The sequence below is a fragment of the Rana temporaria genome, chromosome 12, assembly GCF_905171775.1.
Source record: "Rana temporaria chromosome 12, aRanTem1.1, whole genome shotgun sequence".
Taxonomy (NCBI): domain Eukaryota; kingdom Metazoa; phylum Chordata; class Amphibia; order Anura; family Ranidae; genus Rana; species Rana temporaria.
In genome coordinates, this window is record NC_053500.1 from 33,080,840 (window position 1) to 33,152,928 (window position 72,089).

At 43.9% G+C, this 72,089-nt stretch overlaps 1 protein-coding gene across 1 annotated transcript; it reads right to left on the reverse strand.

Annotated features, from left to right (window-relative positions):
- Nucleotides 1-6,209: 6,209 nt before the first annotated feature.
- DLX3 (distal-less homeobox 3) lies at nt 6,210-35,488 on the reverse strand. Its single transcript, XM_040331654.1, has 3 exons — nt 35,008-35,488; nt 22,834-23,027; nt 6,210-7,401 (listed from the first exon to the last, which is right to left on the reverse strand). Exons 1-3 carry the CDS (start codon nt 35,471-35,473, stop codon nt 7,102-7,104), a joined length of 960 nt encoding a protein of 319 aa, XP_040187588.1. The 5' UTR covers nt 35,474-35,488; the 3' UTR covers nt 6,210-7,101.
- Between the last annotated feature and the right edge of the window lie 36,601 nt (nt 35,489-72,089).

A 72,089-nucleotide genomic window follows, 5' to 3' on the forward strand; every position in this document is an offset into this window, starting at 1 on the left:
CAGGTATGAGAGCTGCCTAACCAGAGCACTCTACTTCATAGATTATACCTTGTATTGGATAAATCTGTCTTGGGATCCAATTGGGTTGATTTACTAAAGGGCTGTTCACTTTCAAGGGAATTTGCCTCAGAGCTTATTTAATGTGGCGACGTTTCGCTTTGCAAAGAATACCAAATCACATACTACAACAATTTTTTTTTGGCATTCATTAAGCTCTGGTGCAAATTCAATTGCAAATTGCAAAGTCAACTGCCTATTTGCCTTTAGTAAATCAACCCTTTTGTCTTCCAAATACACCATTCAAGTTTATCAGTGTTGTCTGTTGTCTCTTATTTCCATTCTTTTGTCAACAGGGCAGAGAATAAAATAAATTTCTCTAACAACCATAGCATTTGTTTTCTTTGTTTAGACTGGCCATAGATGGTTTGAGTCTCAGACAGTTCAGCAGGCACAGGCCAAGATTCAAACCATGTATGGGCAGGCTGAATGTATCCAAGTTGATTGATCAATGAGCTTGGGTACAACCAGCCTGTCGTATTTTACATCCGATGATTGTAAGTGGCTGTTATAGCCGTCCTGCCGGGAGAACACAATAGCTCGGCGGGAATGATTCCCCTGTCAACACTGGCCCGGATTCAGATACAATAGTGTATCTTTCGGCGGGCGTAACGTATCTCAGATACGTTACGCCGCCGTAAATTAGGGCGCAAGTTCCGTATTCAGAAAGAACTTGCGCCCTAAGTTAAGGTGGCGTAATGTATCTGGTCCGGCGTAAGCCCGCAGAATTCAAATGTGGATGATGTGGGAGTGTTTTATTTAAATTAATTGTGACCCCACGTATTTGACGTTTTTTACGAACGGCGCATGCGCCGTTCGTGAAAGAATCCCAGTACGCATGCTCGAAATTACGCCACAAATCGTCATTGCTTTAGACGTGAACGTAACTTACGTACAGCCCTATTCGCAAACGACTTACGCAAACTACGTAATCAACGGAAAATTGGACGCTGGCCCAACGTCCATACTTAACATAGCATACCCCTCATATAGCAGGGGTAAATTTACGCCGGAAAAAGCCGAACGTAAACGACGTAAAAAAATTCGCCGGGCAGACGTAGGTTTCTGAATCGGCGTATCTACCTAATTTGCATATTCCTCGCGTAAGTCTACGGAAGCACCACCTAGCGGCCAGCGTAAATATGCAGCCTAAGATACGACGGTGTAAGACACTTACGCCGGTCGGATCTTAGGGAAATCTATGCGTAACTGATTCTATGAATCAGTCGCATAGATACGACCCCGCATAAATCCGGAGATACGCCGTCGTAACTGCTATCTGAATCCAGCCCACTGTCTGTGTTGATGGGGGAATCAAATTAATTTCTTTCCTGCAACCCCATGGCTGGCCTTGGGCCTCGTACACATGACCGAGAAACTCGTCGTAAAAGAAACATTGTTTTCCTCGACAAGTTCCTTGTCAGGCTTGTCGAGAATCTTGACAAGCTTTCTTTGCGTACACACTGTCAAGACAAAATCTCGTTGTTCTCAAACGCGGTGACGTACAACACGTACGACGGCACTATAAAGGGAAAGTTTGATTCCACTGGCGCCACCCTTGGGGCTGCTTTTGCTAATCTCATGTTACTGCGTGTTAGGTAAAAGTTTTGGAAGAGACGATTCGCACTTTTCAGTCTGTTACAGCGTGACGAATGTGCTATCTCCATTACAAACGCTACTTTTACCGAAGGTGCGCTCCCGTCTCATACTTTATTCTGAGCATGCGCGGGTTTCTTAGCATACACACGAACGTGTTTCTCATCGTAAACCAGCCCGACGAGAAACACGACGAGGAAATTGAGACTCCCGTCGAGGAAAAAGAGAACTTGTTCTCTTTTATCCTCGTCGAGTTCCTCGACAGTTTCCTCGATGAAAAACGTACACACGACCGGTTTCCTCTGCAAAAAAGCTCTGCCACCAAGTTTCTTGATGGATTCTGTCGAGGAAAACGGTTGTGTGTACGAGGCCTTAGAGTAGGGAAGGGTTTGTCAGGTTTTTCTTGCTGTCTAGGTACTGTTGGGAGATTTCTCTTTACGTCCTGTATTGTTACCAAGACAAGGAGTGAGAAGAAATCTACCCAACAGGGACCCAGGCAGCAGGGAAAGCCTGATAGAGGTTCTAACTCTTTCCCACTCTATACAAATCTAAAAAAAAAATTTGAGTCAAGATAGACTTAACTGGTTGGTGGTTGAAGGGCATTTAATAATGCAATATCTATTGTGAATTTGTCAATATTCTGGAGTAAGCCATACATTCAAAGTACAAATCTTCTAGACCCAAATACTTAGGCCCCGTACACACGAGGAGATTCCTCCTCCGGATTTGGATCCGATGGCTTGTACTCACCATCGGATCAAAATCCGCGCGGAATTCATCTGCGGTGACGTGTCATGCCGTCGCCGCGATGATGACGCGGCGACGTGCGCGACGCTGGAAGGTAAGTACTTCCACGCATGCGTCGAATCATTACGACTCATGCGAGGGAGGGGAGCGGACGGATTGATCCGGTGAGACTGTACAGACCACCGGATCAATCCGCTGGTCCCGATTCAAGCGGATAGATTTCTTAGCATGCTAAGAAATTTCTATCCGCTTGAAATGGTCCGGCCCGAGGAATCTCCGCGGATAAATATCTGCTAGGCCGTACAGACGACCGGATTTGTCCGCTGGAACTGATCCGCGGGTCAATTCCAGTGGATAGATCCGGTCGTGTGTACGAGGCCTTAGAGAGTTACCAGCGGTATTGAGCTGGGTAAACACAAAAGGGAGAAAGCTCCAAAAAAAATTGAGCTAGGAAGGATTACATTCAAAGATCATGGAGATTTGACATAGAGGTCTGGCAAGAACCTTGCTGGATTCCAAATCTCCAGGGCATATATATATATATATATATATATATATATATATATGTGTATGTGTGTGTGTGTGTGTGTGTGTATCTGCCTTCACACCCACGTGAACTTTAATGAAATCCCAGTCTAAGTCCGTAGGGTTCAATATTGAGTTGGCCCACCTTTGCAGCTATAACAGCTTCAACTCTTCTGGGAAGTATGTCCACAAGGTTTAGGAGTGTGTCTATGGGAATGATTTTTCCAGAAACGCATTTGTGAGGTCAGGCACTGATGTGGACAAGAAGGCCTGTCTCACTGTCTCCGCTCTAATTCATCCCAAAGGTGTTCTATCAGGTTGAGGTCAGGACTCAGTTCAGTCAAGTTCCTCCACCCAAAACTCACTCATCCATGTCTTTATGGACCTTCCTTTGTGCACTGGTCCAAACCATTTGGTAGAGGGGGGATTATGGTGTGGGGTCTTTTCTTTCAGGGGTTGGGTTTGACCCCTTAGTTCCAGTGAAGGGAACTCTTAAGGCGTTAGCATACCAAGACATTTTTGACAACTTCGTGTTCCCAACTTTGTGGAAACAATTTGGGGGTGGCCCCTCCTGTTCCAACATGACTGCACACCAGTACATAAAGCAAGGTCATTAATGTGCGTGTAAAGGCAGGTGTCCCGATATACTTTTGGTAATATAGTGTGTGTATATATATATATATATATATATATATATATATATATACATACACACACACAATATCTCACAAGAGTGAGTACACCCCTCACATTTTTGTAAATATTTTTCTAGATCTTATTATGTAACAACACTGAAGAATAGACACTTTGCTACAATGTAAAGTAGTGAGTGTACAGCTTGTATAACAGTGTCAATTTGCTGCCCCCTCAAACTAACTTAACACACAATCATTAATGTCTAAACAGCTGGCAACAAAATTGAGTACACCCATTAGTGAAATGTCCAAATTGGGCCCAATTAGCCATTTTCCCTCCCCGGTGTCATGTGACTCATTAGTGTTAGAAGGTCTCAGGTGTTAAATTTGGTGTTATCGATTTCACTCTCTGGTCATACTGGTCACTGGATGTTCAACATGGCACCTCATGGCAAAGAACTCTCTAAAGAATATGAAAAAAAAGAATTGTTGTTTTACAAAAAGATGGCCTAGGCTATACGAAGATTGCCAAGACCCTGAAACTGAGCTGCAGCACGGTGGCCAAGACCATACAGCGGTTTAACAGCACAGGTTCCACTCAGAACAGGCCTCACCATGGTTGACCAAAGAAGTTGAGTGCCCGTGCTCAGCGTCATATCCAGAGGTTGTCTTTGGGAAATAGACGTATGAGTGCTGCCAGCATTGCAGCAGAGGTTGAAAGGGTGGCGTATCAGCCTGTCAGTGCTCAGACCATACGCATTGTTTGCATGGCTGTCGTCCCAGAAGGGAACCATGAATGCCAACATGTACTGTGACATACTGAAGCAGAGCATGATCCCCTCCCTTCAGAGACTGGGCCGCAGGGCAGTATTCCAACATAACTCCAAACACACCTCCAAGACGACCACTGCCTTGCTAAAGAAGCTGAGGGTAAAGGTGATGGACTGGCCAAGCATGTCTCCAGACCTAAACCCTATTGAGCATCTGTGGGGTATCCTCAAATGGAAGGTGGAGGAGCGCAAGGTCTCTAACATCCACCAACTCGGTGATGTCATCATGGAGGAGGAGAAGAGGACTCCAGTGGCAACCTGTGAAGCTCTGGTGAACTCCATGCCCAAGAGGGTTAAGACAGTGCAGGAAAATAATGGTGGCCACACAAAATATTGACACTTTGGGCCCAATTTGGGCATTTTCACTTGGGGTGTACTCACTTTATTGCCAGCAGCTTAGACATTAATGGCTGTGTGTTGAGTTATTTTGAGGGGACAGCAAATTTATACTGTTATACAAGCTGTACACTCACTACTTATATTGTAGCAAAGTGTCATTTCTTCAGTGTTGTCACATGAAAAGAGATGGTAAAAGATTTAAAAAATGTGAGGGGTGTACTTACTTTTGTGAGATACTATATGCATATATATATATATATACTGTATATATATATATATATATATATGTGTGTTTATATAAAATGGGGTTACAAAAGTTCCCAGGGATGTTGAGCAACCTATTTAACCACTTGCTTACTGAGCACATATACCCCCTTTCTGCCCAGGCGAAATTTCAGATTTCGGCACTGTCACGCTTTAAATGAAAATTGCACGGTCGTGCGACGTGGCTCCCAAACAAAATTGACATCCTTTTTTTCCCACAAATAGAGCTTTCTTTTGGTGGTATTTGATCACCTCTGCGACAATTTTGAAAAAAGCACAATGGGCCAAATCCTCAAAAGAGATACGACGGAGTAACTGCTGTTACTCCGTCGTATCCCTGGTCCTAACTATGGAACTGATCCACAGAATCAGTTTCCCATAGTTAGGGAGAAGATCCGGCATTTGTAATTGAATTACACTGCCGGATCTTAGGATGCAGTACCGCATCCGCCGCTGGGGGCATTTCGCGTCGAAATGCCGTCTCGGGTATGCAAATTAGGACTTACGGAGATCCACGAAGCTTTTCAGCTTCGTTTTTTCTCCGCAAGTTTTATTTTGCAAACGCAAAATTAGGGCTAACTATGCGCCGTCGTATCTGTGCGCGGTGCCCACAGAAGTAGATACGCCTGAAAATAGGCTTCATCCGACCGACGTAACTTTCCTACGCCGGCGTATCGTGGGCGCATATTTACGCTGGCCGCCTCATTGCAAATATGCAAATGAGGGAGATACGTCGATTCACAAACGTAGTTGCGCAAGCAAAGGTATGGACCAGGGAACAGCCGTCATATTTTACGTCGTTTACGTAGTAGTTAGTGAATAGGGCTGGGCGTAGGTTACGTTCACGTCGTAGGCAGTGATCCGTCGTTTCTTAGGGAGTAGTTCCGACGTGATTCTGCGCATGCGCACTGGGTTGCGTCCACGGTACGGCGCATGCGCCGTACGTTATTCGTATCCTTATGACGCTCAGTCCATCATTTACATGGGGTCACGCCTCATTAGCATGGCTCACACCCACTTCCACCTACGCTGGCTTACGCCGAGGAAACCCAGCGTAGATTTGGGGGCGAGTGCTTTGTGAATCCAGTGCTTGCATCTGTGAGCTGCGTCGGCGTAGCGTATATTAGATACGCTACGCCCGCATTAATATGCGCCGATGTATGTGAATCCGGGCCATACTCTGTAGACAATACCAACAAATTAACCAAACAACACATTTTAAAATCTTTTGCTTCAGCAGCAAAAACACAATATTTTAATTTGCATTCACACAATAACATTCCTCAGATCCCCCTCCTCCTAATCTGAAAAATTATTCTCACCCCCTCACAATTCATAACATTTTCCAAAATATTACAAAAATAAGTTAGAACCTCCTGCGCAGTTTCTTTAAACATTGCGAGGACAAGTGGAGTAGCTCGGATCATAAAAGATTAACAAAATATTTTTTTTTTTAAAAAAGAAGATCGCTTCTTTCTTACATTTTTTTCATAAAAGTTATTTGTTTTGACAAAGCCCCACCCTTTCCCAAGAGCATCGTTATGGTAGAAAAAGTTGACGTTGGTTGAATTCATAACCAAGTTTACGGTTGGTCTTCTATGGTCTTTGGATTGGTGTAGCATGGTATTTAACTATACTACACGTCCTATATGTGCTACGTAGGATCTTGTAGATCTTCAACCAAAAGTTCTCTGAAGAAAATAATTGCTGATGACCAATAACTTTACAGCGAGGAGATATGTCCTGTGCTATTTGTTTTGACGAAATTACGGGCTTGATGATGATGCATCATTAATGATCTTGGAAAGAACCCGGTCTGGTTTGGTAACAGTGGAGAATTTGTTATTGCCTTGATATCCATAATTAGGCCATTCCATTTGAGGTCCATCAGGATGGCATTTTTGGGGGAGTCAAATTGGGTTTCTTGGGTGGATATTGATCCTTCAAATTTTATATACAAAAGTCCCATAACTGGTGCCTTATATTAATGCCACTTAAATATTAAGAGTCTTTTTGCTCAAATAAAGTCTATGCAATCCCTTCAACTAGGGCGATGTGGGCTTTTTTGTTTCCAATAACTCGTTCAAGTTATCTTAAGTCAATGTCACTTAATACACAGGATTAGGTGGCGGTTGGTGCAAGGCATCAGGAGGCTGTAGATGTGGTCCTGGTTGGTTCTGTTGGTTAAACCATTGATTATAGTTCTCAATATAGGTCGGGGACGAGCAGTGAGGAAGAGTTTGTTGCTGGGGAGTTCGGCTTCGGCTGTTTTCCCAGTTAGGTGGAGAGGACGGTGAATTGCAGGCCATGAAGTCGCTGTTATTAGGACTGTGTTCCAAACCTGGTCCTTCGCCGTTTTTATAAAGTTTTTTGAACTTGGATCTGCGATTCTGGAACCAGATTTTCACCTGAGAAACAAAAATAGAAAAGAACAGCTGTTAATGAGAGGAGCTTGACATGGTGTCGGTCTAATGATTCAATGTAATCATATTTTTACAAAATGCTTGCTCTTCTATACTACAACCAGGGCCGCCATCAGGGGGGTACAGGCAGTACACCTGTAAGTGGCCCGGTGGTCCCCAGGGGCCCGGATGGCATTCCCCTTTTTTTTTCCGGCAGCACCCAAAGCCCCCGCCGACTTCTAAGGCCTCGTACACACGACCGAGTTTCTCGGCAAAAACCAGCAAGAAACTTGCTGGGAGATATTTTTTTGCCGAGGAAACCGGTCGTGTGTACATTTTTGTCGAGGAAACTGTAGAGAAACTCGACGAGCCAATAAGAGAGCAAGTTCTCTATTTCCTTGACGGGAATGGAGAAAATTGGCTTGTCGAGTTTCTCGACGGCTTCACAAGGAACTCGGCGAGGAAAACGATGTGTTTCGCCCGTCGAGTTCCTCGGTCGTGTGTACGAGGCCTAAGGGTCTGGGTGGTCCCCAGGGCCCCGGATGGCATCCCCCATTTTTTTGTTCATCAGCACCCAAAGCCCCCCCCAACCTCTAAGTGGCCCGCTGGTCCCCATTGGCCCAGATGGCATCCCCTTTTTTTTATTTCATTTTTTTTCGTCAGCACCCTAAGCCCCCCTGACCTCTAAGGGGCCTCGGATGGCATCCCCCTTTTTTTGTTTGTCAGCACCCAAAGCCCCCCAACTTGTGACACGCCCCCCCCCCCCCGGTTCTCAACTTGCGTCACGCCCCCCCAGGTTCTCTGCTCCTGTGTAAGGGGACCCAAAATTCCTGATGGCGACCCTGACTACAACTGACTACATTCTAATTTCCGGCTACATTATTAGAGTGCCTCACATTTCAGAGCATGCCCAGCAACAGCACTAGCAGCTCCTTGGTATGGATAGCACAGCTTGCTTTCCCCGTCTTCAAAGTTAGGCAGAGTGTGAAATACTGGACACACGCTAACCTTCTGCCACAAGCAGGGCCGTCTTTAATGTTGATTGGACCCTGGGCAAAAATTTCTTGGGGCCCCCCATGCAATTTTGCTCTCCACCTGCTCTGAGACGTACAATAAATATCAGCTAGACTTAAAATCAGTTTACTGTATCAGATCAGGCAGTGATTGCGATTGGTTGCCAGAGGTTACAGCATATCATTACCACTTACTGACTGGTTGCTAGAGGTTACAGCACACATTACTGCTCACTGATTAGTTGCTAGAGTTTACAGCACATGATTTATTTTTGTTGATTGGTTGCTAGAGATTACTGTACAGTAATACTGCTCACTGATTGGTTGTTACGGTTACAGCACATCAACTCTTCACTGCAGAGGGGCATGATATACATATGAATACCACCTTTATTTACATATGAATGCCGCCGACCTCAGCTATATACATATGAATCCTGCCACTATTTACATATGAATGCTCCCGTATGAATGACAGTTATTTACATGTAAACACAGGGTCTGCAGGTGAGTCATCTGTACACAACAATAGGGCAGAGCTGGGCAGCATTAGTAGCAGCACTTCACACTGAGATATCAGGACACAGCGCAGGACTAACATTTCAAGGGACAAGGGAATTTAAACTGGGATAGTTGGCAAGTATGAGGCAGCTGCTTTGGGACCTACAACAATGACAGGGTTCAGGACAGCTGTCCTCTTTGCCCTGCCTTAAAGATGGCCCTTACCACAAGAGTCCAATCTATCTCTAAACAGCCCCAATTAATTGGAAAACTGTACAGGAAGTGGGCACCAGCCACATGCTTGGTAATACTCATCAAATAAAACATTTGTGCAAAGAATTTCTTTAAATATTTGCCTAGAGTTCCCCTTCCACATGATTGTACACACTTGCTGTATTCATGCTGGATTTTATTTTTTGCTGTTTTTTGGCTTTGACTAGCAAGAGCTGTTTGTTACATTACACAACTATTGCCGGGGGGCATGTGCGTGTCTGTGTACATAACTGGCAGAAAAGCAAAACTGTGCTTGTCAAATGTAAATTTACTGTCATTTTAATTTTAACCCTTTTCCAACATTTACTGTATAGGCGGCATGAGATGATTATTAATAGGAGTCCATCAACTGAAAGGCCAGTGCTGGTTTTCGAATGAAAATGCTAGATGCCTGGTTGTTATTAGGAGCCCCGGGCTTCGATACACTCTGAGTCTCTGACCTGGAATAAGTATGGAAATCAAGAACTTTAGAGGAAATTCAGAACTCTCTATCTATATGCTTATGCTTGTTCCATGTTAGTTACATCAAGCACTGAAGTCAAATGGTGCAAGACAATTTCAAAAGTGGGGGTCAGCGATGGAAGTCTCTATGTTTATTTCATGGAGGAAGAGGCTTCATAGCAATGGAAGTTTCCATGTATATTTAATGAAAGCTTTGCTAAAAGCATGCCTCATCTACATTCCATTATACAATTGGCCACTTCCTGTGTGCGGCCATATTGTCTGTCCTAACCGGTTTATTCGATTGGTATGAGTTTGCCTCAGATTTACCTAGCATTCAGCATTATGAGTGACACCAAATTCCTTTAAAAGCGATCTTAAATAAGCTATGTATACGATAATGGAGATCATTTTTTATATTTATTATTATCTAACTATTTACCTAAGACTTTACAATTAAAAAATATTTATCTTTATTAACTGCTTTCTTTACAGTGTTTTCTCCAAAACTACAGGTAAAACTCGGTTATAGAAGCCTTACCAATATGAACTATCCAAGCAGGACTCTTAAAGGGGTGTTCCCGCCTTTTTTTAAGTTTATTAAAAGTCAGCAGCTACAAAAAGTGTAGCTGCTGGCTTTTAATAAACAGACACTTACCTGCTCCACGGTTCCAGCGACGCGCCGGCCGGGGCTCCGCTCCTCGCCCCCCCTCGCCGGCATCTTCATTCCTAGTGTGGGCACCCGGCAGTGACAGCTTTCGGGTTCACGGCCGGGCACCCACTGCGCATGCACGCGTGGCGCCATCCGATTGGACAGGCGCTCGCCTACAGGGAGGGGCTGCAATAAGGCAATTAAGCTAATCGCCTTACCAGCCCCTCGGCGGAAGGAGGAAGTGGGACAGGAAGTCCCACTCCTCCTGACCCCCCCCCCCACTACCCCCCCAAAAAAACGACATGCCAAATGTGGCATGTAAGGGGGGAAGGAGTGGATTAAGCGGAAGTTCCATTTTTAGGTGGAACTCCGCTTTAAAGGGGTTGTAAAGGTTTGTTTTTTATTTTCTAAATGGGTTCCTTTAAGCTAGTGCATTGTTGGTTCACTTACCGTTTTCTTAGATTTCCCTTCTAAATTTTTTTTTCTTTGTCTGAATTTCTCACTTCCTGTTCCTCCTCGGTAAGCTTGCCCCCATCATCCGAGCCATTCTGGCTGGGGGTTAGTCAGCGTGCTCGCCTCCTCCCTTGGGACTACATCCCTGCGGGGAGACGCTGTGAACACAGCGTCTCCCCACAGGGATGTAGTCCCAAGGGAGGGGGCTAGACTAACCCCCAGCCAGAACGGCTTGCGTCTCCCTGCAGGGATGTAGTTCCAAGGGAACGGGCGAGCACGCTGACTAACCCCCCAGCCAGAACGGCTCGGATGATGGGGGCAAGCTTACTGAGGAGGAACAGGAAGTGAGAAATTCAGACAAAGAAAAAAAACATTTAGAAGGGAAATCGAAGGAAAAGGTAAGTGAACCTACAATGTACTAGCTTAAAGGAACCAATTTAGAAATTAAAATACAAACCTTTAAAAGTGTTGACTATAATGCCCAGAAGGATAGACCATTATTGAATGTCTGTGATCCAAGCAGGAGTCTTTACTTTTGTAATGCATAAATAAGCTTAGTCATTACTAAATAATAAAACATTAATGCTTGGTAATTATCACTGGGCTGTCATTTGATTAATACACCAGAATTCCCATAGAACATACAGTTGATACGCCTTGACCTTTCATGGATTCGCAAATAAGGAATATATTATGATCCCGAGGCAAGCCGTGGTTACTTACTACATGGCGAACCTAACATTGCTAAATCATGTTCCGTGGTTCTCTTGAAAAGAAAAGAACAGGGTGACGTCATCGCGTACGACAAACATACGCTCGTCACATTCGATGCCGTCACCGCTATCTTGCTTCATCCTACCTATGCCGTGGAAGCTACCGCGCATGGGTCAAAGTCATTTCGAGCATGCACGGGTTTCCACGGCAACAGGTAAGTATACACACTCTCGGGTTTCTCGTCGGGAAACAGGCCGACAAGAATCTCGACGAGAAAAAAGAGAGCAGGTTCTCTTTTTTTCTCGTCAAAATTCTGGCCAGATTTCCAGACGAGAAACCTGAAGGCCTCGTACACACGAACGGGAATCTTGGCAAGAAGCAGTTTTCTTGCTGTTTTTTGCCGAGAAACCCGGTCGTGTGTACGCGGCCTCAGAGTACACTTCATAGACAGGAACAGTCCATCACTGGACCGAGGGGAGCATGGTTTTCCAGAGGATTGGCGGATAAGGTGAATATGAGCTTTCTCCTCACCCCTAGAAAAAAAAAGTAGTTGGCCCATGAAGTGCGTTGCTACATGGTGAAAAAAAAAAACGTTTGCCCAGAGTCGGGCATTAAAATAGTATGTATCACCCTATCAAATAATTTCTGTTTGTTCCCTTTTGGTATGCTAGATATACCATTGGATCTGTTATATGAGTCTTACTCTTTATCAGTTACATTGTTCCCTGCTATCTCTGAGGACTACAAAACTTTTCCACTTTCAGACTGAGGCGCTTCTAAACTGCCAGTAAAAACACTGAGCGCTTTTGAAGAGCTTTTCAGGCGCTTTTGAAGAGCTTTCTATTAATTTCAATGGAGAAGGGAATTTTTCACAGGCCTGTCAGCACACTGCCCAGTGTGAAAGCATTGGAAATAGGTTTTCGTGAGCTTTTAAGGCGCTGTTTTTAGCGTGAAAGCGTCTGAAAAGCGACTCAGTGTGAAAGTGGCCTAAGAACCCTTACACACTGAGGTGCTTTCAGGCGCTTTCATGCTAAAAAAAAGCACCTGAAAGCTCCCGAAAACCTGGCGCTGGCAGGGCAGTGAACAAATACCCCTCTCCATTGAAATCAATGGAAAACTCTTCAAAAGTGCCTGAAAAGCTCTTCAAAAGCACCTGAAAAGCTCTTCAAAAGCACTCAGTGTTTTACTGCCAGTTTAGAAGCACCTCAATGTGAAAGGGGCCTTATTACGGAGAAGAGGAGAGGGGTAGCTATTCTTTAGTCCTGTGCTAGGATGAGAACGTTGCTTCTTTATAAATACAGTATGGTGAGAGAGCATTGTAATGCCACGTACACACGATCGGAAATTCCGACAAGAAAAGTCTGATGTGAGCTTTTTGTCGGAAATTCCGACCGTGTGTAGGCTCCATCTGACTTTTTCTATCAGAATTTCCGCCAACAAAAGATTGAGAGCTGGTTCTCGGAAAAAGTTCCTATCGGAAAATCTGCAATTCCGACACGCAAAAAAACACGCATGCTTAGAATCAAGTAGAAGAGCCCAACTGCCTATTGAACTTCATCGATCTCGGCTCGTCGTACGTGTTGTTGTACGTCACCGCGTTCTTGACGGTCGGAATTTCCGACAAGATTTGTGTAAGGCCCCGTACACACGACCGAGTTTCTCGGCAGAATTCAGCCAGAAACTCGATCGGAGCCGTGTTCTGCCGAGAAACCCGGTCGTCTGTACACTTTCTGCCGAGGAAACCGACAAGGATCTCGTCGAGCAAAATAGAGAACATGTTCTCTATATCTCCTTGTTAGTCAATGAGGAAACTTGGCTCACCGAGATCCTCGGCGGCTTCACAGGGAACTCGACGAGCAAAACGATGTGTTTTGCCCGTCGCGTTTTTTGGACATGTGTACGGGGCCTGACTGTGTGTATGCAACACAAGTTTGAGTCAACATTCCGTCAGAAAAAAATCCACGGTTTTCTTGTCGGAAATTTCCGATCGTGTGTACGCGGCATTACTCTAGGACAGGAGGTGGATCACCAGTTGACAATAAGGCCTTGTACACACGACCGAGGAACTCGACGGGACGAAACACATCGTTTTCCTCGTCAAGTTCCTTGTTAGGCTGTCGAGGAACTCGACAAGGCAAGTTTCTCCATTCCCGTCGAGGAAATAGAGAACTTACTCTCTTTTTGGCTCGTTGAGTTTCTCGACAGTTTCCTCGACGAAAATGTACACACGACCGGTTTCCTCGGCAGAAAAATATCTCCCAGCAAGTTTCTTGCTGGTTTTTGCAGAGAAACTCGGTCGTGTGTACGAGGCCTAAGGCCCCGTACACATGACCGAGTTTCTCGGCAGAATTCAGCCAGAAACTCGATGGGAGCCGTATTCTGCCGAGAAACCCGGTCGTGTGTACAAGTTTCGCCGAGGAAACCGACGAGGATCTCGGCGGGCCAAATAGAGAACATGTTCTCTATTTCCTCGTTGTTCAATGGGAAATTTCGGCTCGCTGAGATCCTCGGCGGCTTCACAAGGAACTCAACGAGCAAAACGATGTGTTTTGCCCGTCGAGTTTCTCGGACGTGTGTACGGGGGCCTAAGAGTGATAAAAAGCCTAAAATTAATACAGCCATCCCATCCAAAGACTGATAAATAGCAATGTATTATCTTTTTGTACTTTAGTTTACATAGGCTTTAATATACCGTACTTGTTATTTTAAGGACTATTTCCTAATTTATAATTCATAGTCCTAGCAACACTCAATAGTCCTAGCAGGACACTCGTTGAAACAAAGGACGTGGTAGGCTTGATTGCTTAGCAAAGATAACTGCTGTGGATTAACCACTAAGCTTTTATGTTGTGTTTCTGGGAAGTGTTTTGCTTTCTCTCCAAATCCTTTCCTACCCCCACACATGCTCTACACCTCTGTCCCGATATTCCCCCGCCCTGTGACTCATCCCAAGCTCTTCTCCAAAAGGACCAAACCCAGTTTCACAGCAACATTGTGTTTTGTAAATTGGTATGAGGAAGCCTTGAGGATACCACCTCCCTGACCATAAACACCCCACCCTGACATCTCCCACCCATACCTCAGTTGACACTAACAGAACAAGGTAAAGATTCTGCCTGCCGGTTGGTGGGACTGGATCTACCTTCCCCTCCGCTCTCCCTCTGACAAGGTCATGCTATTACAGGGTGACCTACATTGAATTATTTATAAATAACACAGAAGAACAGGTTGGCTGACTTGTAGCTGGACAGGGAACCTAGGTATTAAATTGTATCTATAGCCAAAACGTGTGTTTGCTTTGGATAAGGTAGTGAAGGAAAAGAACCACTGTTGGGTTTTTATTGCTCTTTGTGTCCATGCTAGATAAAATTGTCCTTTGTAGATATCCTGGCAGGGGCGGACTGACCATTCGGGCACTCGGGCAATGCCCGAGGGCCTAAGGTTGCCACCTCATCCCTTTAAACCCGAACACATATGAATTACACAGGTTCTATGGCTAATTTAATGCAGGTAAGGCACCAAGTGAGTTTGATTACCACCTTAATCAGCCACAGAACCTATGTAATTACTATGTGTTCGGTTTTAAAGGGATGAGGTGGCAACCCTACGAGGGCCCCATGTCACTAAGGGGCCCCAAAGAAAGAACGTTTCTTCCTGGACAGCCGCACTCCAAACAAAATAAAACAGCACTACAAGCCACAGCAAACTGGACATCTTACGCGTTTCACACTATTCCTAGTGTTTAAACTTTCTTTTTCTGCCTTGCTATATGCATTGCCTGCACCTGTGGTCTCTGTGAGGTGGATCATCATCAAGACTTTCTTTGCCTAGAGCGGCATCTTCTCTTTCCCACTAGGGGGCCCCACCAGGGTTGCCAGACTCAGTAAAACCTGGGACAGTATGTAAAAATCTGTGTTTTAAAAAAAAAAAATTACAAGATTATAGCTGCCCCGCCTCTCCAGTACCCTTTCAGTGTGTGTATGTGTATTCTGTGTGAATGTATACTGTGGCCCGGATTCACGTAGGAGAGTGCATCTTTGTGCGGGCGTAACGTATCCTATTTACGTTACGCCTCCGCAACTTTGACAGGCAAGTGCAGTATTCTCAAAGCAAAGTTGCGGCGGCGTAGCGTAAATAGGCCGGCGTAAGCCCCCCTAATTCAAATGTGGAAGATGTGGGCGTGTATTATGTAAATGTATTGTGACCCCGCGTAAATGACGCTTTCTCCGAACGGCGCATGCGCCGTCCATGAAAGTATCCCAGTGCGCATGCTCCAAATTAACCTGCAAAAAGCCAATGCTTTTGACGTGAACGTAAATTACGCACAGCCCTATTCGCGAACGACTTACGCAAACGACGTAATCGACGGAAAATTTGACGCTGGCCCGACGTCCATACTTAAAATTGGTATGCCTCATCTACGCCTCATAGAGCAGGTTTAACTTTACGCCGCAAAAGGCCTTACGTAAACGGCGTATCTGTACTGCGACGACCGGGCGTACCTAGCTGATTTACATATTTCTAGGCGTAAATCAGCGTACACGCCCCTAGCGGCCAGCGTAAATATGCAGTTAAGATACAACGGCGTAGAAGACTTACGCTGGTCATATCTTATACAAATTCTGGCGTATCTGATTCTTTGAATCAGGCGCCAAGATACGACGCCTCACACTCAGAGATATGACGGCGTATCTGGAGATACGCCGTCGTATCTCCTACGTGAATCTGGGTCTGTGTGTGTATCTTGTGTATCTATACTGTGTATGTATACTGTATGCATGTGTGTGTATACTGTGTGGCCCCATAATCTCCTATTACCCAGGGGCCCCATAATCTTCTATTGCTCGGGGGCCCCATAAGTTGTCGGTCCGTTCTGTATCCTGGTTACCATTGTCACCAGGCAGAGATGGGAAATCTAAACATTTTGAATGGTCATTTAAAACAAGTGCAATAGATAAGAGGATATTATTATTATTTATTATTATTATTATTTATTATACAGGATTTATATAACGCCAATAGTTTGCACAGCGCTTTATATTAGAAGGGACTTTCAAGGTGCTGAAGATAAATCTTCCAATTGGGATACCCATTCCGATGGCAACTATCCAAAAAGGGAATTGCCCTCACTTTGTTGAGATTACTTCTCACTGCCTGTTGTTTCCTTGGACAGAAAGTAGAGGGAAATCTCCCCTATGTGTCAGACAGCAAACATAAAACTGGGGACCCTTGGCTTAAATACCTCCAACCTTCAAACACTTGGAGATTGAGTTATACAGTGGAACCTTGGATTATGAGCATAATCCGTTCCAGCGGAATGCTTGTAATCTAAAGCACTCGCCTATCAAAGTGAGTTTCCCCATAGAAGTCAATGGAAACAAAGATAATTTGTTTAACATTGACTTCTATTGCATGCAATACCACATGTGGCTAGAGGCAGGGGGGCGCTGGAAAGACTCTGAGACCGTTTGGAAAGACTCATAAACACTCGGGAACCCTTGGAAACACTTGAGAGTGTTTCTGAGTGTTTATAAGTATTTCCGAACGCCTCCGAATGGCACCTATGGCCAAATGTGGTACTACACACTACAGAGGCTTGAATCCTGCTCATTTTGCGAGACAACCCTCGCAACCGGCAACAGGTAAAAAAAAAAAATTGTCAAAATTTAAAATAATAATAATTATTATTAATAATAATAATAATAATAATAATAATTAAAATAAATGACCATAAATTATTAACAATTATGTAAAAAAAAAAAAATGGGCATAGGATTTTTTGGGGATATAATGTAAATGGTGTGTAACTCTCGTATAGTACATCTGCCTTCAAAGTTTTTGTTAAAGCGGAAAGCTCTGTTTAATAATCCTAGATCCCTTTCTTGAAAATATAGAGGAAGTGTCTTTGCTATCAATGGAATTAAGCTGAACCTTAAGAGCCGGTTCACACAGGGGCGACTCGTCAGGCGGCTGTGCCATTCTATGCAATAGAACCGTTCTAATAGGAGCGACGCAAGTCGCTCCGACTTAGAAAAAGGTTCTTGTACGACTTCGGGGACGACTCGGGGCGACCTGCATTGACTTCTATACAGAAGTCATTTTGCAAGTCGCCTCTGAAGTCGTCTTCAGGACGCCTTGCGGAGTCGCCCCCCAAAGTCGTGCCGCCCCAGTGTGAACCGGCTCTAATTCAAGGTTAAGAACACTTTTGTAAAGTCCACAAGGGTAGATCCACATGTGTAAACCATATTATTAACCAATCAGAAGTCAGCTTTCTTGCGTCAAACTAGACTAGACTGATAGGAGCTGATCTTTGATTGGTCACCCAGAATTTTAGGTCATCACACTATTCTTTGGAGTAGATACAAACGAGGGCCCAGATCCACGTACCTTGGCGCATCTATAAGTCCGGCGTAGCGTAGCTCAGATACACTACGCCGCCGTAACTTACAGCGTATTTTCCGTATCCACAAAGAATTTGCGCCATAAGTTACGGCGGTGTAGTGTAACTGTGCCGGCGTAAGGGTGCGCAATTCAAATGGATAAGATGTAGGCGTGTTTTATGGTAATTCTTATTGACCCCACGTTTTTTACTTTTTTTTTTAACGGCGCATGCGCCATCCGTGGGGGTATCCCAGTGCGCGTGCTCGAAATTAACCCGCAACAAGCCAATGCTTTCGACGTGAACGTAATTCTACGCAAAGCCCTATTCGCGAACGTTTTACGCAAACGACGTACACAACGGAAAATTCTACGCTGGCCCGACGTCCATACCTAACATTGCGTACGCCTCATAGAGCAGGGGTAACGTTACGCCGAAAAAAGCCTTACGTAAACGACGTAAAAAATTGCGCCGGACGGACGTACGTTTGTGGATTGGCGTATCTTATTTGCATATTCGACGCGGAAATCAACGGAAGCGCCACCTAGCGGCCAGCGTAAATATACACCTTAGATCCGACGGCGTACTAAGATGTACGTCAGTCGGATCTAGCCCAGCTTCAGGCGTATCTTGTTTTGTGAATACAAAACAAAGATACGCCGGAGCATCCTAGAAGTTACGCGGCGTATCAATAGATACGCCAACGTAACTGCTTCGTGGATCTGGGCCTGAGATGCCTAACCCCACACACCAATTCCAAATCTGGAGTGCAGTGAACCAAATCAAAGACCGATAGGCCTATTAGGAAACAAATCCCAATTTCCATTTTGTTACACCGACTTGGAAACCTAATATTAAGGCTGTGACTGGGCAATGTGGGAGCTGTAGTTCTTCAGTGGCACTCCACGGCAGTAGAGGAGGTACTGTATATGGTGTAAACAATCACAGTTGCTCAACAAAAGAACAAAGTGTTTTGACAGTGACAGCTCAGACTTGCTTTGTTATTAAATGATGTATGAGTAATAAATAACGAATGTCATTCCTGTGGACAGGTACACACCTGAGCTTGTGCGCACGTTAACTGGATCACACAAATAAAAACATTTGCACTTTGTTTTATAGTGAAAATCCTATTGTAAGGAACACCGCCTTAAAAAAATAAAAAATAAAATTCACAGCAGAGTTGTTTAGATTTGTTAATGTCATTTATTAACAATTTCCGCTAAATCTTTGATGATGAGATCCATAAGCTGGAATGCAGGTGACTTTCAAAATCTGGAATAATTTGGTGTTTATGCCCGCCTAACTATTGACAGCTATCACCCACTTAAAGTGGTTGTAAACCCTTACAGACCGCATAGACCTACAGGTAAGCCTAGATTAAAACGGATGTCCGCTCAAAAAAAATATTAAAAGCCAGCAGCTACAAATACTGCAGCTGCTGACTTTTAATATTAGGACACTTACCTGTCCTGGAGTCCAGCGCTGTCCGCAGCAGAGGACGAGTGATCGCTCGTCACCCTGCTGCTCCCCCCTCTATCCACGGTGAGGGAACCAGGAAGTGAAGCGCTCCGGTTTCACTGCCCAGTTCCCTACGGTGCATGCGCAAGTCGCGCTGCGCCCGCCGATTGGCTCCCGCTGTGTGCTGGGAGCCGAGTGTTCCCAGCACACAACGGGGGACGGACAGGATGTCAGAAAAAACCCGTCTTTTGTCCGTGACGTGTGGCCGGAAGTGGGTGCAAATACCTGTCTTTTGCCACAATATATTCATATAGATCAGGTAGGAATTTGTTTTGTGGTGGCAGGCTGCAGACCAGATGCAAAGGGCCATAGTTGTGGTCTCTGTCCTGCGCTCTAATTGGGATGGGATGGGCACTAGGCGAGTAATGTTGCTGTCTTTGGACCTTTACAAGGCCTTTGACTCCCTTTCCTGGCCCTACCTCTTCCACATATTGATAAAATGGAATTGTGGACCAAAATTTTTAAGTCTTATTGGTACGCTATATTCAATCTCTTTGGCAAACTTTCTCTCATATGGGCGTAAATCAGATCTTTTGCAGATAAGTAGAGGAACTAGGCAAGGATGTCCTCTCTCACCTCTCCACTTTATTTTGGCAATAGAATCCTTGGCCGTGGCCATTCGAGCCAACCCCAATATTCATGGTGTCTCTAGTGGCGGAAAGACTCATAAATGCGCTTTCTTTGCCGACGATTTGCTACTATTTATAACAGATGTGGGAGTTACGTAAAGTGGCTCTGATCTCTAGTTATGCTATAGTTGGATTAACTGTTGCAGAGATGTTTTTCGGAGTAATATTCATTGAATTGTTTATACCACAGAGTAATTATGATTATTTCATACATGCCCTGGGCAGACAGTAGCCTAATTCAACTGAATTTATCTTTTACAAATGATTTTTGTATTATAGTTACAATGATCTGACACTTGTGCCTCGTTTCCACTGAGCAGATTGGTTTGGGTTGGTTCGGTACGATATGCTATTTTGAGTGCTTCCATTATGAAAGCGGCCCATACAACCGAACCATACCACACCATTTGGTCCTGACGGTCCGACTTGCAGTGGAAACGCTCACCTGAAAAGGCCGGACCATTCTAACCCTTCCAAACTGTACCGAGCCAAACCGATCCGCTCAGTGGAAACGAGGCATTGGTTACCCTTGAGGGTGCATGGATCTTTCTATATCTGTATGATACCATTTGTATCCTAAGAAGTTTGTTAAACTTTTGAATACAAATCTATTGCAAACAAAAATTATTAGATGTTGCTTGTGGCTACCTATCTACTGAATGAGCTCAAAGACTCAAGTCAGGCCTCGTACACACGACTGAGTTTATCGTCAAAAACCAGCAAGAAACTTGCTGGGAGATATTTTTTTGCCGAGGAAACCGGTCGTGTGTACATTTTCGTCGAGGAAACTGTCGAGAAACTCGACAAGCCAAAAAGAGAGCAAGTTCTCTATTTCCTTGACGGGAATGGAGAAAATTGGCTTGTCGAGTTCCTCGACAGCCTAACAAGGAACTCGACGAGGAAAACGATGTGTTTCGCCCGTCGAGTTCCTCGGTCGTGTGTACGAGGCTTCATTCTTGGTCATGAATAAACTTAGAACATTTCTTGCTCAGCACCAACAGAGGCCCATACAACTTAGCAAGGGGATAATAAACTAATTTTACAGTGTTGATTATTAAACGGTCAGTGCACCCAAACTAATATTTAGATTTTAGGTAGATGTTGGAAATTAGTACTACTTGACAAATTCTTATATAACTTGAGATGTCTGCATTGAATTCCTGCATACCTACTGTAACCATTATGAGGGTTCCCAAATATTTTTCTTTTTATATTATGAAAAATGAATGGAGGAGTTGGAACACAAAAGTTGGGTGGGAACAGCTAAAATGTCCAGATGGACACTACAGCTTGGCAAAGATGACAGGAGGATATCATTGTTGATATATCTAAGACATTTAAGAAGCCAGCAGCTGACTCAGCCCACAATACTCCATCTATCATTAAAATATTACCTTGGGGTGGTCCTTTTTTGTTATGCCACATAAAGGTGGGAATTAACCTGTAGTCCTCATTTCTGTGTGTTCGGGGAAAAAAAGTTACCAGAGCCAGACCCCTTGGGGGAGTGATGCTTTTGGTATAAAAGAAGCAGGTGGGGGGATGGGGGCCTCTCTCAGAAAACAGATGGAGTCCTATAATTTGCCGTCCTCTGAGTCTTCCCTTTCTCATGCTTGTGGGCTGCCTCCTGGGAGTTGTAGGATCACAGCAAAACATCCATCTGTGTTGTCGATTGTTACCACTGTACAGCAGGGAGGATCCAGTGTACTTTCTGAATTTTCAGTACCTTTGGGTTTGGCTATTATGGCTAAGATTATTAGTTTATTGCCCTTTATCCTTGTTGATAAACCGGTACAAAAAAAGTCATAATCTGGAGTTACGTGTAGAACCAAGATTAAGGTTAACAAAAGATGGCTTCTCGTTGCTCTTTATGGGTTACTGCACTTTGTGGTAGGTCCTCGTCTTTATTGCCTGCTATTATTTTACAACAACTACAATTATTCAAAATAAATATTTCTATTGTGGGTGATAATTAGGAATTCAGTTGAAGAGATCTCGCCAGGAGATACTCAATGGGGGATTCAACCCATTGAAGTCCACCAAAAGCGAAATATTGTATTTTGCCTTTACATTTGCCTTTACATTTTGGTAAAACGTAATAAAAATAATAGTAAAAGGTGAAATCAGATTTTAACACACTGGTGTCTTAAAATAATAAATAAATAAAAAAATAAAACAGACAAAGAGCAATGGTGTAACATAATCCATGGCAACGTATTACATTTTAGGCCTCGTACACACGACCGAGTTTCTCGGCAAAAACCAGCAAGAAACTTGCTGGGAGATATTTTTTTGCCGAGGAAACCGGTCGTGTGTACATTTTCGTCGAGGAAACTGTCGAGAAACTCGACGAGCCAAAAAGAGAGCATGTTCTCTATTTCCTTAACGGGAATGGAGAAAATTGGCTTGTGAAGGAACTTAACAAGCAAAACGATGTGTTTCGCCCGTTGAGTTCCTCGGTCGTGTGTACGAGGCTTTAGATTTTATTTCGAGCTGTGAAGACATTCCATACCTTTGTTTTATTACATTAATTTCTACGGCAATTGTATTTTGATATGCATTTGTCCATTTTTTTATATTTTATACTTTTATATATGTTGCCATTTTAAATCTGTACAAGATACTACACTTGCACATAAAGAATTAGATAGTTTTGTGTAGACTGATAAAATCATCGACATGTCCAGGCTTATTTCAAAGCCAAAGTGCAAAACAAAGGAGCACACACCAGCCAATCAGAAAATTCTAAATGCTACCCCCCCCCCCCCCCATTGGTTTTAAAGGGTCATTACTTGACCATCTTACTTTACATCTGTTTATCACTGCCCGTCTCAGCGTGTCATTATAAACACTTGTTGCCATTACCTGTGTCTGTGTAAGCCCTAGCTGGGCCGCCAATTCTGCCCTCTCCGGCAGCGCCAAGTACTGGGCCTTCTGAAAGCGTCTCTGCAGTGCAGCCAGTTGATAACTAGAGTAGATGGTTCTTGGTTTCCGGATCTTTTTGGGTTTCCCATTGACCATTCGTACCTCGGTTTCCGGCTCTTCTTTTATTGACACAGCTAGGGAAGAATGAGATAAATAAGTATGCAAGCCAAAGCTTCTATTGTCTTCAAAAAAGTCTCAATTCACATGTTTAAAAAGACCCGCTCGGGGCTATTTTTTTAATCGCTCCCTAAATTTGCAAAGTTTTTCTTATGCGATGTACATTAGTCTAATGAAGTGCTTTAATTATGCAATGTTTTCCCCAAAACACAAAGTCTCAAGGAGTTTAAGAAACTTTGTGACTTGGTTTTGGACCATTTATATCAGAGGTGTCTGAAAGAAAGGAGCCTGTTTTGTCCTGTAGTAACCAATTACTGTAAAGCCTTGGATTGTGAGCATAATTCGTTCCAAAAACATGATTGTAATCCAAAGCACTTGTATATCAAAGCAAATTGCCCCATAAGAAATAATGGAAACTCAAATGATTCGTTCCACAACCATTTATTCATAGGTCCTTCAGTTTATAGTCCATATAAAAAGATTATAGCAATGTGACCAGGTTGTGTAACCATAAAATGTCCATCCACAAATGGAAGCCTCCACAAGGGGATTAGAAGCAAAATCCAGCAGGAGCTACAGAGTATAAAAGAGAAGAGAGGCGCCTCGAAGTGTAGCAATATGTTGCTAAATGTTGTACCTTTATTAAATGTAACCATATTGCTACACTTTGAGGTGCCTCTCTTCTCTTTTATACTCAGTTGTGGCATGACGGTACTTGTATATCAAGACATCGCTTGTATATCAAGTCAAAATTTATTTAAAAATGTTGCTTGTCTTGCAAAACACTCTCAAACCAGGTTACTCTCAAACCAAGGTTTTACTGTACATTTTTTTTAGCTAACAATTTTCTAGCAGAAGAAAGGAAAAATTGGAGCAAGTGTAATAGGACTACTTTTACATGGGGCACTCAAAGATAATAGAGATATTTTCCAATAGGCTTAAGTGATAACAAGTTCAGAATATAATAAGGTAGCTTGATCTGATTGATAAGGTAGCTTGATCAAAGATAATAGAGATATTTTCCAATAGGCTTAAGTGATAACAAGTTCGGAATATAATAAGGTAGCTTGATCTCCCCAGTACCCAGGGCTGGTGTAAGGATTTTTGACACCCTAGGCGAAGCCTCATTTTGCCGCCCACCTATTGGCTCCACCCCGGACTCCACCCTCTTTGCCCTGCCCATGTATACCCCACCTTTTTAATGAAGTGCCAATCAAATGCAGCTTACCAACGCCCATCAAATGCAGCCTCTCCGGCACCCATCAATGCAGCCCAACAGTGCCCATCAATGAATTTTTGCTTGCTTCCATTAATTCAGGAGTCGGGACAAAGGCACAGTCCTCTATCGCTGCTGCGCCTCTGACACTATGTGCGAACGGAGTGGGGGCTGCCTGCTTTTTTTTATTTTTATTTTGTGCGTGTACTCGAGAGAGGAGCCGGACTGCAGGAGTTGGGAGTAGGCAGGACTCCCCCAGAGGCAATCTGCCACCTTTGTGCCAACATCCTCTTTGGAATTATGGAACTCCATTATTCCAATGCTGATATTGGCACAATAAAGGAGCTCCATTATTCGGACATTGAAATTGGCACAATAATGGAGCTCCATTATTTCGATGCTGTATTGGCACAATTATGGTGCTCCATTATTCCAACGCTGATATTGCCACAATCATTGGCACAATAATGGAGCTTCATTATTCCGATGCTGATATTGGCACAATCATTGGCACAATATTGGAGCTCTATAATTCCAATCCTGGTATTGGCACAATAATGAAGCTCTATTATTCCGACGCTGATATTGGCACAATAATGAAGTTCCATTATTTCAACGCTGATATCGGAATGATCATTGGCACAATAATGGAGCTCCATTATTCTGACGCTGATATTGGCACAATGATGAAACTTCCTTATTCCAGCGTTGATATTGGCACAATCATTGGCGCAATAATAGAGCTCCATTATTTTCTTGTTTTCTTTTCACACGTTTCTTGTTGTCCCTTGTGGAAGCAATAAAAGATTTTGGAATCCAAAGACTTTTGTTTTATGTTTTTTTGGCTTAACTATACATGGCTTTCTCACTTCTTCAGAAACCCTTGTTTTGTGAAGAGCTGCTGTAACCAAGCCATCAGGGTCACAGAATGATGTTTGCAACTGGCTGAACATTTGTATCCAGTACCTCAGGCCTTGTACACACGACCAAGTTTCTCTGCAAAAACCAGCAAGAAACTTGCTGTTTTTTTTTTTTTGCCGAGGAAACCGGTCGTGTGTACATTTTTCGACGAGGAAACTGTCGAGGAACTCGTCGAGCCACAAAGAGAGCATGTTCTCTTTTTCCTCCATGGAACCCTAGAGTCAGGGCTGTCTTAATGCATGGGCACCCCTGGGCATTGCCCAGGGGCACCAGGTGCAGGGGGGCCCAAATGATAATCTTGCATTACATCATACTTGCCCACTGTTCTGGATTTGCTGGGACAGTCACACTTTTTACTAAGCTGTCCCGGGATAGCTGTGTCCCATAACCTGTACTGTGCCCTACTGCCTCCCCCATACTGTGCTCTTTGTGTTGTCTAGTCTTTGATTTATGGCATGTTTTTTTTTTTATTGTTTAAAATCGATTTTATTGAAAGTACTAATAAATATATGCTTAATTCTATTAACTATTTATTCTTTAATTATTGAGAGTTGGTGTGTAAATTGGGTCAAGCCGGTTGGGGGCCCCAGTGCATTACTTTGCCCAAGATGCTAATAAGACGGCCCTGCCTAGGGTTCCTCCAGAGGTTGCTAGGGAATCGGGATTTCTCGAGCAATGACCAATGTTTGCCTCTTTGATAAGTTCCCACTGACACCAATTATCTTTTGCTGTTTGTAAGAAGGGGATTCTTCCCAATGACCACAAGTGTACAGAGTATTCAACCCACTGACCATCACACTAATGTATCATTAATTATAGATACAGTAATTTTTAGCTAAGGTTCCTTGAGACTTGAGAGTTATTTCAAGGGTTCCTTTGTGCGGAAAAGGTTGAGAAAGTCTGGATTGTGATAGCCAGCTTATGTCCCGTTTATTGGGAGTCATGTTTGATTTATCCTGAGCTCTATCAGTAGGTGGCATGATGTTGTAGACCAGCTAATCCTCTCCTGTCCAAAAAAACAGACAGCCCCAATTGCAGTGCAAGGCCTAAACATGTAGTAGCAATAAGTCTCACATGAGCGCATTATGCTCCAATCTCCCAAGTAGTTCTAAGGCAGTCCTTCCCAACAGAGGGTTCCATGGAACTCTAAGCTTCTTCCAGAGGTTGCTAGGGGTTCCTTGAGCTGTGGCTGATTGACCTCCTATCTGAAGGTGAATACCTAGTTATGGGACCAAAGCTACTTTGCAAAGTCAACGGGATAACACCAATTATTTTTTAGTCTGAAACGATGGAATTCTGAACACTACTGTAAGGGAGGTATTCTTCCCACCGACCCACAATGTAGGACGTCCCACCAACCACCAATAAAAGGGGTATTATTCCCACTGGCCACCAATGTAAGGGACATTTTTCTTACCCTCCACCACTTACCTTCCCACTAACCACTAATGTAAGGGGGGCATTCTTTCTACTGACTACCAATGTTAGGAACATTCTTCTCACTAACCACCAATGTAAGGAACATTCTTCTCACTGATCACCAATGTAAGGGACATTCTTCTCACTGATCACCAATGTAAGGAACATTCTTCCCACTGACCCCCGATGAATTTGTTTCAGAAGGGGTTTCCCACGACTTCAAATTATTTGAAGGGTTCCTCTGGAAATAAATGGTTGAAAAAGCCTTCTCTAGACTAAAGCCAGCCGTAGATGATACAAATCTCGTCTAGTTTAGCAGGGACCAGCCGAGATGTGAACCATCTATTGGCAGGCTGAATGCACCCATTCATCGATCGACTTGGGTACAACCTTCATGTCGAATTTTTGACATGAGATAGTTGCTGGTGGCTGTAGCCTTTAGCAAAAATCACTGTGCTTTCTCAGCAGGTACGGCTCACCGCGCCCCCCCTTTGGGTAAACACAATGGCTCCACGGGGGGGATTCCCCCTTAACACTAAGGGGTTGATTTACTAAAGATAAATAGACTGTGCACTTTGTAAAGTGCAGTTGCTCCAGAGCTTATTAAATGAGCAGAAGCTCTGCTGACTTCCATTATCCAATCAAGTGCAAGCAAAAAAGCATTCTTTGCAACGTGAAGCTTTACCTCATTTACTAAGCTCTGGAGCAATTGGTAAAGGGTATTTTCCTTTAATAAATCAACAATAAATCAACAATCATGTGCAAGCTAAAATGCTTTTTTTTATTTTCCTTGCATGTCCCCCTCCGATCTACAGCGACTGCACTTCCAAGTGCACTTTCAGTGCAATTTTAAGTGCACTTTGCACATGTAGTGCAATTTCAAGTGCACTTTGCACTTGTAGTGCAATTTCAAGTGCACTTTGCACTTGTAAGGCAAAGTGGTTTTGCCTTTCGTAAATAACCCCTATTGGGAACATAGACCATTGATGGTATTAAAATATACAAATTAAGAAGACCATGATGGATGGATTTGAAAAACTTGCACGCACAAAGGTTTTTTATTGATATACCCATGTTGTACTATGTGTCGGGCGCCATGGTTTTCAGGTTGAATAAACTCTCATGCTCATGCATTGGGGTTACATCAAATCAGCACAGCCAATCAAGATGGCCGAAGACCAAGAACTTGGACAAAGCCGGAGAGAAGATGACAGCACTAGCAAGGGAGCTCACAGATATTGCATCACTGGAGGGCAGATGAGTTTTCTTGGGTTTAGTTCCACTTTCTTGGGTTGGAGGAAAACCACCTGACTTTCAGAAGACTGATCAAAACTCTGCTCTTTTGATGTCATGAGACACGAACAACTAGCGCCCAGAAGCGATTCAGTTCGCATGCGCCGCGCTTTATAAGTTTTTCATTCATTCAAATAAAATATAGGCTCATACCAAACTTCTGCTTTTCAGTCAAAAAGTAGAAACATTGCCTGTAGCAACAGCGGTAAAGTCAGCGTCAATGGGAGGAACCACAGGACCCAGTGGGTGACTCGCTATCTGAAAAACCTGAAAGTATCAGATAGCACCGGCGCCCATAGCTCTTGATGAGAGCAGTGTTCCAATGCACTGGTTGTTGAAAAGGTAAGTACTTCTCTTTTTCTTTACCCAAAGGCTGCTGCTGTAAACTCACCAAACTGGCAACAGGTTGGCTTTAACTTTTTATTTTCTTATTTGTGCTGTGGAAATAACAGCTGCTATCCTATTCAATAAAGAATTTATATTCTCAGGTACGTTAACTCCTAAGAACCAATCAGAATCAAGATATTACTAGTCTGGCTTCAACAGAATTAAAGTGATATTAAAGCTTTTATTTTATTTTTTAAATAACAAACTTACCTTTACTGTGCAGTTCATTTTGCACGGAGTGGCCCTGATCGTCCTCTTCTGGGGTCCCACGGTGGCTCTCGCGGCTCCTTTCCACAATAGCTAACCCCCTCTGGAAAGCCCTCTTACGAGGGGGTTAACTTGCGGCCGCGTTCCCGTGTCATACACTCGGCGTCCATAGACGCCGAGTGTATGACTCGGCCCTGGCCCCGGCGACCACGTCATTGAATTTGATTAACAGCAGTGGGAGCCAATGCCTGCATTGCTATCAATCTATCCAATGAAGAGCCGAGAAGCTGTGGAGAAAGCAACGCGGAATCGCGTCCACGGAAATTAGGGGCTCGGGTAAGTAAAACGGGGGCTCGGGGGGCTGGACTATGCAAAGTGTTTTTTCACCTTAATGCCTAGGATCCATTAAGGTGAAAAAACACAAAGGTTTACAACCCCTTTGACTCTGATTGGTTGCTACCACTTACTGAACTTAAGAGTTTGTTTTCTAAAAAGCCAAATGTTTTCTTGGTTTTGGATATTACAATGAAGGAACCCTATCAGGTTTTACTTCTATCCATTAGAAAGATTTCCCTTCATATCATGTCCTGCTAATGTGTTCACCAGACAGGAAGTGAGGGGAACTCGCCAACATATACAAAAATAAAAATTCTTCTTTTTAGAAGTAGAGGAAGGCTAGAACCTTCTGACAGATTCTTATTTTGATTGTGCCCACGTTGCAGATTTTTGCTACATTCCTTGGGGCAGTGCCATTGTCATTGGGAAAGAAAGTCCCATAAAGAGGGTAAATGATGTACTAGTTGGTAAAAAATTTAGAGCCCTACTCCTTCCCCTCACCATCCAAAACTTTAGAAAAAAAATCTTTTGACTTGATCTACACTTCAACAATAATAACTTTTAATTGAATACGGCCACAGCCTGGCTGCTATAGGTATTTTTCCATTGTCTACAGTTATTGCAAATACCCATACCAACCATGAAACGTCATCAAATCATGGAAATGCCATCCTTGAATTATGATATGCTAGTTGCCTGGCTCTCATGCTGACCTGGTTTTTAGTACTTTGGTTCACTGATCTAGATACGGTTTGCAGATAAGGTCTATTGAAGCAACATGCAGTTATTTGGGATTAAAAAGTTGGTTTATGCCGTCTTCCATGATTAACTAGGGAAAGCTGTATTCAGTCACAGACAATTTTTGACTACCAATTTCAAAAATTTGGTTTGTTAGGATAATGGTGGTTGTCAAAAAAAATCAAAAATTGTAGCTATAGATCTGCCAAAGACAAACCATTTGTTGCTTTATTTATTAACATGGTGTACCAACTAATGGCATGCTTTAACCAAGAACAGGCAATTAAACAATGATTTGTATTGGCCTTTACACGCTATGCTACTGAAAGCTACTGAAAGCAGATTTTTGATTGGTTTCTCTAAATAACTAGACACATCTTTGGTCAAATGTTAAGTATCAAATGCTGATTTATTACTGAAATATTATTTCAAATAAAATAAAATGTTAAATTAATAAAAATGAAGGTTGAACAATTGCAGCATTCTCATTTCTAAAGAACTACAATTATCAGCCAGGTTCAAACATATTGTTGGTTTAGTTTGTGCCAATGCACACGGGCCACAAAGAACATAAAGTGCCATCAGGAGAGTATGTTGAAGCCTTATCAATAGAAAAGTTGAGATGGGCCAATGTAGTCCAATCAAACTGCAGTAGCAAAGTCTAATGCCATGTACACACGATCAGTCCATCCGATGAGAACGGTCTGATGGACCGTTGTCATCGGTTAACTGATGAAGCTGACTGATGGTCAGTCGTGCCCACACACCATCGGTTAAAAAAACGACCGTTTCAGAACGCGGTGATGTAAAACACAACGACGTGCTGAAAAAAACAAAGGTCAATGCTTCCAAGAATGCGTCGACTTGATTCTGAGCATGCGTGGATTTTTAACCGATGGTCGTGCCTACTAACGATCGTTTTTTTCCTATCGGTTAGGTATCCATCGGTTAAATTTAAAACAAGATTGCTTTTTTTTAACCTATGGATAAATAACCGATGGGGCCCACACACGATCGGTTTGGTCCGATGAAAACGGTCCATCAGACCGTTCTCATCGGTTTGACCGATCGTGTGTACGCGGCATCACTTTGCCTGTTGGTACACAAAAAACTCTAAAACCAACTGTTCCTGCCATGCCTTACGTTTGCCAATTAGAGTATGCGTTAGGTATATAGGAATGTAATGGTGGCAAAACATGACAGAGAACAGATGTACCATACAGAGCCATTTCTGGCAAGAGATGATATCATCCTAAGAGGGTAGGCTTAGTTAAGATTTTTAAAGGGAGATCCAGTTTTTGCTTTCAAGTTCCCTTAGCCATCTAATTCCACCACTGTCAGGACCTGTAATTTAGCATTAGCCAGTGAGAGTTTGGTCTACTTGTTTGTACAGCGACTGTCTGAATATATCCAGGGCAAATATATATATTGAAAAAACTTTCAACAGCCAAGGTACCAATAATTTCCAGTCATGTAACTAAAATGTTATTTAGGCTCTAGAGTCTAAAACATGGGTGCTCAACCTTTGGCGTTCCAGCTGTTTCAGAACTACAACTCCCATCATGCCTCTGCCCTTGGGAATCATGATTGTAACTGTCAGCAGCTTGCAATGCCTCATTTAATTTGTAGTTCCTCAACAGCTGAAGGGGCACAGGTTGAGCATCCATGGTCTAGAGCTTAAACAACATTTTCTTAAGCAAGGTTCTATGGAACCTTTGGGTTACATCTGAGTTTGCTTAAGGTTCCTTGAGCAAAAAATGTACCTTATGCCTGCTGGCCAACATCACTTCACAGAGCCAGTGGTGTAAGATCAGGGGAGCCTCACCTATCAGCTCTCTGATAAATAACAACTGGCACCAATGATCTTCTTAGCTGTCTGTAAGGGTAACCAATAGTGTAAAAATGCATTTTCCCACTGATCACCAGTGTTAAGCCTCGTACACACAATCAGTCCATCCGATGAGAACGGTCTGAAGGACCGTTGTCATAGGTTAACCGATGAAGCTGACTGATGGTCCGTCGCGCCTACACACCATTGGTTAAAAAAACGATCGTGTCAGAACACGGTGACGTAAAACACAACGACGTGCTGAAAAAAACGAAGCATGCGTCGACTTGATTCTGAGCATGCGTGGATTTTTAACCGATGGTTGTGCCTACTAACGATCGGTTTTGACCTATCGGTTAGGAATCCATCGGTTAAATTTAAAGCAAGTTGGCTTTTTTTTATCCTATGGATAAATAACCTATGGGGCCCACACACGATCGGTTTTGACCGATGAAAACGGTCCATCAGACCGTTGTCCTCTGGTTAACCTATCATGTGTACGAGACCTAAGGGACATTCTTATCACCAGTAATGTAAGGGGCATTCTTCCCAATGACCACCAATGTAAGGAGTATTCTTCCCACTGACCACTAATGTAAGGGGCCATGCTTCCCTCTGACCACCAATGTAAGGAGCATTTTCCCAATGACCTTCAAAGTAAGGAACATTCTTCCTACTGACCACCAATGTAAGGCCCATTCTTCTTAGGACCCTTACAGACGAGGAGACATGTCCGATGAGAACGGTCCGTGGACCGTTTTCATCGGACATGTCTCCTGGGAGCTTTTGGTCTGATGTGTGTACACACCATCAGACCAAAATCCCCGCGGACAGAGAACGCGGTGACGTAGAAGACACCAACGTTCTCAAACACGGAAGTGCAATGCTTCCAAGCATGCATCGAATCAATTCAACGCATGCGCGGGATTTCGGGACGCTGGTTACACGTCATAACCAGCGGACATGTCCGATTAGGTGTACTAACCATCGGACATGTCCGACGGACATGTTTCCAGCGGACAAGTTTCTTAGCTTGCTAAGAAACTTTTGTCCGCTGGAAACCTGTCCGCTAGGCCGTACACACGGTCGGACATGTCCGTGGAAACTGGTCCGCGGACCAGTTTCAGCGGACATGTTCGACCGTGTGTGCGTGGCCTTACTGACCACCAATATAAGGCCCATTCTTCTTACCGACCACCAATCTTACCGACCACCAATGTAAAGCCCATTCTTCCCATTAAACACTGATGTAATGGACATTTTCTCCACTGACCACCAGTTTGAAAGGCATTTTTCCAATGCAAGAAGGCGCTTGACTGGCCTTTGATCTTCAATGTAAGAAGGCTCTCTTTCATTGAATACCAATGTAAGGGTACACGCCTACTACCATTGTAAAGTGATGCTATAGTTTTACTGTCTACATTTTGGACCACTACTTTTTTTTTGGGGGGGGGGAGAGGGGCTATTTAAAAAAAAATTAGGTGACAAATATGCATTGTACCCCAGCTTTTTATCCTTTTATCTCATGTGATATTAACTACTATATGTACTGTAAGCTGTAAATATACATTTTCGCAGGGGCTCTTTGAGACCTGAAAATTATTTAAAGGCTTCCCCCAGGCTAAAAAGGTTGAAAAGGACTACTTTATATGGCTTAAATACAGTAAATTAGGGTTAGGTAGCTTACATTAAAGCAGAGACCCTAGACAGCAAGCTGAGAGATACAAAGAGACAGCCAAGATTAAGACAGAGACAGACATTTTAGCCATAGGCAGATCTGGTCAGGCAGCTTGGATATGCTCAGACAGCGGTGTAGCTTAGATGTACAGTAGATAGACAGGCGGCTTGGGGAGACGCAGACAGGTAAACAGGAGCTGAGGATTATAGAAGAGACAGGAAGGGAGGGACATCACACAAAATCTTCCTACTACAGGTATAAATTCACTCAGATTAAAGTTACAGACAGACAGGCAGACAGGTCTCGCTAAGCCTACTCCCGTTCATGAGGTGTCAGGCTAATACAGGGACGGACCCTTAAAGTATCATAAAAATGTCACATGAAGTGGCTACAGGGGACCAGCCCAGGAAACTGTGCATAATAAATTCCGACACGGTAGGCAATTGATAATTTTACAGGTTTTAAATGTACCATAATAAAAACAGTACATAAATGAATGAATGTACGTATGTAAAATGATAAAAATACATTATTATCATTTGCAAAAATATTTTTTAATTATTATTTTAAATTATTATTTATTAACTAATCATTATTTTATTATACCTTTTTTTTAATGAATGAGGTGGAGAATACCCCAAATTCTCTATATTAGTCAATGAATGAGAGTTGAACCATCAGTGATCTATATATTTTAACCATTAATTCAACTGGAGCTGTCAAACTGCACCTTCCTCCTGTTTTTTTCAATGACAAAACCCATAACCCATAGCGACCAATCAAAAAAATCCTCTGATGTTACTAGCGTAAACCAAAATTGTATTGAATGCTTATGGCCATAACAGTACATAAATTATATTATATCATATTATAATATATTATATTATTCTTTACCAGCCTTTCTAAACCTTTTTAACGTGGAGGAACCCTTGAAATAACATTCTGGGCCCAGGGAACCCCTAGCAATAATAATTATATCTACAGCTCCTGATACATTAGCGTGATGATCAGTAAGGAAATTGCTCCTTACATTCGTAATAATCCCCCGCTTAGCTAAAAATTGGTGACAGAAGTTATTCATCTGACAGGCAGAAGTTGCTCAAAGCTCTATCAACCTTTGAAGGAACCCTGGTTGAGAAAGACTGTTCTATGCTAAACTATACTATACTAGATGAAACTATACGATGCTATAATAAAACATACACAAAATACAAATGTCCTATTTTCAGTGACATATAAAATTATACAATAAAAAATATTTGGTAATAAGTATTTGTAACAAACTTTTTTTTGGAGGGATGGTCGAGCAAAGCCTATAGTAAATATCAAGAGGGTAAAACAGGTACAAGTGGTATATAAAGGGACAAATAGAAGATGGTAAATTATAAAGAGGCATTATAATAATAGTGATGAGAGTTCCATAGTTAGTCTGTTTCTGCCCATACCTTGTACACTCTTATAATACCTCCTGTATCCCTTATTCGTATTCATATTATTCTATTGCCTCTTTATTTCTTTATTGACTGCTACCTGTGTTGCCCTCTTGATGTTTTTTTACCCCCTTTACCTCGTCCCTCTCTTTTTTGCCCCCGTATTCTATCAATCATCATTTCGGTGCCCCTTTTCTCCAAGTTTCCTTTACACTCATATCTTTCTTCTTGGTACCCACTGATTTTGGCTACAAGCATCCATCTTTTACGTCTCAGAGATCTTTAATTCCTATAATCTCGTAATTGCATCTCCAAATTCTTCCCACTTTTCAGCTATTATCTTCCCCTTCATTTTCTGTTGTTATTTCGACCATTTTTACTTGCATATCATTCTCTCCATCCTGCTCATCATCTCCTGTCATTCAATACTTTTAGATAATCTCTACAGGCACCGACTCTAGATATTGTCTAATCTCTTTCACTTTAATGTTTTAAGCTTGACGTGTCTACTTTTTAGTGCCCACACCAGCCCCGTTTTCCATACCTTGCTCCTGAGGTGGGGCCTCCCGAAAATGTCCATAAGATCGATATCCACCTCCATACTGGTAATCATCCTTGGGCATGAAGCCATCTGCCCCTACTAGCCCACCCATGGTAAATTGGGGGTGATGGTGATAGCCGTAGGCATTGAGCGACTGAGAATATGCCTGACTCTGATAGTAGTCATGTTGACCCCCAGCTAAAGGACCACTGTAGTAGCCCATGTCCGTGGCGGTTGACTCCGGTAGGGTGGGCGAGTCCTTAGACACAGAATGGCAACTCATAGAGGTGCTGAGGTCGGTTAATACGGCCATCTTCTTTTCATAGGTCCCACTCATGTTACAAATGTTACAAAGAGCAAAGTCGATATCCCAGTAGACATTCACACGAACATCCCTGCTGAGCTCTCTTGCACTTCTGCCTGTACAATAAAAGCCAAACCAAAGCTTCACAGACCAGTTCTGCTCCATAATTATAGGGTAGAGAAGGGAGGGTCTCGCATTCCTATTGGCTCCAGGAGGAAAGCCTTCCAGGCAAAACAGATTTCTTCACCAGCTCTATATTTATGTCTTAGCTTCTTGTCAGTACAAAAAGAAAAAAAACACACACACACACATATATACTCAAGTGCATGCAACTGTATATTTATATGAGAAAATGCAACTGTATATTTATATGAGAAAATGCAACTGTGTATTTATATAGGAAAGAAAACTCAACATATATATTAGCTACATCTACAAAAATAGTATGAACGCTAACACTGTGCAGAATATAAAACTGTAAGTTTTGTGAGTTTAAAACATAGACTCCTAAAAAAAACACACCCTGTATACAAGGCATTCATACAGTAAGTTGGTACATTTGATGTGCTAAAGCTGTATTTTTGATTTAGTTTCATGAGCTATATGCGTATACTTACACCGTACATTGCAAAAGTGTTTTATTTATTTTAATTATAAACCAAGCAGGTTCTAATCGGCTCTTATTACATATTTTTTTAGAATATATATATACATATATGTAAAAATATATTTTAAAATATTATCACTTTTGCTCCTTCATTTAATATAAATATGTATGAAAAACTGTTTCAGGGTTTATAAAAAAAAGATAATATATATATATATATATATATATATATATATATATATATATATATATACTTTAAAAAAAATAATACAAATATAATACTATAAATATTACAAAATATTACAAATATATATATATTAAGATCTATATATATATTAGGGTCTCTGTATGTATATATATATATATATATATATATATATATATATATATATATATATATATATATATTAAGATCTATATACATATATATATATATACTGTATATATATATATATATTTTTTTTTTATAAATCTAATATATATATATATATATATATATATATATATATATATACATATGTATATATATATATATATACATATATATATATATATATATACATATATATATATATATATATATATATATACATATATATATATATATATATATATATATATATATGTATATATATGTTTTTTTTTTACGAAAATAATACAAATATAATACTGTAAATATTACAAAAATATTACGAATTTTACAAAATTATAATCCAAATATTACAAATATAATGCTACAAATATTACAAACAAAATTACAAAATTGATCACAGATAATAGTTTCAGGGTTTATGAAAAAAATATATAATATATCTTAAAATATATATTATATGTATATGTGTGTATATCTCTATCTATCTATCTATCTATCTATCTATCTATCTATCTATCTATCTATCTATCTATCTATAAATATATATAGATATACACACACACACACATACATACTGTATATACACACTATATTTATCACAGACAATAGTTTCAGTATTTCTATAAAAAATAAAAATAAATTATATTAAATCCAATCAGGTAGACCATTACACACAGTTACTGAAATGTTTTTCAGGTTTAACAAATTGAAATCTAAATCAGAACAGTTATGCCGCGTACACACGGTCGTTTTTTGTGATGAAAAAAAACGTCATCTTTTTTGCATGAAAAAACTACGTTTTACAAACTTCATTTTAAAAAACAACGTTGCCTACACACCATCTTTTTTTCAAAATGCTCTAGCAAAGCTCGGTTACGTTCAGCGCGTACGGCGGCACTCTGTTCCATTCAAGCTCGCGTCATAACTTGCTTCTGAGCATGCGCGGGTTTAAAAACGTCGTTTTAAACGTTGTTTTAGCCTACACGCGGTCATTTTTTATGACACAAAAAACAATAATTTTTTTGTCGTTTTTCAGAAGACATAAAACAACGTTTTCCCCACACACGGTCATTTTAAATGACGTTTTTAAAAATGTCGTTTTTTTTCATCACAAAAAACGACCGTGTGTACGCGGCATAAAGCTGGGTTCACACTAATGTGAATTGGATGTGGGTTCCCCGCATTCAATTCGCATGACAGGAGACTGTGATGGGCTCTCAATGGAGCCGGTTCACACATCTCCGGGTGGCCGCCGAGCGCATTGCGCATTGAGGTCCTGTGCATCTTTGGCTTAGTTTCAGGTCTGAATTCAGGCAAAAATTCGTTCCAGATTCGTCCCTGAAATGGAGAACAGGGGCGCTCCGGACCCCCTGCTACGAGCCGCGGCCGTCTTAGATGTGGACCGAGACTGAAGGAGGACTCTGCTGATCTAAATTGGTTCCTATGGAATAAATCCAGTGCCAAGATCTTGACCCAAAATACCAAACCATATATACAATACATTTTACACAACGCGGAGAAGCCGTGTCTCACTAGCCAAAATGCTGGTTTTGTTCTCCACAGCTGTTATGGAAATGGTTGGCACACAGCTCTAGGGAAATCGCACAGGTGCATGATGGGTGTACTCAAGGGATCCCCATCGCTGTACAAAAACCAGACCAGAGAGAGTTTCAGCAGCTATAGCTGTACTGTGCTCGGATTTTCATGTAAGAAATGTTTGATGTATGCATGGTATGTTTATGGATGCATTCACATTTAATGGCCGTTTTCAAAATGGCTGTAGGGCTGCCCGAGTTTCTATGGAGCTCTGTCTGCTACATACATGAAGCGGTATGATCTGTGCGTTGTTCAAGTCTTACTATTGTAAATGTAATATTACAATAAACATAACATGATTCGGAATGCGTTTTTTTTTTCTAAAGTGCTTTGAAGACGCATGAAAAAGAGTCGCCCTTGGGACTTTAAATGAGGTGGTCACAGTTTGCCACTGAGTAACAAAAATAGTAACAGTATAGATTTTTTATTAAAATAGATGTACATACATAAATAATACAGCATGGTAGCTCAGCCAATGGATTTGCACATAATAAAAGGTAATTAAAATTCATACAAACGTTATACAATGCAGTATATACAAATGCACGCATCAGAGAACCCGGCGCACGTTTCGCGAGATCGTTTCTCAAAGGGGGTGGATGCAGATGGAATGTATCTAAAATAGATAAACAGAGGTGTCACAGTGTCTCCATTGCTGAACCTTGGCTGCTGCCGTCCATTTGGGGGTTCAGCAATGGAGACACTGGCTTCGTTCATTGGTAAGTATTGGGCCAGTTCGTTTTGGCCCATTCTGCCATTGTTCGTGCATTTACCACTGTGACACATCTCTTTATCTTTTTTAGATACATTCTATCTGCATCCACCCCTGATGAGCAAGCAATGATCTCGCGAAACGTGCGTCGGGTTCTCTGATGCGTGCATTTGTATATACTGCATTGTATAACGTTTGTATGAATTTTAATTACCTTTTATTATGTGCAAATCCATTGGCTGAGCTACCATGCTGTATTATTCATGTATGTACATCTATTTTAATGAAAAATCTATACTGTTACTATTTTTGTTACTCAGTGGCAAACTGTGACCACCTCATTTAAAGTCCCAAGGGCGACTCTTTTTCTGCATATGCATACAGGGATGGAGGTGTATCACCGGTGACTGCAGACCTTTTATCTTTATTTCATGTTTCTATTTTTGATGCAGTTAAATGAAAAAAAAAAAACAAGTAAAATGCACAACGGGATCTGGCGATGTTCACGCATGTGCGTTTTCTGCATACAGTTCCAGAACCATCAATGATGATGGCACAGATTTATTGTGGATTTTGTATGTGGTTTGAAATCCATTCACCAGCACCTAGTATACAGTAACGTGAGATCTTGTGTAGACTCACCTGCTTCTTTTGCATTTGAATGTCGCACTGCTAAATAGCATGCATTTGAACAGAAAATGCGGGAAAAGTCTGTGTTCAACCTGCTTTGTCTGCAATGCGAATGCATCTCAATAGCACCTGCTCTATCTAAAGAAATGCAATGAATAGATAGTCAAATGCTGTCTCAGGACTGTCATCCACACTACACTATTAAAGACTAATCAAGTATATTGGAATCTACTGATCTGGGTTTGCTGTGCCCTTTAAAAAAAGCAATATCCAATATTTAACACAAAATTGTTAAACGCACAGCTAAACTGATATATGATTGTATGTAGCTACCTAGTGGTAAGAAGTGGTATTACAGTTCTTTTTTGTTTGCAAAATCATCTTTGGAGGGGAAAATGCAAACCTCAGAATTACCAGCTGTTTCATGGAAAGTAACAAGTTTTAAATAATTATCCCTAAAACAATATGTTCCTGGAAATATCCTTGGTTTTTAAAACTTATGAGATTTATTATTGCAAAGGCCTTTTTTATAACCAAGCGAAAACATGTTAATAATTTGCATGCCTCCCAACAGTGCTCCGGGACTTTAACCAAATTTCAGCATCCTATTGATCTATTAAAAAAAAAAAAAAATTGGTCGCACACCATGGAAGGAAGAACTTCTGTAGAATAATTACTTTATTGTCAAGATGGCAAAGGACGCAGACAGGACGTTACAGGAACTGGTGGTCTCCAAACTTTCTAAACAAAGGGTCGGTTTACTGTCCTCCACAATTTATGTGGGCTGAACTGTGGCCATTGGGAGTAGAAATTATCCTGGCATCAGTGGGAGTATACAATGCATCTTTTGTATTAGTGGGAGTAATAGTGCCCCAGTGTTGTTATCAGTGGGAGACAAAGTGCCCTATCACTGGTATCAATTTGAAGAATAATGCCCCATTGTTGATGTCAGTTTGAAGAATATTGCCCTGTCGTTGGCGTCAATGGGAGGAATAGTGCCCCATTGTTGATGTCAGTAGCAGGAATATTGCCCCATTGTTGGTGTCAGTGGCAGGAATAGCGTCTCGTATCAGTGGAAGGAAAAGTGCCCCATGGGTCGGATAAAAGCAAGCAAAGGGCTCATCCGGACTCTGGGACACAGTTTGGAGACCACTGATCCAGGCTGTCTCCTGCTGTTGACCCAGGGGTTGGGACGCTCATTCCTGCACCCGGCTCCAGTTTCTTTGCCATTCGAAGTGATCTCCTGCCCAACATGAGCACTATAGTTCTGGCAGAGAGAGGCAGGAGCAAAGGCTGCAGAGCATGCATGGGTAAGAAATGCACTGAACACAAATGATTTCCATAATTTCTGATGCTGAGCATTTTCTTCCTTCCTCCCACCAAAGTTGGCCCTTTTTCCTCCTGCTTTAAGGCAGCTGTGGTGCTGCAGTATGTCCGCCAAACCCAAGAGGGTGCTGTGTCATTTCTTCAGGCTGGCAGGAACAAAATGCATGTAGCGGGTGTCGAGCAGCGGCTCTGTGTCCTCTCCTCCATCTGCGACGTCCAGTGTGCCACTCCTTCCCTCCTCCTAGGCATCCAATAGGATCGCCTGTCTTTTCAGCCAATCGGGTGACGGGTGTCGAAACCTGCTTCCTGATTACAATACCGAATATTCATCCACTGATGTAACACATCTGGGTGGGCTGTGAGTGCATTCTCTGCGACCCAAGCCCACCCTATTTTGAATCCTATTAGAGCCTCTATTTCCAATCAGTGCTTCAAAAAAAAAACACCCACCTCTCATTGGAATCCATGCAAGGGGCCGGACGCATGGATAGGGGGAGGTGGCGATGGATGAGGGGCCGCGCCCGTGCGCCCTTAATGGACGGGCCTCCCCTGGTTATGTGTCTGTGAGACTATGGGGTAGATTTACTAAAACTACAGAGTTCAAAATCTGGTGCAATTCTGAATAGGAACCAGGATAGGAACCAGGATCAGCTTCCAGGTTTTATTGCCGAAGGGTAATTGAACAAGCTGAAGTTAGAAGCTGATTGGCTACCTTGCAGAGCTGCACCAGATTCTGAGTGCACCAGTTTTAGTATATCAACCCCTATGACTTGTGGCACAGCTGGTAAAGTGGAGGTTGACCCTTAAACAATTATATAACATTACATCCAGCATGAAGAAAATTCGAGAGAAAATGGACAGCCGCACTCCAGATGAACTTCTGAAAGTTGTCTTTATTTGATAAAAGTTGGCATACACAGCAAGACACAGCCACAGAATGGGACAGCCGACATGTTTCGCACTACATTAGTGCTTAATCGTGGCTCACGATTCGGGAACTCTGGGCAGGCCAGTCAAGTTCTTCAACCCCAAACTCGCTCATCCATGTCTTTATGGACCTTGCTTTGTGCACTGGTCCAAATCATTTGGTGGAGGGGGGATTATGATGTGGGGTTGTTTTTCAGGGGTTGGGCTTGACCCCCTTAGTTTGAGTGAGGGGAACTCTTAAGGTGTCAGCATACCAAGACATTTTGGACAATTTCATGCTCCCAACTTTGTGGTAACAGTTTGGGGATGGCCCCTTTCTGTCCAACATGACTGCGCACCAGAGCACAAAGCAAGGTCCATAAAAACATGGACGCCCACCCAATCCCCCGCGACCAACTGGAGCGGAAGAGAGGGGGGAGGGAGGGAGGAGCGGAAGAGAGGGGGGAGGGAGGGAGGGCCCATAGCGCGCGTCACAGCTCGCGGGATTCCAAACACACACCGGCCCTCCAGCCGCAGATCAGACGGATGCAACTGGGCTGCAGTGAAGTAAAAATTGATGAGTAGCAATAGTGGAACATATCGGTGCAAACTTGGTTCTGTGTCTGACATGTTGAATTAGGGTTTGATCCAATGAATGTCAGCCATAAGAAGATGATGGGTCCCAACCAGCAGCACACCTCCATCCCTAATCTATGAGAAATAATGAGAGGAGAGACGAACTTGGGACTTTAAATGGAACGTGAGGGAAGGTTCACGCCCCCATCCCTGATGTTTATATAAGAGGGGGGAGGTCGGGACTTTAAATGAGGCGTGCGTGGTGGGACCAATCAACTTCACATTAGTCCAAACATAAGTATGTTTATTGAGACCAATGATCAACAAAGCATGGAAAGCAAATTGCATGTGGCCAAATCACCCACACGTATATAAAGTCCAAATTTACGTTTATAAATTATACAAAAAGGATAAATGAGTGGAGGCTTAAAAACGTTTTTGTTTGTTTATATAACAACTCAATAGAGAATGATTATATCTCCCTCTGGAGTAGTTGCAAGCGTTTCCCCTACATTCTCTCATCGATATTCTCTTGGTGAAAATCAGGAGGTTTCTGCGAAATTTTGCAATTTTGGCAAAAATGCATATGTCTTAGAAAAACATATTCTGGGCCAGATTCTCGTAGATCAGCGTATTTTTGGGCGGGCATAACGTATCCTATTTACGTTACGCCTCCGCAACTTAGACGGGCAAGTGCTGTATTCTCAAAGCACTTGCTCTGTAAGTTGCAGCGGCGTAGCGTAAATAGGCCGGCGTAAGCCCGCCTAATTCAAATTTGGAATAAATAACTTGTGACCGAACGTGATTGACGTTTTTCACGAACGGCGCATGCGCCGTCCCTGGAATATCCCAGTGTGCATTGCTCCAAAGTACGCCGCAAGGAAGTATTGGTTTCGACGTGAACGTAAATGACGTCCAGCCCCATTCACGGACGACTTACGCAAACAACGTAAAATATTCAAAATTCGACGTGGGAACGACGTCCATACTTAACATCGGTACGCCGCATGTACGCCTCATATAGCAGGGGTAACTTTACGCCGGGAAAAGCCTAACGTAAACGGCGTAACTGTACTGTGTTGGCCGGGGGTACGTTCGTGAATTTGCGTATCTAGCTGATTTACATATTTCTAGGCGTAAATCAGCGTACACGCCCCTAGCGGCCAGCGTAAATATGCAGTTAAGATCCGACGGCGTAAGAGACTTACGCCAGTCGGATCTAATAGAAATCAATGCGTAACTGATTCTAAGAATCAGGCGCATAGATACGACCGCTCAGACTCAGAGATACGACGGCGTATCTGGAGATACGCCGTCGTATCTCCTTTGAGAATCTGGCCCTCTGTGTTTTTGGATATGCAATGAACTTTAAATGGCTCCTTAGGGTTACGAAAGCTCCTTTCAACTATTTAGGACCTGTTCATGTACCAAAAATTTGCTCCTCATTAGCCTTGTTATTTGGTATTTTATTTATTTTTTATTTTTTAAGAAATAAATATATTATACATGAAAAAAAAGTGAATGTAAAAAATTTAAAATGATACAAAAATAATTGTCAAATACACACAAAAAAAAAGGTAAAAAATAAACACAAATGCAAAAACGCTAAATAAACTAACCTGAATACACAAAATACACAGCCTACAAATAAAAAAAAGAATAGAAAAAAGATAGTTCATTGATTTTAAATTGAAGGCCCATTTACACATGTGCCTTGTGGCAATGCGTGCTAAAATGTGTGCATTGCCACAACACATGTCCTATGACATTGAATTTAGATGGCTATATCTCTAACAATATATATATATATATATATTAGTGCATCCCGACTATGCATCTTCCTGTAGCCACTCTGTATTGACTGCTATGACTAAATAGTGGCAATAATTAAGAATTGTGAGCAATGAGCCAGAACAAGCTCAGAAGTGCTCTAAATACTATGACATTGCAGTAATGAAAGCTTTGTCTTTCCTTTTCTTCTGTCACTAATGAATGAAAATACAAATGGCCAAGGGGTAAAAGCCTACCTGTCCTCCTCCCCTCGGCTACTCCTCTGCCCCAAGCCGTGTGTGATTGTCTTAATCCCGGCGTGGGCTGTCCCACTCACTTCAGATGACAGTTGGTTTTGGTTTAGCAATAGACATCAGAGGGTGGTCAGAGACGCAGGTACAATTGATGGCAGTCACCAGACACAAGACAATGGCCCTAAAGAAACCCTGTCACCAGCTTAGAAAGAAGTCATAAACTCTCCAATTTTTTTTTTTTATTATATTCTTTTTTTTTTTTTTATGTGATCGAGTACTTTTTGTTTTACTGAAAGCTGGTTGTCCTGGATCTCTCCTTGAGTTTCTGCTAGAAATCCTCGAAGAAAGGTCACAAAACCACCTTCCTACTATCCGACCACCCCTTTAATTGTAATTAAATACATAATAAAAATAATGATAAAAGTAATGGCCACAATTAAAATACAGACACAAATGTAGTGTTCCCTCACATTGGTGGTCAGTGGATTAATTCCACCTTACACTGATGTTTAGTTGAGATGTTTCTCCTGACATTCATGGTCAGTGGAGATGCACTCTTCTATATGTTGATCAATGGGAGAAGAACCCCCTTATATTAGTAGGAAAGTCCTTCCTGACATTGGGGGTCAGCGGAGAAGCACCCCCTTAGATTGGTGGTCAGTGGGAGAAGAACCCTCTTATTCTGGTGGTCAGTAGGAAAATGGCCCTCTTACCCTCTCTGGGCCATATTCTTAAACAAGTTACGCCGGTGTATCTACTGATACACCGGCGTAATTCGAAATTCCCGCCGGCGTATCATTGTTTTGTATTCACAAAACAATATACGCCGGATTTAGGCTAGGATCCGACTAGTGTAAGACACTTACACTGTCGGATCCTAAATGTAATTACTCCGCCGGCCGCTAGGTGGCGTTTACGTTCAGATCTCATTTGTTTATGCAAATGAGCCTGATACGCCGATTCACGTACGAAATCGCGTCGCGTAACCGTCGCTAACGTCGTTTGCGTAGGCATAGGGTTACCCCTGCTATATGAGGGGTAACCTTACGCCAGTCCCACGTAGGCCATGTTAAGTATGGCGTCGGGTCCGCGTCGTGTTTTCCCGTCGGGTACGTCGTTTTACTAAGTCGTCCGCGAATACGACTTTACGTCAATGACGGACACGTCGGCGTCATTGACGTTTTACACCGAGAACTGGAGCATGCGCACTGGGCTTAATTTAAATACAAGCCGCCCCCTTGGATTTACGCGGCCATACGCCGGGCCATTTACACCACGCCGCCCCAAACTACGGAGCAAGTGTTTGGGGAATACAGCACTTGCTCCTGTAGGTTGGGGCGGCGGAGTGTAAATGGCTTACGCGACGCCCGCCCAAAAACTACGGGAATATGGCCCATAGTCACTGGGCCTTCCAAGGTTGTACCCAGCATGTGTGTCGGAAAGCACAAGAACATGCAGCTTCCTTGTAAGCCTCAGTCATGGTGGACGCTGTGCAAACAAATTGGAAAACTCATGCGCACAAAGAAATCTTCAACCCACCACCTATGGAAAGTTGGGATAGGAGAAGAGAACTCAACAGATATCATTTATGGATCTGTGACCCTTTGTTGCCAATTCTTATCCATATGTATTTAACCCTTGCGGTGACGTCATCACGTCCTACAACTGTACTTATGTTGTTAGTGTTCCCGGCCAACACTTTCTCAGAGTAGCCAAGATATGCCAGTGGGGAATGTCTTATTTAATGGATATCATATATGGATCTGTGACCCTTTGCAGCTAATTCTTATCCGTATACAGTTAACCCTTTTACACCGCCTCCCTGGCCTTGCAGTGACGGCATCATGTCCTTTCTGTACTTACGCTATTTGTGTTTCTGGTTAAGATTTTCTTAGAGTAGCCAAGATATGCCAGTAGAGGATATCTTATTCAATGGGTATCATGTATGGGTTAGCCCTTTGCTGCCAGTTCTCATCCATATGCAGTTAACCCTTTTACACTGCCTCCCCGCCCTTGCGGTGACGTCAACCCGCCCTACAACTGTACTTATGCCGTTAGTGTTCCTGGCCAACACTTTCTCAGAGTAGCCAAGATATGCCAGTGGGGAATATCTTATTCAATGCATATAATTTATGGATCTGTGACCCTTTGCAGCTGATTCTTATCCATATGCAGTTAACCTTGTTATGCCCCCTCCCTGGCCTTGGAGTGACGTCATCACGTCCTACATCTGTACTTACACTATTAGTGTTCCTGGCCAAGGCTTTCTCCAAGTAGCCAAAATATGCCAGTGGGGAATATCTTATTCCATGGATATCATTTATGGATCTGTGATGCCCCGTACACATAATCGGAATTTCCGATGGAAAAAGTCAGACAGACTTTTTCCATCGGAATTTCCGACCATGTGTATGCCCCATCAGATTATTTCCATCAGAAATTCAGAGGAATTCCGTCGGAGTTTAGATAGAGAACATGTTCTCTTTTACTCCAATGAAATTCTGTCGAAAGTCTGACTGTGTGTACAGGGCTTTATCTTTTGTTGCCAATTCTTATCCATATGCAGTTAACCCTTTTACACTGCCTCCCGCCCTTGCGATGACGTCAGCACGTCCTACAACTGTACTTATGCTGTTAGTGTTCCTGGCTAAGACTTTATAAGAGTAGCCAAGATATGCCAGTGGGGAATATCTTATTCAATGGATATCCTTTATGGATCTGTGACCCTTTGCAGCTAATTCTTATCCATATGCAGTTAACCCTGTTTTGCCACCTGCCAGTGGCCCGTTAGGTGGGCTTTAATGCCCAGAATAAAGTGTGGCTTCCTTCAGGGCAGTCTTCATAGCATCATGGGCCTCTGGACAAAATAATGCTCTGGGGCCCCTACAATGGAGACAGTGCAGGTAAACAGAAATCAAGTAGGTAGGAGATATCTAGGGTGTAGAGGGGTCAGAGTGCTGGGGGGATATCTAGGGTGTAGAAGGGCAGCCCGGGCTCAAGGATCAGCTGCTTTGGAGAAAGGGCAGGGGCCCTCCATGCAGCTGGGGCCCCTGGGCAGTGCCCAGGTATGCCCTCTCATTAAGACAGCCCTGTTGGCCATCCTTTGGCCGAAGAACCACATGTGGCCCTTTGGTACTTGGTGTGTGGTTTTTGTACCCAGTGGTCCTTTATGGGAGTGGTGGCATTGATTTGTAAAGGGGCAATAGCAGTGATCTCTCTACTAGCCTTATGTAACATGTCCCCATTGACTAATTTTCTTTAGCATGTCCTTAGACTCCGACCAAACCTGTAGCATGTCCCTAATCATGGATCATTTAGTATTTCTGCACTCTTTTACAATCCTCACTAGCATTACATATAAACTTATGTGTGGCTCCTTAGTAACTTCAGGGGCCGCAGTTGAGGCTCGCTTCTTCTCGCTAGTTGACGGCCACTGAATTAGACTCTTTTCCTTTTAGTTCTACAGATAGTTGATATGATGTCGCCATCTAGTGGTAAAACGGCACACTGCATTACAATCTCTTTTTCACCGCCATAGAAACACAGGGGGCCTGACTCATAAAGCTACAATATCAATTACCGTATACTAAAGGTGGCATCCCAAGTGATATTAGCATATGTAATAACATCACTTAACTCATCAAAGAGGAAAACATTTCATGAGTCAATATCCGATTTTTTTTCTACTTGTAATTTTAACACCGGATTCAAAAAGCGTTCACCTTTAAATGGAACCTGTGTTTACCTGCCAAAAAACATCCATACATCATCTTCACTGCTTTCTGGTTGCTCGTCTAATCCTCCACCATCGATGTCTTTCTATTGGACAATGCTTCTATTTGTTGAGCAACTGAAAGCCACCAAAGTTGGAAGATGCGGCCCTTACACACACACACACACACACAAGGAGGTCAAGGTCAGGTCTTTGGGCTCTCAGGCTAAGGCATGGTCTCCAAACTGTGGTCTGGGTGCCAGATGTGGCCCTTTGCTTGCTTTTATCCACCCTTTGGGGCACTATTTCACTGACACCAATGAGGGGGCACAATTGTCCAATTCTGTGGCACTCCGTCCCCGATCTCCAGCCACAGTCCTGTTAGCCGGCAGCCTCCGGTTCTCAGACAGGTCGCAGGGGTACTGGAAACTCGTCCGATCACTCCGGCAGGGGCTCCGTCTCTTCTTCTCAAAGGCGCTCCGCCCGGGCGTATGTAGGCCTCAGCTGCGGCCTACTGCCTGTGGAGACACTCCTGTCAGTGTCCTCCTGGGTTGAAAAGGCGGTCCGGAGAGAGCGCGCCAAACACGTCCTCTCCCTTAAATTACCTCCCTTTGCAGGCGGCGCGGAAGGCAAAGCATCTTGGGGTTGTACAGCTGCTCTCTGGGTAATGTAGTTTATTACAGGCCAGGGCAAATGGAGTCTCTTCTCCTCTGAACTTAATCCCTCAAGATTCTCTGCGGTACCAGAACAAAATGGAAACAACAGGTGGCTCTGACCCAACTCGACCACAAGAGGGAGCTGAGATCCTTCACGATCAGCAATGGTAGTCTTTTATATCACATCGAAAAGGGTGATACCCCGCTACACACATGTCACATGATGATGCCATTTTAAAGATTTTATGAGTTTATTCCCACATCTATTTTGTGGCACACTTTTCACAGTATTTGGACACTTTATCAGTCCATTGTTTATACTGTCGCAGCTGATTATTTATATTTTATTGTTGCTATTTTGACCATTCATTTAGTGCCTTTCAAGTGTACCTGTCACGTGAGCACATTTGCAATTTATGCACAGCGCAGCACTACTTCTACAATTATACTTACCTGGGTCTTGATACTACCTTCAGTGCTTGCTGCAGTACCCCACCTTTTAGACTTGGCCAGCGTGGGAATATCTTTTTATTACTTTATCTCCTCAGTACAGACCCCCAGTACAGACCACCTCCTCTCCTTAGTAAAGGCCACCTCCTCAGTACAGACCACTGGTGCAGATCACCTAAGAATAGATCCTCAATACAGACCCCCAGACCACCCCACAATACAAACCCACGCCAGCACTCCCTTAAAGTGTTACTAAACCCACAACAGCAAAATCAGTCTGTATGCACTAAAGCAGTGGTCTCAAAGCACCAGCCCGCGGGCCATTTGCGGCCCGCGGACCAGTTATAAATGGCCCGCAGGCAGGGTGGAAATGAGGGAAGAAAAAAAAAAAAAAAAAAATGTTTTTTTTTTTTTTGAGCTGGAGCCATTTGGTGGTGAGCCGTTGGTATTACAAGTTATTACCACCAGATGTGAGCTGGCGCCATCTGGTGGTGGCCGTTGGTATTACAAGTTAAGCATTACAAGTTAAACAGCAATTCTAATGTCATTTTACACTATTTTCACTGCCATATTCTTCCCTCTAATTAGAACCCCCAAACATTATATATATTTTTTATCCTAACACCCTAGAGAATAAAATAGCGATCGTTGCAATACTTTCTGTTACGCCGTATTTGCGCAGCGGTCTTACAAGCGCACTTTTTTGGGAAAAAATTTCACTTTTTTTAATTAAAAAATAAGACAACAGTAAAGTTATCCCCATTTTTTTTAATATTATGAAAGATAATGTTACGCCAAGTAAATTCATACCCAACATGTCACGCTTCAAAATTGTGTCCGCTTGTGGAATGCCGACAAACTTTTTTACCCTTTAAAATCTTCATAGGCGACGTTTAAAAAAATCTACAGGATGCATGTTTTAAGTTACAGAGGAGCTAGAATTATTGCTCTCACTCTACCAATCGCGGCGATACCTCACATGTGTGGTTTGAACACCGTTTACATATGCGGGCGCTGCTCACGTATGTGTTCGCTTCTGCGCGCAAGCTCGTCGGGACGGGGTGCGTTTTCTGGCTCCTAACTTTTTTAGCTGGCTCCTAGATTCCAAGCAAATTTGTCAAACCCTGACTTACACCAGTGCTGGTGGTAATAATGCGCTCGCTGACACCAGTGCTGGGGGTTAATAATGTGTTCGCTGACACCAGTACTGTTGTTTTTGAAGTTTGAAAGTTTGCATGCGGCCCCCCATGGCATATGAAAACTCGTCTTGTGGCCCTCAGGTAATTTGAGTTTGAGACCCCTGCACTAAAGCATGCTTGTTATACTCACTGTAAAAAAAAAAAAAAGCTGTTTAATCCTGTCTTCTCTGATCCTCCCCTTCTTTCACAGTCTCCAGCCCATCATCTGATAGAACAGAAGCTAGGGGACAAGCTGCACATGCTCAGTTTGGTGTGTATCGATAGAGAGTTTTTTTCATGGTTAAGTGCATGTGATCAGCACAGAGCCAATCAGCACTGTCCAGACAGAGGGTCAGGGGTCCTGCAGCCTCATAGGACAAACAGGGAAGAATGAAATCTACTCCTGTAAGCTCTAACCAGACACTGATAGAATTCACAAGCCTACTTTAACTGTTGATGATGTAGCGGTACCCCCGTAAGGGCTGTTGAAAGTTGTGGCTCACCTGTCACCCTGCCCAGCCCAGCATTCACTTCCTAATCACCTTGACTCAATGAACAGTCCATACGCTTGTTTTTTGTATTTTTATTAAGGGATTTGAACTTGGCTAGGGATGGGAATATATGGGATGCCCAGTAGAATTATAGAAGTCAATTTGGGACAGAACTATGTACACTCTTTGTACACGACACTTCTTCAAACTCCTCCTGCACAACACTTGCTTGCAGACTATCATTCTCTCTCCTGCACAACACTTGCTTGCAGACTATCACTCTCTCTCCTGCACAACACTTGCTTGCAGACTATCACTCTCTCTCCTGCACAACACTTGCTTGCACACTATTACGCTCTCTCTCTCTCCTGCACAACACTTGACTCCAAGCACATGGTAAGGCCCAACACTGACTCAGTCAGGCCCTAGAAGTTGCCATTTGCAGGTAGGTCCCTTTTTGTGTAGCAAAAAGAGAAAGTCTTTAGTGCTAGCTGTCCTATGGGGGACTACTGCTCCTAGCAATCCATCTTTAGGCCCTTCCAGCCCTCCTGGCTGCAGCTGCCCGACTCCACTGCCCGTGACATTGCAATCCTCACTGGCTCCACACCCGGCTCTGACTGTTGCCTCTGTCCTCTCTGGCATGCCTCTCCAGTACTCCCAATAGCACATGTTACTCACCAGCCCTCCTGGCTTCTCACACACCGGTGGTTCCCTCCTGAAGACTTGCCTGGCAGTACTATCTCCTGCTGTCCTCTCTGACTCCTCTCTGGCGTGCCCCCTGTTCAGACCCTTCATGGGTTCTTGAAGGGATCTGTCCTGCACCCGAGTCCCAGGCCCATGGTCAACCCAAGACCAGGGAGCTCCCTCAAAGGCCCAGACAGCCTAGTACTCCATCCTCAGTTCTTTAAAGCGGTCCTCCACCCTAAAGTGGAGTCCCGCTGATCGGAACCCTCCCCCCCTCCGGTGTCACTTTTGACACCTTTCAGGGGGGAGGGGGGTGCAGACACCTGTCTAAAGACAGGTATTTGCACCCACTTCCGGCCACACGATACGGGCGAAAGACGGGCATTCCGTCACATCCCGTCTGTCGCCCGTTGTGTGCTGGGAACACTCGGCTCCCAGCACACAGCGTGTGAGCCAATCGGCGGGCGCAGCGCGACTCGCGCATGCGCCGTAGGGAACCGGGCAGTGAAGCCGCAGCGCTTCACTTCCTGGTTCCCTCAGCGTGGATGGCGGGGGGAGCAGCAGAGTGACGAGCGATCGCTCGTGCTCTGCTGCGATCGGCGCTGGACTCCAGGACAGGTAAGTGTCCTATTATTAAAAGTCAGCAGCTGCAGTATTTGTAGCTGCTGACTTTTAATATTTTGTTCCCATGGCACATCCGCTTTAACAACAACTCCTCTCCAGCTGGGCTGACTCTAGATATTTAAGGAGGCCTGCCCCCTGCCAATCCAAGTTGGGGATTGGTCAGGGCTCCTTAGAACACGCCAGGCAGCTCCACCTCTCTTCCCCTCCTCTTTTCTAGAATCCTCCAGAAGCCAGAGGGAGGTAACTGAGAAGTCTTGCTATCTGTGAGTCACCAGCCTACTCTGAGCCACTCCCAGCCCACACAGATCAAAACAAACAGGACTGCCTAAATTTACCTGCACTCACAAAAATCCTAACTCTAGCACCTACCTATGTAGAGGGTGCTACTTAGAGAAAAGGTATTTAGCAATTTATGTTTACTAAAATAATTGCATTTCCATGTTCTGTGTACTGTGGAAGACCAGATATAGAGAATTCAGAGTCCGGGGTTTAGTAACACTTTAAACTCACTCACCAGTTGCTGGAGATCTAGAGGAGTAGTAAGTATCTCTAAACTTTGCATATGAATGAGCGAGACACGGGATTTGCACAGGAGCCACTATAGCTCTTTCATATGCAAACTCCATAAGGTCATTTACTGTATATGCAAATTACATGCTGATCATATTTTTATGCATTGTCTTTGTGAGCTCAATGTACAGGGGCAGAGACTTTGCGGGACTGCCCCTGCACATGGGACAGTGGGGCTCAAAAGGCGGGACAGTTGCAGGGCCGTCTTTAATGTTGATTGGACCCTGGGCAAAAAAATTCTTGGGGCCCCCCCATGTAATTTTGTTCTCCACCTGCTCTGAGACATACAATAAATATCAGCTAGACCTAAAATCAGTTTACTGTATCAGATCAGGCAGTGATTGTGATTGGTTGCAGCATATCATTACCTCTTACTGACTGGTTGCTAGAGGTTACAGCAGAGGTATATTTAGGTTTTGTGCTGCCCTAGGCCTGACTAAACTTGCGCACTCCCTAATTTAAATATGACCCACCCCTTTCTGTCAAAGCCGCACCCCTTCTTTTTTAAGACCCGCCCTGTCATATTCATGGGAAGAGGACAGAGGGATGCCGTGGGTGAAGGACAGAGGGACGCCCTGGGAGAAGGACAGAGGGTTGCCGTGGGTGACGGACAGAGGGTTGCCGTGGGTGACGGACAGAGGGACGCTGTGGGTGACGGACAGAGGGACGCCGTGGGTGACGGACAGAGGGACGCCGTGGGAAGAGGACAGAGGGACGCCGTGGGAAGAGGACAGAGGGACGCCGTGGGAAGAGGACAGAGGGACGCCGTGGCATGGGTGTAGGAACCCTTACAAATCTGGGGGGGACAGCATTTTTACTCGCCAGGTATATTCTTATTCAGTAAACTGGGAGTTGTTTATAACATGTATGTTATTTTGAAGTAGGTGTTCGGAAGCTGAATGCGCCGACATTTTTCAGCGTAATCAGCAGCAGGGGCGTACCTAGAGCATTTGGCACCCGGGGCGACTCCTATATCTGGCACCCCCCCCCCAACTTTAAAATGTAAAAACACCCCACTGTGCCCCCTGCATACATCTGCACCCTTCAGTCTCTCTGTCACTACTGTGTAAACCCTCTCCACAACTGGACCCCTTTACATTACACAGCCCCTGCACCTTTGGACCCCTTTACATTATTAAACCCTCTGGACCCATTTACATTACTAAACCCTCTGGACCCCTTTACATTACACAGCACCCAGCACCTCTGGACCCCTTTACATTACAAAACCCCCTGCACCTCCTGGACCCCTTTCCATTACACAGCACCCTGCACCTCTGGACCCCTTTACATTACACAACACCCTGCACCTCTGGGCCCCTTTACACTACACAGCACTCTGCACCTCTGGACTCCTTTACATTACAAATCCCTCTGGACGCCTTTACATTACACAGCGCCCTGCACCTCCTGGACCCCTTTACATTACACAGCACCCTGCACCTCTGGGCCCCTTTACATTACACAGCACCTTCTGGACCCCCTTACATTACACAGCACCCTGCACCTCCTGGACCCCTTTACATTGCACAGCACCCTGCAACTCTGGACTCCTTTACATTACTAAACCCTCTGGACCCATTTACATTACACAGCACCCTGAATCTCTGGATCCCTTTACATTACACAGCACTCTGCACCTCTGGACCCCTTTACATTACACATTACCCTGAAATCTTTGGGTTCACACGTGTGTCCTGGAGTTTGTTGCAGTGTTGGGGTATACACAGTTTTTCTGCATTTTATCCCTATTTTTAGCTGCAGTGCCACAGACTTCTATTAGCTTGTGTAATGTTACTGTGTTTTCTGAAAGCTCACCAAAGACGCAGTAAGGAGGACAGTTGGTGCGCTTTCAGAAAATGTTGCAAAAATGTGTAACCCAATAGAAGTCTGTGGGACTGTAGTGAAAATTGAAGTAAATGCAGGAAAACTGTGTATACACCGACACTGCAACTGAACCGCAGTGCATCAGTGTGATCCCACTTGAGTGCTGGTTCATATATATGCGATGCAGGAATCAGTGCGATTCCTGCATTGCATGTTGCTTGTCGGCCGTTCACGTTGTCCTTTGAAAACTGCTACGGGTGTCAATATAAATTAATGACACCCCCAGATCGGTTGGCAGATCACAGTGAGAACTGTGAAATGGTGCAGGAATCGGATTGCATAGGTATAAACACCCATCCAATCCGATTCCAGCACAGACCAAAAAAAGGTTTTGGTGCAAATGCGATTTCAGCCATACAGTTTGTATGTCTGAATTCGCATCGCACAGACATCACATGTGATATGCACAGAAATGCAGTGCGAATCACATGCAATGTCTATGATCATGCTAGTGAAAAGCCTGGCTAAAAGGAACATGATTTGGCCGCCTATCAGCATAGAGTTAAGGACAGGCTCTGCTAGAGGACAACAGAGGAAAGAGGGGAGTGAAGGATTTGGGGGAGAGAAGAGTCTGGACACAGTGACAGTGCTGATAACTCACTTTATGTTCCCAGGCTGCTCCCAGTCTCACACTAGTTCAGTCGGTGGCTCTTTAGCTGTCAGCTACTTGTTTAAGAGTTCCCGCCCACACGTTCCTCTCAGACACAGCTGAGCACGGGCTGCACGGAGCATGGAGGACACAGAGGGGAGGGAGGAGGCAGAGCTGATGCAGACTCTTCCATTCCTGTAGAGGGGGGGGGAGCTGTACTCACTGAGCTGTTAGAATGTAACAGAGAGTGAGGTGCACAGTAGTGTGTCAGTCTGTCTGAGCTCTCCCTGCGCTCTCAGCATATAACATCGCCGCTGCACTACCAAGCCTGCTCACACTATTTCATACAGGGGAGGATGGGGGAGCCGTCTGACACCCCCCTAATGTGTGCCAACTGGTGCGGCCCGCCCCTTAGTTAGTACGCCTCTGATCAGGAGGGCTCCAAGTCCTCCTAACCTGGGGGGGATTTTACCATACCTGTCCCCCCGCATTATTTCCTGGGGGGGGATGCGTCCCCCCCATCCCCCCCGGTTCCTACGCCCATGCGCCGTGGGAAAAGGATGCCGTGGAAAGAGGACAGAGGGACGCCGTGGGAAAAGAATGACGTGGGAAGAGGACAGAGGGACGCCGTGGGAAGAGGACAGAGAGGGACATTGTGGCGGTCAATAAGGCCTAGAGAATAGCAGGTTAGGCACTTCCTAATGGCTCAGTCCCTGGGAATAGTAATGGATAATGGCCAACAGGCCCTCTTACCAGACCCAGCGAAATCGCAAACGGCCGGCCGCCCCCTGCAAAGTGCCGCCCTAGGCCTGGGCCTTGTCGGCCTAGGCCAGAATACATCCCTGGGTTACAGCACTCACTGATTAGTTGCTAGAGGTTGCAGTACATGATTTCTTCTTGTTGATTGGTTGCTAGAGATTACTGTAAAGTAATACTGCTCACTGATTGGTTGCTAGAGGTTATAGCACATCATCTCCTCACTGCAAAGTGAAGATATGAATATATATATGAATGCTGCCTTTATTTATATATGAATGCCACCGGCTGCAGATATTTATATATAAATGCTGCCGCTGTCATGTTACATGATATTATTTTTATTATGTACTGTCTCTTTAATGTCTATCTAGTTTGTCTCTTGTGGCATTCCGTAGTTTCCATGCTGCTCAGTCTCCTCCCCCTCTTTGCTGTATCAGTCATTTTAATGCTGTAATTCATCTGACCTGTGTCTATCCTCTATACCTGCATGGAAGAATCGTTCTTTTACCTGTTGTAACCTACATTCTACGTATCATACGACGAATAAACATCGCCAGATCTTCTTTCATGTGAGTTGTGACTGAGTAAGCTATCTGGAAAGGTGATTTGGTATGGATAATCTCTTCAGGGCAATGAGCTCCATGTGCTACTGAAAAACCACATTCATAGCCTTTGCAGCCGATTCAGAATAGCCGCTATTTACATATGACGGTTATTTACATGTAAACACAGGGTCTGCAGGTGAGTCATCTGTACACAACAATATGGCAGAGCTGGGCAGCATTAGTAGCAGCACTTCACACTGAGATATCAGGACACAGCAAAGGACTTAAACTTCAAGGGACAAGGGAATTTAAAATTGGATAGTTGGCAGGTATGAGGCAGCTGCTTTGGGCCCCACAACAATGACAGGGCCCAGGGCAGCTGTCCCCTTTGCCCTGTCTTAAAGACAGCCCTGGACAGTTGGGAGGTATGTCTTAGTCCCTAGTAGTTTCTAATTTGTCATGCAACCAGACCTATACCTATCAGGTAGCTGTCGGATGCCTAACCTGGCTCTAGTCTATGCCGTTTTAGGGGGAAAAGGGGAAGGGAAGACTGAGGGGAGGGGCTACCCTGGATAAATAATGGATAACTAGTCATTAGCTATTTTAGTTTTAGTAATACTAGTTGTCCCTAATTTTGGTCTGATCTATGTAGTTGTATATAAAATGCACTTTTTATCTTTCAAATAGTGTTTTCAGGGCTAAACTTTTCATCCAATTTCTACAATTCTGCATTTGTATATTTCAAAAGCCAATATAAAGGAATAGTAGTGGTAATAAAAGCACTTGTTGGTTTAACTAAAAAAAATTTTTTTTTATAATTTTCTTTAACCACTTAAGGACCCCTTCACGCCGATTTACGTCGGCAGAATGGCACGGCTGGGCACATCGACGTACCTGTACGTTGCCCTTTAAGCCCAGCCGTGGGGTCGCGGGCGTGTGCATGCAACCCGGTCCGAAGCTCCGTGACCACGTGACTCGCGGACCCGATCACCACTGTAGTCCCGCGATCGGTCCCCGGAGCTGAAGAACGGGGAGAGCTGTGTGTGTGTGTAAACACAGCTTCCCCGTTCTTCACTGTGGCGCCGTCATCGATCGTGTGTTCCCTTTTATAGGGAAACACAATCGATGATGTCACACCTACAGCCACACCCCCCTACAGTTAGAAACACATATGAGGTCACACTTAACCTCTTCAGCGCCCCCCAAACTGCAATTGTCATTTTCACAGTAAACAATGCATTTTTATAGCATTTTTTTGCTGTGAAAATGACAATGGTCCCAAAAATGTGTCAAAATTGTCCGATGTGTCCGCCATAATGTCGCGGTCACAAAAAAAATCGCTGACCGCAGCCATTAGTAGTAAAAAAAAATATTAATAAAGATGCAATAAAACGATCTCCTATTTTGTAAACGCTATGGGCCAGATTCAGGTAGGGAGCGCGTATTTGTGTGCGGGCGTAGCGTATCCTATTTACACTACACCTCCGCAACTTTGACAGGCAAGTGCAGTATTCACAAAGCACTTGCTCCGTAAGTTGCGGCGGCGGCGCAGCGTAAATAGGCCGGCGTAAGCCCGCCTAATTCAAATGTGGAAGATGTGGGCGTGTTTTATGTAAATTTATTGTGACCCCACGTAAATTACGCTTTTTCCGAACGGCGCATGCGCCGTCCGTGAAAGTATCCCAGTGCGCATGCTCCGAATGATGCCGCAAAGACTCATTGGTTTCGACGTGAACGTAACTTACGCCCAGCCCCATTCACGGACGACTTACGCAAACGACGTAAAACGTGAAAAATTCGACGCGGCCCCGACGTCCATACTTAACATTGGCTGCGCCTCCTATAGCAGGGGTAACTATACGCCGGAAAAAGCCTAACGTAAACGACGTAAAAAAATGTGCTGGGCAAACGTACGTTTCTGAATCGGCGTATCTACCTAATTTGCATATTCTACGCGTAAATATACGGAAGCGCCACCTAGCGGCCAGCGTAAAATTGCAACTAAGATACGACGGCGTAAGAGACTTACGCCGGTCGGATCTTAGTCAAATCTATGCGTAACTGATTCTAAGAATCAGGCGCATAGATACGACGACGCACACTCAGAGATTCGACGGCGTATCTGGAGATACGCCGTCGTATCTCCTACCTGAATCTGGCCCTATAAATTTTGCTCAAACCAATCGATAAACGCTTATTGCGATTTTTTTTACCAAATCGGCCTAAACTGAGAAAAAAAAAAGTTTTTTTATATCTTTTTTGGGGATATTTATTATAGCAAAAAGTAAAAAATATTGTTTTTTTTTTTTCAAAATTGTCGCTCTATTTTTGTTTATAGCGCAAAAAATAATACCACCAAAAGAAAGCTCTATTTGTGGGGAAAAAAAGGACATTAATAACAAAGAACAGCTATTTGCAAAATACAGACAGTAGAGGGCAGCAGATCTGTACAACTGGAAAAACTTCCCCAGTACTGCAGTTATCTGAAATAAAATTGTGTCGGATTGAATTTGTGTGTCTTTAGACCTCGCACACACAATACGAAAATCAGATGGGAAACTTCGTAAGACGAGCTGTCTGCTGATTTTCGGATCGTTAGTACGATGCTTTCGACAACCGATTTCACTTTTTTTTTATAAAAGTTTTGTCGGATGTGAACTCGACGTCCGATTTTCGGAATGTCAGTACAGAAATCGTCACACAAAAGTCGAAAGTACAAACACGCATGCTCGGAATCAATGAACGACTGGGAGGAGTTCGAACTTGGGAATGGGATAATAATGAAGCTGGTGATACTGATGTAGTTATGGTAAACGTATTTTAACCGGTTCCTGACTGGCTCACACAAAATGGCGAAACCCAGTACGGGTACATCCTTATCTTTCTCGGCCACCAGAGGGCGCAAATCTCCGCCGGGCCAGGCACGATCACGTGTGTGTGCTGTCAGGGAAGAGGAAAACATATTGGCCCAGATTCAGGTAGATCCGCGCAATATTTGCGTGGGCAAAGGGCAAAGATTTTTCTCTGCGCCCACGCAAATATTTGGATTTGCCCGCGATTCACGGAGCAGTAGCTCCGTAAATTGCGCGGGCGCTATGCTAATTAGCCCTGCGTAAGGGCGCCTAATGTAAATGATCCCGCCGGGGGCGGGAATCATTTAAATTAGGCGCGCTCCCACGCCGAGCGAACAGCGCATGCTCCGTCGGGAAACTTTCCCGACGTGCATTGCTGCAAATGACGTCGCAAGGACGTCATTTGCTTCTAAGTGAACGTGAATGGCGTCCAGCGCCATTCACGAATCACTTACGTAAACGACGTGAAATTTAAATTTCACGAGCGGGAAGGGCGGCTATACTTTAGCATTGGCTGCCCCTACTATGAGAAGGAGCAGCCTTACGCTAAAGTCGCCGTACGGAAACTCTGTACCTTGCGTGCGCAGGGCCCGCGCAACTTTTGTGAATCGGTGGTAGTATGCAATTTGCATACTATACGCCGATCACAATGGCCGCGCCCCCTAGCGGCCAACGCAAGAATGCAGCCTGAGATATGAAGGCATAAGGAGGCTTATGTCTGTCATATCCTAGGCTGCAGTCCACCTAGCGATGTTCCTGAATCAGGGGCATTCGCTACGCGGGAGCAAAACAGCTATTGCGCCGCGCAACAGCTTCTTGAATCTGGGCCATTGTTTGTTCTTACTAAGTAGGAAACACAACATGCCTCCTCTCCTAGTCTCTCCCACCCCCCACGCAGTTAGAACACAGTGAGGGGACACATAATTAACCCCTTGATCGCCCCCTAGTGTTAACCCCTTCCCTGCCAGTGACATTTACACAGTAACAGTGCATTTTTATAGCACTGATCGCTGTATAATTGTCAATGTTCCCAAAAAAGTGTCTGATCTGTCCGTCGCAATGTCGCAGTACCTCTAAAAATCGCACATAACTGCCATTACTAGTGAAAAAATAATAATAATAAAAATGCCATAAATCTTTCCCATAGTTTTAAGATGCTAGAACTTTTATGAAAACCAATCAATATACACTTATTGCGATTTTTTTTTTTTACCAAAAAGTAAAAACTATTGTTTTTTTTTTTTTCAAAATTGTCGCTCTCTTTTTGTTTATAGCTCAAAAAATAAAAACCGCAGAGGTGATCAAATACCACCAAAAGAAAGCTCTATTTGTAGGAAAAAAAGGACGCAAATTAAGTTTTGGTACATCGTCGCACGACCGTTCAATTGTCAGTTAACGCGATGCAGTGGCAAATTGTAAAACGCGCTCTGGTCAGGAAGGGGGTAAAATCTTCCGGGGCTGAAGTGTTTAAAAGGCATTTGTTTTGTAGTGATATAAATAATAATATGGTTGTTGTTTGATTTGGTTGAAGTTACCACAACACCATTTTCCTGGAGTTTTTAAGATTAAAGATACAACTATGTTGGTGTCCCTTGTTAAAGGGGTTGTAAAGGTAAAAGTTTTTTTACCTTAATGCATCCTAAAAAACATCTGACAGCACCGCCCCCCCGAGCCCCCGTTTTACTTACCTCACCATTCGAAAGTCCCGGGCGCGTGCTTGTCATCCTGTTTGGTTCCCAGACTGGCCGTTGATTGGCTAGGCTGGGCGGATTGATAGCAGCGCAGCCATTGGCTGGCGCTGCTGTCAATCACAGCGGATGACGCGGCGCGCCGGGGGGCGGGGCCTAGTGATACAGTCGGCGGCTATGGACGCAGCTGTATCACGGGAGCGCGCTCGCAAAAGCTTTCCACCATGCGAGGGAGCTCGCATGAAGGTAGAAAGCTTTTGCGAGGAGGAGCCGAGACAGCCGCCGAGGGACCCCAGAAGACAGGATTTGGGACACTCTGTGCAAAACGAGCTGCACAGGGGAGGTAAGTATAACATGTTTGTTATTTAAGAAAAAAAATCTGCCTTTAGTGTTCCTTTAATTTTCCATTGTGTTGTTTTTTAATGTAACTGCCTACTCCCAAATTTGAAGAAAAACACAAAGGCCCAGGTTCTCAAAGGGCTTACGACGGCGCAGCGCCATGTACGCCGTCATAAATCCAAATCTGGGGCGTCGTATCTATGCGACTGATTCTTAGAATCAGTTACGCATAGATATCCATTAGATGCGACCGGCGTAAGTCTCTTACACCGTCGGATCTTAACTGCAATTTTTTTTTTGCCCGCTAGATGGCGCTTCCGTCGATTTCCCCTTTGAGTATGCAAATTAGCTATATACGCGAATTCCCGAACTTAGGTGCGGCCGACGCAGTAAAGTTACGACGTTTACGTTAGGCTTTTCCCGGCGTAAAGTTGCCCCTGGGGGTATGAGGCGCAGTCAATGTTAAAGTGGTTGTAAACCCTTATTTTTCACTTTTACCTACAGGTAAGCCTATAAACGGTTTAGGAGATATTCCCCTCGCAATGCGCTGCTGATTGCAGCGGCGCATGCGCAGGGGGAATCCACAGCGAAAGGACCGGCAGCCGCCAGACCTTGCCGATTTTAAATCTCCCGCGCGCACGCGCGGGAGTGACGTCATCGCCGCTCCAGCCAATCACAGCGCCGGAGCGGCGATACCCGGAAGACACGCTGGAGCAACATGACATCTCGCTCGGCGTGGACCAGGTAAGTGCTACACACCTCGTTCCGAGGTAAGTATTTCATAAATCAGCTAGTATGCGGTGCATACTAGCTGATTATGCCTTTTGCCTTGCAGGTTTAAAAAAAAAAAAAATTATATATGCGGTTTACAACCGCTTTAAGTATGGCCGTCGTTCCCGCGTCGAAAATTTATAAAATTACATTGTTTGCGTAAGTCGTCCGTGAATGGTGCTGGACGTAATTTCCGTCCACGTCAAAACCAATGAAGTCTTTGCGACGTCATTTAGAGCAATGCACGCCGGGAAATTTTAGGGACAGCGCATGCGCAGTTCGTTTGGCGTGGGGACGCACTTCATTTAAATGAAACACGCCCCCTACCCGCCAAATTTTAATTCCGCCGGGTGATTTACGCTACGCCGCCGCAACTTTACAGGCAATTGCTTTGTGAATAAAGCACTTGCCTGAAAAACTTGCGGCGGCGTAACGTAAATGAGATATGTTACGGCCGCACAGAGATACGCCGATCTCTGTGAATCTGGGCCAAAGTCAAGTATTATTAGTATTATTATTAGTATTATTCAAGTATTATTCTATAGAGGTATGCCAATGCATAAAGCAGCATTTCAAACAGAAGACCTGGTATTGTTTCATTTTTGTGTTTTTTTTTTTTTGCTTTTAGCTATTATTGGGTGCTGTAAGTGTTTGTAAATTGAGAAGTAAATACAATTGTGAAGTTATACAATATGAATGGGGGTATGTAATGGGCTTATTTTGGTCCAAAATAGAATTTTGCTTGGCATCTCATGGTGTCGGGAATTATGGAAACCTGACTGCTTGTGCATCTGTACCCTTAAAATGCAGTAGAAGCACGGAGAGTACCACTGTTTAGGGGAAATTCAGCATAAACAGTAAAAGCAAAAACAGTCATCCTTGCTATATCTTACCAGTAGATGGCACTGTAGCATTATTCTTTAATAACTAGTTTTTGTATCCTTCAATCACCAATGAATGTGATTTACTGTACTGTATATATTGTATATATACTGTAATATATAAACATTTACCAGTGTATGTATGTATGTATGTATGTATGTATGTATGTATATATATATATATATATATATATATATATATATATATATATATATATATATATATATTTGAACAGGAAGTATCCACGCTGGGAAATAACTAACTTGAAGTACCACAAAAAATTCCAAATTATGTGGCGCTAAATTAAGATTTTAAAATAAAGTGCCCAGCATATATAATATCTGATGATGCTTCAAACAGATGAGTCCACAATAGCAATAAATAGGAAAGGAAAAACCCAACACCAACCAACTTCAATGTTAACAAGATAACATTCGGCACCACCATGATCTAGCCAAGCAGCTTACCAGAAACTGTGGACTGTGTGGCGCACATTTGTATTCAGCCCCCCGGAGTCAATACTTTGTAGAATCGCCTTTCACTGCAATTACAGCTGCAAGTCTTTTTGGGGATGTCTCTACCAGCTTTGCACATCTAGAGAGGGACATTTTTGCCCATTCTTCTTTGCACAATAGCTCAAGCTCTGTCAGATTGTAAGGAGAGCATCTATGAACAGCAATTTTCAAGTCTTGCCACAGATTCTCAATGTGATTTAGGTCTGGACTTTGACTGACCCATTCTAACACATGAATCTGCTTTGATCTAAACCATTCCATTGTAGCTCTGGCTGTATGTTTAGGGTCGTTGTCCTGCTGGAAGGTGAACCTTCGCCCCAGTCTCAAGTCTTTTCGGCTGGGAATCCCGTCAGGGAAAAAACATTGGTTTTCCTGACGGGATTCCTGGCAAGCTTGCAGTGCATACAGACGGCCATTAAAAAGAACCGCCGTTCTTTAGAATGGCAAGAATGCGGTAAAGTTATCGACTACGACAAGCTGGCGCTCGTCACGTTCTATGCCGTCAGCGCCATCTTGCTACACCCTACACTACCCTTGTATGCTACCCCGCATGCGTCGAAGTTTTATCGAGCATGCGTGGGTTTACCTGGGGACAGGTAAGCATACTGAGGAACGGTTTTCTCGGCACACTCTGTCGAGAATCCCGACGAGAAAATAGAGAGCAGGTTCTCTATTTTTCTCGTTGGGATTCCCGGCAGTTTTCTCGATGAGAAAGCATACACACGCACGGTTTTCACTGGAAAAAGCTCTCCCAGAAGCTTTCTTGCAGAGAAAAACGGTTGTGTGTACAAGGCTTAACAGGTTTTCTTCTAAGATTGCCCTGTATTTGGCTCCATCCATCTTCCCCTCAACTCTGACCAGCTTCCCTATCACTGCTGACGAAAAGCATCCCTAAAACATGATGCTCCCACCACCATGTTTCACAGTGGGGATGGTGTGTTCAGGGGGATGTGCAGTGTTAGTTTTCCACCCCACATAGCGTTTTGCTTTTAGGCCAAAAAGTCCCATCTTGGTCTCATCTGACCAGAGCACCTTCTTCCACATGTTTGCTGTGTCCCTCACATAGCTTCTTGCAAACTGCAAATGGGACTTCTTATGGCTTTCTTTCAACAATGTCTTTCTTCTTGCCACTCTTCCAGGGCAGATTTGTGGAGAGCACAACTAATAGTTGTCCTGTGGACAGATTCTCCCACCCGAGCTGTGGATCTCTGCAGCTCCTCCAGAGTTACCATGGACCTCTTTGCTGCTTCTCTGATTAATGCTCTCCTTGCCCAGCCTGTCAGTTTAGGTGGACGGCCATGTCTTGGTAGGTTTGCAGTTGTGCCATACTTTCCATTTTCAAATGATGGATTGAACAGTGCTCCGTGAGATGTTCAAATCTTGGGATATTTTTTTATAACCTAACCCTGCTTTAAACTTCTCCACAACTTTATCCCTGATCTGTCTGGTGTGTTTCTTGGCCTTCCTTCGTGATGCTGTTTGTTCACTAAGGTTTTCTAACAAACCTCTGAGGGCTTCACAGAGCAGCTGTATTTATACTGAGATGAAATTACACAGAGGTGGGCTCTATTTACTAATTAGGTGATGTCTGAAGGCAATTGGCTCCACTATTTTTAGTTAGGGGCATCAGAGTAAAGGGGTCTGAATACAAATGCACCCCACACTTTTCAGATATGTATTTGTAAAATATTTTGAAAAACATTTATCATTTTCCTTCCACTTCGCAATTATGTGCCACTTTGTGTTGGTCTATCAAATAAAATCCCAATAAAATACATTTGCGTTTTTGGTTGTAACATGACAAAATGTGGAAGATTTCAAGGGGAATTATTTTTATAAGGCACTGTATACGCACTGTGGAACCCAAGGGGTTAATTCTATGCATTGTGTAAAAAGGCTGTTTGATCGTGTCTTCTCTGTTCATCCCATTCTTGCATCGTCTCCAAAACATGTCCGGATGAGGCCCCGTACACACGGCCGAGGAACTCGACGTGCCAAACACATTGAGTTCCTCGGCCAGTTCAGCCCTGAAGCCGCCGAGGAGCTCGGCGGGCCGAGAGCTCCCATAGAACAACGAGAAAATAGAGAACATGTTCTCTATTTTCTCGACGAGTTCCTCGGCGGCTCCATCGGGCCGAAAGTGTACACACGAGTTTCTCGGCAGAATCCGGCTCTGACCGAGTTTCTCGCCGAATTCGGCCGAGAAACTCTGTCGTGTGTACGAGGCCTAAGACAGAGATAGTGGAGTCAGGCTGCACATGCTCAGTTTGGTGTGTATTGCTAGAGTGTTTTTTTATTTTTCTTGGGAGGGTGCATGTGATCAGCACAGGGTCAGTTAGCACTGTTTAGGACTGAAATGACAGCCAGTGCAGTAGGGTTTATTAACACTTTAAGGATTGGCTATCCAGGGCTTTATGAATCCCTCAGTGGCCAGCAACGATCAACAGGCATGTATTGGACACATCCTCATAAAAGTATGGCTAAAAAAACATCCATAGTGTAATACGTTCAATAAAAAAGCTTAAATTTATTAACCACTTGCATACTGGGCACATAAACCCCCTTCGTGCCCAGGCGAAATTTCAGCTTCCGGCACTGCGTCGCTTTAACTGACATTTGCGCGGTCGTGCGACGTGGCTCCCAAACAAAATTGGCGTCCTTTTTCCCCCACAAATAGAGCTTTCTGTTGGTGGTATTTGGTCACCTCTGCGGGTTTTCTTTTTTGCGCTATAAACAAAAAAAGAGCGACAATTTAAAAACTATACATATATTTTTTACTTGTTGCTATAATAAATATCCCAATTTTTTTTTTTTTTTTAAAACTCTTTTTTTTCTCAGTTAAGGCCGATACGTATTTTTCGACGTATTTTTGTAAAAAAAAAAGAAAAAAACGCAATAAGCGACTGGTTTTGCGCAAAAGTTATAGCGCCTACAAAATAGGGGACAGAATTATGATTTTTTTTTTTACTAGTAATGGCGGCGATCTGCGATTTTTATTGGGACTGCGACGTTATGGCGGACACATCGGACACTTTTGACACAAATTTGGCGCCATTCACATTTATACAGCGATCAGTGCTATAAAAATGCACTAATTACTGTATAAATGTGACTGGCAGTGAAGGGGTTAACACTAGGGGGTGAGGAAGGGGTTAAATGTATTCCCTCATTGTGTTCTTACTGTGTGGGGGGAGGGGACTGACTGGGGGAGGTGACGGCACGTGGAGGCACGTGGAGGCACGTGGAGCTCTGTGTTTACACACAGAGCTCCACGTCTCTGCTGTGTAACCGACGATCACGTGTGTCTGGCGGACATAGCGGCCGCCAGGCACTCACATCGGCTCCCGAGCGATGCGCCGGGCACGTTGTTTCCCCGCTGCGCGCCCCCAGCGGCACGCACAGGGAACAACAACAACAGGACGTCCAGGGACGTCCACCCGGCACTTGAGAGCCGCGTTGTGGACGTCTTTCGACCATAGCGCGGATCTCAAGTGGTTAAAGTAATAAACTCACATGTGAATAGAAAATACAGTGCTTGTTTCTAACCAATAAAATGATGGTGGAGTCCAGTGTGCTGACATCATACGTCATATGTCCCACCTTACGTGTTTCGTCACAGTTGACATCATCAGAGGCCAAGTCAACTGTGACTTCAGTAAAACAGTTCAAAACACAAACAGATAATTGTGTCTATCTTCATAAATAGGGGGTAGCTCTGGTAACACGGGTGAACAGCTTGACTTTGCATGCTTGTTTGCTGTATCAGGGTGGCAACCAGTGAATTTACACATTGGAAAGGAAGTTAACAATGGCAGCTAGTAAGTTGTTGGATATTTGCACACCGCACCTGTTAGGTTTTATGTATAATCCCAGCAGTAGTGTATTTAGGTTTGGTGCTGCCCTAGGCCTGACTAAACTCGTACACCCCTAATATGAGCCACCCCTTCCTGTCAAGGCCACACCCCTTTCTGTTTAAGACCCGCCCAGAAATTGCGGACACAATTTCTTAGGGCCTGGGGGGGGGGGGGGCATTGGATTCCCTTAATTTGCATATATTTCCTCTCACTTCCTGTTTGGCTATGGGGCAGGAAGTGAAGGGAAATCTCTGAAATAAGACAGGGATGATAGAAAATAAACTGACAGGGGCTATAACCCTCCCTTACTCTATCCAAAATGGGAAAAAAAAGTGTTGCCTATAGTTCTACTTTAACCACTTCCATACCAGGCACTTACGCACCTTCCCGCCCAAGCCAATTTTCAGCTTTCAGCGCTGTCGCACTTTGAATGGCAATTGCGCGGTCATGCTACACTGTACCCAAACTAAATTGGCGTCCTTTTTTCCCCACAAATAGAGCTTTCTTTTGCTGGTATTTGATCACCTCTGCGATTTTATTTTTTTGCGCAACAACTAAAAAAAGACTGAAAATTGTGAAAAAAATTACGTTTTTATTTGTGTTAATTTTTTTGTAAATAAGTACGTTTTCTCTTTCAATTACAGGCACTGATATGGCGGCACTGATGGGCACCGATGAGATGGCACTGATGGACATCGATAAGGTAGTACTGATTGGCGGCGCTGGTATGCGGCACTGATGGGCACACATAGGCGGCACTGATGGACACTCATAGGCGGCACTGATGGGCACTCATAGGCGGCACTGATGGGCACTCATAGGCGGCACTGATGGGCACTCATAGGCGGCACTGATGGGCACTCATGGGCGGCACTGGGCACTCATAGGCGGCACAGATGGGCACTCATAGGCGGCACTGAGGCTCCATTCACATCTAGGCGGACGAAATCGCTGCGTTTTGTCCCGCGAATTGCGGCGGCAAATAGCGGCGTTTTGTACCGCGATATGCGGCGACAAAACGCAGCGATTGTCCGCCTAGATGTGCCCCTAGATGTGCCCCTCTATGGAGATGGTTCCCGAACGCCGAAAGCCGCCTGAAAAAAAAGTCCGGGACCTTTTTTCAGGCGGCAGGCGACAGGCGTCCGGCGTTCGGCGTGGAGATGTGAACCATCTCCATAGAGGGCAATGTGTTTTCATCCCTCTGGCGGCAGCGGCGTCACACTACAGGCGACAAAACGCCTAGGTGTGAATGGGGGCTTATGGGTGGCACTGATGGGTACTTATGGGTTGCACAGATGGGCACTGCTAGGTGAGCACTGGGCATGGATGGGCACTGTGGGGTGGCACTGATGGAACTGTGGGGTGGCACTGATGGACACTGTGGGGCAGCACTGATTTATCCATGTTGCCAGTCAGTGCCCATTTGTGGGCACTGATTGGCATATTTTTTATTTTTTACTGCTCTTTTTTTTCCACTGACTTTTTTTTTTTGCCCCCTTTCAACAGCTCTTTCTGTTTACATTGTGATCAGCTGTGATTGGACACAGCTGATCACGTGGTAAAGAGCCTCCGCCGGACACCCCGCATCACCGATCGCCGTGCTGCACGCCTCCACGGGCGCGCGCGGCATGAAATCCTGCAGGACGTCCATGGACGTCCAATCAGTATTTCAGAACCACTTCCCGGACGTAAATCTCCCATTGATCGGGCGGGAAGTGGTTAAGCACAAATTTCTGATAATTTTATGGAGAAGACTAAGAAGATATAACCATGCCAATGGTGCAGCAGAAAACATTTAGCACAGTGAGGAAGGTTGGTCCAGGATGATAGGACAGTCAAAATTAGAAGCAGCTTGCGTTACACTAACAGTGTAGCACAAGCCAGAGGGGACTCTTTCTGTGCTGCCCCCTGCAAAGTGCTGCCCTAGGCCTGGGCCTTGTTGGCCTAGGCCAGGATACAGCGTTGAATCCCTGCCATATTCTCTTCTTCTGCAGACAGAAATTGTTGACTGTAAATAATACAATGCCTCTGATTCAGTCCAATGACAAGCTGGTGGCTTCCGCTTTGCAGAACTCAAACGTCATAAACTTTAAGTTGACCTTTAAAGTTAAATATTGATTGGGAATTGCAGGATAGGGAGTGGCCCGCATCATGTTCCCTCTCACCTTACCAGTCATAATGCATAAGCTTCTGCAGGGTTATATGTATAATTCTCATAGCATTAGAAGGAAATCCCCCCCACAACTGTATGATCTATTATGAGTGGACAGAGATCTCGGGGCAGATCCACAGAAGAATTACGCCGGCGTATCTATTGATACGCCGCATAATTTTAAAGTTCCTGCGTCGTATCTTTGTTTTGCATCCACAAAACAAGATACGACTGCATCTGGGATCGATCCGACAGGCATACGTCTTAGTACACCGTCGGATCGTAGATGCATTTTTCCGCCGGCCGCCAGGTGGCGTTTCCGTCAAATTCCGCGTCAAGTGTGTAAATTAGCTAGTTACAGCGATCCACGACCGTACATCCGGCCGGCGCATTTTTTTACGTCGTTTGCGTTCGGCTTTTTCCGGCGTATAGTTACCCCTGCTATTATGAGGCGTACTCAATGTTAAGTATGGCCGTCGTTCCCGCCTCGAATTTAGAATTTTTTACGTTGTTTGCGTAAGTCGTTCGCGAATAGGGATTTGCGTAGAATGACGTCACCGTCGTAAGCATTGGCTTGTTCCGGTTTAATTTCGAGCATGCGCACTGGGATACCCCCACGGACGGCGCATGCGACGTTGAAAAAAAACGTTGTTTACGTCGGGTCACAACATATTTACATAAAACGCGCCCCCATCAGATCGATTTGTATTGCGCGCCCACTACGCCGCCGTAACTTACGGCGCAAATTCTTTGAGGATTCGAAAAAAAAAGTACGTTTCGGCGGCATAGTGTATCTTAGATACGCTACGCCCGACGCAAATATGCGCCGATGTACGTGGATCTGCCCCATAGTCTACTTATATGATTGCATATAGCATGCATCTTTTCCATGTCAGGCCCCGTACACACGACAGAGTTTCTCGGCAGAATTCACCGAGAAACTCGGTCAAAACCCGGATTCTGCCGAGAAACTCTGTCGTCTGTACAGTTTTGGCTCGATGGAGCCGCCGAGGAACTCGACGAGAAAATAGAGAACATGTTCTCTATTTTCTCATTGTCCTCGTTCTTCTATGGGAGAAGCCGGCCCGCCAAGCTCCTCGGCGGCTTCATCCCAAAACTCGACGAGGAACTCGACGTGCCAAGCACGTCGAGTTCCTCTGTCGTGTGTACGGGGCCTAATAGGTTTTTAAACTGTCCACATTAGAAGTGAGACATAATATCCTTTGGACGTTGTTTATGATGATGTGTGTCTTCCATGTATTGTACTGTTCAGGTCACTTTTATATCTCCAAAACATTGGTCTTTTGTATTTTCATTATGCTTCAATGAGAAAAACAAAGAATTTGGTTTTGATGGGCTGGCTGTCTTTTACCATATAGACTGGAGTTCAGTGGGAAGAATGTTCCTTACATTGGTGATCAGTGAGAAGAATGCCCCTTACATTGGTGGTCAGTGGGAAGAATGCCCCTTACATTGGTGATCAGTGGGAAGAATGCCCCTTACATTGGTGATCAGTGGGAAGAATGCCCCTTACATTGGTGATCGGTGGGAAGAATGCCCCTTACATTGGTGGTCAGTGGGAAGAATGCCCCTTACATTGGTGGTCAGTGGGAAGAATGCCCATTACATTGGTGGTCAGTGGGAAGAATGCCCCTTACATTGGTGATCAGTGGGAAGAATGCCCCTTACATTGGTGATCAGTTGGAAGAATGTCCTTACATTGGTGATCAGTGGGAAGAATGTCCCTTACATTGGTGGTCAGTGGGAAGAATGCCCCTTATATTGGTGATCAGTGGGAAGAATGCCCCTTACATTGGTGATCAGTGGGAAGAATGTTCCTTACATTGGTGATCAGTGGGAAGAATGCTCCTTACATTGGTGGTCAGTGGGAAGGATGTCCCTTACATTGGTGATCAGTGGGAAGAATGCCCCTTACATTGGTGATCAGTAGGAATAATACAGTAAAACCTTGGTTTGAGAGTAACTTGGTTTGAGAGCGTTTTGTAAGACAAGCAACATTTTTTAATACATTTTGCCTTGATATACAAGCGATGTCTTGATATACAAGTACCGTCATGTCACAACTGAGTATAAAAAAGAAGAGAGGATCCTCTAAGTGTAGCAATATGGTTACATTTAATAAAGGTACAACATTTAGCAACTTATTGCTACACTTAGAGGCTCCTCTCTTCTCTTTTATACCCTGTAAAAAAATGCTTTGATATACAAGTGCTTTGGATTACAAGCATGTTTCTGGAACGAATTATGCTCGCAATCCAAGGTTTTACTGTACTCCTTACATTGGTGGTCAGTGGGAAGAATGTCCCTTACATTGGTGATCAGTGAGAAGAATGCCCCTTACATTGGTGGTCAGTGGGAAGAATGCTCCTTACATTGGTGGTCAGTGAGGAGATTGCTCCTTACATTGGTGATCAGTGGGAAGAATGTCCCTTACATTGGCGATCAGTGGAAATAATGGTCCTTACATTGGTGGTCAGTGGGAAGAATACCCCTTACATTGGCGATCAGTGGAAATAATGGTCCTTACATTGGTGGTCAGTGGAAAGAATGCTCCTTACATTGGCGCCACACTTACAGACAGGCTAACATAATCATTTTTGTCAGTAGCTAAATGAGAAACAAAAGAAGAAGCTCCACTGGTCCAATGACGCTGGCTTTGTTGAGCGCAATAATGCAGGAGAACAGGCTGTTGCTGTTGAAGAAACACCTAGCAACCTCACTGGGGAACTTTGGGATCTATAGAACCCTGGCTGAGAAAGGCTTCTCTAGACTCTTCATTGATGGAATCTACAATCTAAAGTTAGCTCCAGAA

Excerpts from the sequence above, each read along its gene's own strand:
- DLX3 (XM_040331654.1), bottom strand. The coding sequence starts at position 35,473 with ATGGAGCAGAACTGGTCTGTGAAGCTTTGGTTTGGCTTTTATTGTACA. Across the intron at positions 23,028-35,007 it reads GGCCCCACCTCAGGAGCAAG|CTGTGTCAATAAAAGAAGAG; the intron begins GTATGGAAAACG and ends ATTCTTCCCTAG. Across the intron at positions 7,402-22,833 it reads TAGGGCTTACACAGACACAG|GTGAAAATCTGGTTCCAGAA; the intron begins GTAATGGCAACA and ends TTTGTTTCTCAG.